This window comes from Pieris napi, chromosome 6 (assembly GCF_905475465.1).
Source record: "Pieris napi chromosome 6, ilPieNapi1.2, whole genome shotgun sequence".
NCBI classification, from domain to species: Eukaryota; Metazoa; Arthropoda; class Insecta; order Lepidoptera; family Pieridae; genus Pieris; species Pieris napi.
This window is the reverse complement of record NC_062239.1, coordinates 7,586,238-7,647,185: the sequence shown is the minus strand read 5'-3', so window position 1 is coordinate 7,647,185 and position 60,948 is coordinate 7,586,238. Positions and strand designations below refer to the sequence as shown.

At 33.3% G+C, this 60,948-nt stretch overlaps 2 protein-coding genes across 2 annotated transcripts; both read right to left on the bottom strand.

The window, feature by feature from the left end:
• Positions 1-4,839: 4,839 nt before the first annotated feature.
• Positions 4,840-36,521, bottom strand: LOC125050068 (organic cation transporter protein-like). Its single transcript, XM_047649643.1, has 7 exons — positions 36,365-36,521; positions 19,910-20,074; positions 13,851-14,061; positions 12,486-12,741; positions 10,901-11,518; positions 8,065-8,243; positions 4,840-7,582 (listed from the first exon to the last, which is right to left on the bottom strand). Exons 2-7 carry the CDS (start codon positions 20,065-20,067, stop codon positions 7,406-7,408), a joined length of 1,599 nt encoding a protein of 532 aa, XP_047505599.1. The 5' UTR covers positions 20,068-20,074; positions 36,365-36,521; the 3' UTR covers positions 4,840-7,405.
• Positions 36,522-39,623: 3,102 nt separating this feature from the next.
• Positions 39,624-58,410, bottom strand: LOC125050418 (organic cation transporter protein-like). Its single transcript, XM_047650265.1, has 7 exons — positions 58,040-58,410; positions 52,739-52,943; positions 49,621-49,876; positions 48,379-49,017; positions 41,551-41,732; positions 40,532-40,709; positions 39,624-40,083 (listed from the first exon to the last, which is right to left on the bottom strand). Exons 1-6 carry the CDS (start codon positions 58,192-58,194, stop codon positions 40,548-40,550), a joined length of 1,599 nt encoding a protein of 532 aa, XP_047506221.1. The 5' UTR covers positions 58,195-58,410; the 3' UTR covers positions 39,624-40,083; positions 40,532-40,547.
• Between the last annotated feature and the right edge of the window lie 2,538 nt (positions 58,411-60,948).

Genomic DNA, 60,948 nt, shown 5'->3' with positions numbered 1-60,948 from the left:
TGATATATAAAAGAATAAAACATAATAAGCTATTAAAAATAAGTCATAAATTACCTTAGGATAATAATTTTTAAACTAAATTTGGTGATGTAGATAAAACATTTTTAAATAAATCTTACAGTTTACATCAGTCTGTGGATCAGCCCTCCGCAGAGAACTTAACAATTCATGACTCTCCTAATTACAAAGGTAAAACGTTCCGGGAAATTAAATACAAGAATGGCGCAGTATCCGATTGTAAATAACAAACTTTTTGGATTCGCCAGTACTTTGACCTTACGTTTAAAAATAAAGACTAATGGTATTCGTGATGTTGCCGATGATTTTTATTCAATTTATGACTGTCGGTTGTAATCTACACATATAGAATATATCAGAAATAGAGGTTTAATTTTATGTTGAAAAAAAAAACTCCCTAATTGGTCGTACTTCGGCTACCACTTTTATAGAGAAGCTTACACTTTTAATAACACACAAATATTTTATTTACAATATTCTTAACTAACAAAAATAACATTTTTGTTTTTTATTCGATCTAATTTAACTTCTAAGTCCATCATTATACGTTTACATCTTGTATTTACTTCATGAATTTCAAAAGTAATACATACCATGTTTTATTTTTAGGCACGTACTCTATGTGAATAAAAAATCTGTTTTCGAACGAAAAAGTATAGGAAACCCTAACGTTTATTAGCTAAATTTAATGTAAGATTTACTGTAGATTAGTAGGTACTTTCATACTATTGATTATTGAATGGTATTTTTTTTTTATAGAACAGGGGACAAACGGGCTCACCTGATGTTAAGTGATACCGCCGCCCATGGACACTCTCAATGCCAGAGGGCTCGCGAGTGCGTTGCCGGCCTTTCAGGAATTTGTACGCTCTTTTCTTGAAGGACCCTAAGTCGAATTGGTTCGGAAATACTTCAGTGGGCAGCTGGTTCCACAAAGTGGTGGTGCGCGGCAAAAACTGCCTTGAAAAACGCTCAGTTGTGGAAAAATAATAAATGCTAATACTTTATTCATAAGTTTCCAGATAAAAAAATGTGATTTCCTATATTTCAATATCACTTGAGCATCGTCTAGCTTTCTCAGTGATTGTAGGAAGGAGGTATCAACTTTCAACAAAACACTTTCTTTGTACTGTGTTCAGGTCGCGGACCCCAAATATTGCACTTTTAAATAAGTAGGGATGGGATCATTTATCGATAAAATATAAATGCAGGGATGTGTCATACCTGATCGAATTTTAATGTAAGAACTTTTATTTATTATTAAAATTCTTTCAGCCCAGATCCATGGAAAAAGTTCTCAAAGCAAGTAACTCTGATACAAATACAGACACCATTATAGAGTGGAAGTTTACAACATTAGGAACGCTTCACCAGATTTATTTTTTATATTAACGGTACAAATTGTGTTGCCCGCGCGGTGGGGTTGCGGGGTTAAGTGATACCACTGCCCATGGACTCTCACAATGCCAGAAGGCTCCCAAGTTGTCACCCTTTTACGCTCTTTTCTTAAAGGACTCTAAGTCGAATTTTTCTTTGAATAATTGTAGTGTAGAGGGAGGGCAAAACTTGCTGAGTTTCTTGCCCGTTCTTCTCAGAACAAGGCCTCCTGGTAGTTTTGCGAACGGATGGCGTAGTCTTGCTCTTTCGTGAATTTTGTAAACGTTGTTGACATTCATAAGCATGCTCTAAGAAGCATCTAAATTGAATAAACGTATTTTGATTTGATTTGATTCGAATTGGTTCGGAAATACTTAAGTGTTTAATGTTCACGCAGCACATATCTGAAGAATCAATTGATATATCCAGACACATCAGTTGTTGTTCAAATGTATTGATAACAAGTATGGAAAACTCATTATTAAGGAAAGGAAATATTATTATATAATATTATCATATTTGTGACAAAATAATATTTTCCTCTGTAAGTTACATTCTTTTAACGATGCGAGTCATGTAATAAGGAAAATTTGATGATTTCTTATACATTCCAACTAAAATGTGTTTTCCTTTGAGACTGAAAAGCAAATAATGTAAATAATGTCATAGTTGACATGCCCTCATTATTTATTTAATAAGCAATCACAGAAAATATATACCAACCATTGTTCCTTCGTATTTTGACGTACCAAATCTTCAAGCAGAAGATTCGATTGTTGCCAGCACATCCCTAAACATTAATACACACATAAAAGCTCTTTGTGGGATTGAAGAACAGTTACAGCGCGCAGCACTCATTCCCACATAAATAATGAGAAATTTTCAATGTTTGATTTATGCTAGCTTTCTTTGTGTTATGCCTGGATAACACCAATGCAAACTGATTGACTTCTTTACATATTTAAAACCTTTTTTTAATAATTTAATATAAATTCTGAGCTACTATAATATATTATCATAAAGACATTATGCAAGAATAATTCAGGAGGGATAAATAAACTGCTCATTGTCCCTGAAATAGAATAGCGTCTTTTCGCTGTAGTTTCCGATACAATGCAATAAATGCTGGAACAACTTGGCATCTATAAGGCATTACGTCTTTAAAGATAAAATGTAAAAGTTATCGTTTGGAATATCAGTCGGTCGGGTTGAGATTTTCGTTGCATTGTCTCGTGTTTTATGTTTGTTTGTTATTTGATTTTGAATTTTTATTGTTATTTATTTAGTGTATGCTGGTGACAGCAAAGCTGTGTTGGACCCATTTTCGCTCGCTCCGTCCTTGTCGTACGGCGTTCTAGAATGTTCAGTCTGGCTTCGAGAAGGTTCCGATCATCCCTCTCTTTCGCGTATCATTCCGTCTTTGTGTGAGAACACCTAGAAAGTTCACTCTAAAATATTTCTCCATCAAAGAGGTATAACCAGTCCTGAAAACGACTAAACAACTGGTTTCCTGAAACCGTACTACTACAACTAACTTTATGCAAATTAAAGTTTTCTAATATGTGATAGACTCTCTCCTGAAATGGTCAGAAACCAAGTTTTAGCTTGCTGAAAACATCTCTAACTTGTGGAATATCGTAAAACATTTCAGTCAACCCATCTTCGTAACAATACCATAATACCCATCCAATTTCACCGCGGGCAGCAAATGTTATTTCAATACTTATATTCTGCCGCGAGCATGATTAAATATGCTTATTAAGCTCAATGTTAAACATAGTATGTAAATATAAGCGAGTGTTTCACTAATTACTAAGATATTCAAGAGCTGTTTGCGGTGAGAGTAATAGTGTATTCACAACAGCGATTTATTGGTACGGAAACACTGTTTAATATTGTATGGTATAAATTGTGGACAGTACTGATTTGCGAATTAAGTAGGCGGAGCCGGGCATAAACAGAGCTGCAGCTTATCTTACAATTGCAAATTTTAGGTATTTCTTGAAAACGTTTCATCTTTCGTCATACTATGAGATCAGGCTATGTCAATTGTTTTCTGTATGACTTTTCTGCTTAAATTTCGCCAAAAGTGTGTTTTTAATAGTCTACCGTATTCCGACAACGAATTATATTTCGGCCAGACCATCCGAAGAGGTCATGAGAACTTGGAGAAACTGATGGATGTTGGTAAAACAGAAGGTAAAGGGGGCCGGTGGCTGGCCATGCGTCATACTTGTGTACGGGTGCTTCTTGTGATGACTGGTCATACTTGAATTAGTATATGCGGTGATGTTAGTTATTTCGACTATGTGTTTGCGTGTTATTCCCACGAGAATGTAAGTGCGTGCTCCTATTTCACCATGCCTCCTGCTGATAGAGGACAAGTCTTTGTTTTTTTTTAAATTTATGTTGCTATTATGTATTAATTACTTAATATGTCATGTGGAAATGGTGTAATGGTTGCAGCTCCTTATAAACGTCGTGTAAAAAAAAACTTGACGATTAAAAAGAGTGGCGGAGAGTTTATTGCCAGTTCTTCTCTCCCGTTCTACGCCCTTGGTTTGAGAACTGGCAGTAAATGTAAAATTAGAAGCATTAATATGAATTTCTTTACTGACGAGTCATAAGTGTACATTATGTTACCTATATGATTAAATGATTTTTTACTTTTACTTTAAAAGATCGCGCGTGCATAACCAGATATACCGATGAAAGACTCATCGTCCTCAAAACTGTAAAACCAGAGGCGCTCGACGGAAACTGGCGGAATAGTCTGCTCGAGATGTTTCCTTGCTATTATTATTTATAAAAAATGTGTAAAATGACAGTCCTTTGCTATTTCATTCATGTTGTGATATAATAGATCCATTTTAGTACCTGTTTTTGCGGACGTCGAAATCGAAGCGTTACTATTTGGACGTAGTAAAGTTGGAAGGTTCTTACTACTAGTTCCCAAATTAAAGAAGTAAAGCTGCTGGCAAAGATCTTTTTGCCACTGTTTTGAATCGCCAAGTTTTAGGGTTACAAGGAGATTGTAAGGAACTGCAACCATTATACTCGACATGTTAAGTCAAGTATTCGTAATAAGTGATTAGTTTTAAGTAGAGAAACGATTATTTTTAGGAATCATCAGTGCCATCAGCTACATAAGCCTCAAATTTCTGTATGTTTCGTGATCATTTGTTTTTTCTAAAAGGCAAGTAGCCATCTGTGCCGACACGCCGTCGACTTACTGGGTCTAACGTATGCCGGTTGCCTCACCCATATTTTCCTTCACCGTATGAGCGAGGGTTAAATGCACACATAGACAGAAACTCCATTGGTGCACGGCCGGGGTTTGCACCTTCGACCTTAGGTTGGTGAACACGGAAGCATCTAGGCCAATACTGCTACGCTAACTATTACTAATGAACTATTCTTAAAACGTAAAAAATAATGCACTTATTTGGTTTAATAATCTTTATTGTGTAAATTAAGTATTCGATACGAAATAAATTAATACAACTATTTACTATCTAGATACAAATTCACACGTAATTTAATACGAAAATTAATAAGAGCTGCTAATTAATTGGTCCCTAATTCCAATTATACAAAAATACTGATTATTATGTCTTAAAAAATTGAAAAATTCAGTTAGAAATTAGTACTACTTAAGATTAAAATATTGGTGATAAAAATCGTAAATCTAAATGTTCAATTCAAAATTATATACTGTAGCAAATTCTTTTCAAATCTCTTGATATATTATAAAAAAGAATCATAAAAATAAGAATTTGCTTGCATTAATTAAAATAAATTGTAAATGAATTGTTAAATGTAATAGTATATAGGTAATATAATAATATTTGTAAAATTCATATTTTATAATCTTTGAGTGTAGACTTAGTCTATGGTTTAAGAAAGTACTCTGTTGTATTAGAAAACTTAATTATAACATTTTTTAAAATAAGAACGAGTACTGACACGTAGTACAAGCAGAATTGTTTCTAATGTATAAACACTTTTAAGTTACCTTTCCAATTTCATATCAATAAAAATGTATTAGAATGTCGATACGACTGCCATTAAGCGTCGTACAATATAGTGTGTTTAATGATGTATTAAAATATTAACTATTTTAAAAAAGCTTAAGTGTTAAAAGTATGAAAGTTTGTACGTCTTACATTGTGCATACTATAAACAAAGGAAGTTTCAAATCTTCTTACAATGAGTTAGGGCTGTGAAACTGAACTAAATTAAGCAAGGACGCATTTTTCGAGCGCTTTTATTAAAGAGTCGATCGAGTTTTTCTGCAGATCACCGATGAAGTACGATAGTACTTGCGAATGATAAGCTGTTGTAATGTAACACTGTAATTACAATCAAGTTGGTAATTTTACCTAGAATGTAAGACTTGGTCCGGATTAGGATTGGATAACGAATTGGTCGACATTCCTGGCAAAAGTAAGAGTCGAGATGATAGCCATCTGTCAAATTTAATAAGCTTTGACAGTTGGGACTGATATTTAGCGCTAATTTTTGAAATTATTTCGTATCCTGGGATGATAAAGTTATTTTATATGTGAGCTTAAGCTGTTTTATATATATTTATCTATAGTAATAAAACAATTACAAATCAGTTTACAATGTTAATTGTTACCTTTAAACCTTTGTTACATTTACCTTTTAAAATTATAAAAGATTTTTAAGCTATTGCATAGCTTCTATCGCGGGCCTTGACCGTGGAGACGGAATCCAGAAATTCCGTAACGAAAATAACCTAACACACTATGACGTAACGTGACGTCTCACATCGGGTGCAGCCGGTACGTTAGAGTGAGACAGACTATATAGGCGTGTTAGTCTGAGTCTGGTAGAGTGGTAGATTATGGAATTAATATCAAAGAAAAAAAAAACTGAATGAATAAAAAATAAATAAATAATTATAATTGCATAAGTTGATAAAAATGCTATGCAATAGCTTTACTTCGGCAGTCCCCGAGTGCCACACATTTTAAACATTCTCTATGTTTAAAAAAAAACTATTATAATTTTTTGATAACCCTATCAATTTTGTTGGCCACGCATTAATATTGTCATAACATTGTTATCACAATGGAATTTGATGCAGTCTGTGGCATTGTATAGAAGTCGTAAATAATGAAATTGCTTTTAGACTGTGAAACAGACTTTTACAGATTCTTAAATGCATTATTGTCTTTAAATTGCCTTTATAGCTAGTATGAGTAATAAATATGTAAATATTTACTCACGAGTAAAACAAATTAATTGCACTCTTTTAAGGTTGATTTGTTTATTTTTTAGTACCTAATTTAGTAATGTACGACGGTAGACAGAAAAATTGTAAATTGTTCTACCGTCACATAATATTTTTGTTGTATTTCTTGAATATCTTAGTAAATTTAAAAATACTCTTTCATCTTTCTGTCAAATAATGTTTACGCTGTGATGAAGAAGTAGTTTTGTAAAATTAGACAGATTTCTTATATAGAAATTCGTTTTTTATCACTATGAATATAACAATATTTTATAATTTCTTGTTTTATTCTTTGGCCGTTAAATTTTTGATATGATTTATGAACCAGCAAATCTTTTTGGTTATTACGCTGTTGACAAAAGCTACTTTTAAAATTAAAAATTGAAAAATAAATTTAATTAGTAAGCTAACCGCGTAACTTGAATATCGATTCCGATATATTGAGTTTTAGCATCGCATATATTAATAAGTAACATCAGCGCCGTGGATATAGAAATTCCCTTAAAATTGAGATATAGATACCAATAACATAGAGGCTCTTAGGAGGTACCAATGCCAAGCTAACCGCTAACTTTTCATTGAGTCAATCATTGCAATCGCTATTAAAGTTACGTGGTAAGCCTGCAGACACGTTTAGGAACATAAAACTCTTTTTATAGAAGCCAGAGCCAAGCTCTTTCGGTGTTAGTTAATTTTTTGTGGCTTTTTTTTCCAATGGATTTTTCTATAATTTATGTCAGACCATAAGATTCACTTTATGTCAGTCAATGGTTCGGCTTTTCTCTTTTTCCTAGACAATTCTTCAGCTTCCTCAATGGTGTCTGGTAGACGTATGTTTCGTGTCTCCGGAAGAAGAAAAACTAGCATGGTGCATATCATGCACATGCCTCCGAAAATCACTGTTGGCATGGATTTGTGGTAGTGAGACTGGAACAAACACAAAACATGTTATAAGTACACAAAAATATTTTATAAAAAAGTAAAAAATAGTTCTTAGACTTAATTATAATAAATATTTAAATCAATTAAACTACACTTAATTATAATAAATATTATAATTAAGTGTAGTTTAATTTTTAGGTTTTTAAGTTTAAATCAATAAATCTATATCGGAGCAATGTTATACTGTCAGCTGTCATAGTTAACATGTCTTATAAGTTAACGATGTCAAAGTCACTAAGTAATTAACAAGTTCAAAATTAATACCATGAATACTAGTTTATTTGATTTAGTTATATTGCTAGATCTATAAAATACGACTATTCAATGGTCGATAGTAATAATAATGATGGAATTACTGACGGTTTTGAACTGATTAAACTTGTTGTTAATTTATAAACCGACAGCTGACAGCTGACAGTATTGCCATTGCTCCGACAACTACATAAAATGTCATTTGTGAGCATTACCAGCAAAGGCGTCAATGGTGCAATAAGAGATCCAATCCTCCCAGAAGTAGAGCAAATGCTTAGCAACATTTGCCGCATGTTAGTGGGAAATACTTCAGACACGTAGATGTAGACTGAGCTGTATGTGAGAGTGACGCTCCACTTGCCGATTAGGTATAGGACTATTGAGTACCAGTTACCTGTAATTAAATATATATTAATGCTATATTAATCCTCATTTTGATGTGACAGTGACAGTCAGGGTTGTCAGTTAATAGACCAAAAAAATATAATATAAATTCTTGACGGCGCGCGGTCTAATATGCAATTTTAGCTTTATTTAAAAAAATATCTCTAACGTGAAAACTATGTTTTAATTTATTTTAAATACTTTTTGAAGCAGGATTTGACTGAACTTATCATAGACTCAAATTCGCTTAGGAACAAATTAAACAACCAACAATAGTCATAGTCAAAGGTTTCTACACTCATAATATAATACATATCTATTTCTTTCAAATTTTTCCTGACCTTGATATAAATTTATAATTGTTCTATTCTAACTTAGTTAGGTTAATTATAATTTTCAAGGTCCAAGTAATGATCCGTGGAGGAATAAAATAATATGTGAAGGTTTTTATTAATAAGTGGTATTTAATATCCATAGCAAGGTAAGCGGTAATGTTATACAGTATCTCTTAATCATACAAAATTAAAGTTTAAACGTCCCCTTTTCACATCGTGAAGAGAATCGGTAATCCAATACGGCGATTTTGGATCCCGACGCGCGACATCAGCCCTGCGATTCTGTAACTCAAATCATAAAATGACTGCTTCACGACTGATTTGAGAGCGACCGCCGATGCGAAAACCGCTGTGTGAGTTCGTGAAGTGAGTTACAGAATCGCAGGGCAGTTACGGAAATTTAGAGAAATATGTATATCGATTGCAGACAAAATAACCGGGACGGTATCGCTATTAGAAGTTACATAGTACCGGCGCTGAAGTTTGTCAGATAAGTTTAATAAGGAGGTAAGATTTCGTCTTAGTGATAGTTTTGTGAATCACTATATTACACTCTCTGACATTTACTTTGACTTATCGTTCAACATCCGTTTGCAAACTTTGTCTAATTACGATGTATTTATATTTTAGCCCAGAGATATTTCTATTGTTACTTAAACCAAGTACTATCAAGTCTCAAAGATGGGACGACAATGAAGAGGAATTTAAGAAGGAATTTTTGTTCATACTGTTTCATTTGTGGTTGACTGCAGATCACGAAGTCTCGACTTAAAATATTTTTTGTGTTTATCTTTTAAAAAATCTATACTCTTCAGCAATGTAGGACTGTGAAAGAAAATTAGATTGATTGACTAACTAAACTTTAAAAACAACAATTTAAATAAAGTCGACTTTTATTATAAAAGTATATATGAATGTAAAAGTGGGATAAAACATATAACTGGTTGCTTGAATGAAACCATTTGTCCCTCCTTTCAGAAGAACGCGTTTTGGCCAAAACTCCGATATCCAGATTGTACATTCTGATAAACGGGCTAGGTCTGGATATCCATAGTTGCTCCGCTCACACCCAAATCAATTACTTACCCTTTAGTTTTTATAATTTATGAATCGAGGTATTTTATATTCGTGTTTGTTATGTTTCACAAATATATTATATAATATTATTTTGTTTGCCATCAGTCCTCTTTTCGCCTGCAGTGCGGCTTATATTGTATCGTATTCTAATTTAGGTATTTAGTAACCTAAAAATTTAACTGGGACAGCTTGTGTTTGTTTAATTGGAAACTAATTAATACATTTAATTTAAATATTATTATCAAAACCACTAACGCGTTTATGCAATTTTAATAAATGAATACATTAATCATTACATTTGTCTACAAATGAAAACCTTTGCGTGGCGTTATTTCTTATCATTAGAAACCTATAAGTGTCTTTACTTTCTTCATGACAAATGAAGCGCGATCTTATCCGTGAATACAATACTTTTTGGTTTATGGTAGACGAAATTTGTAACTTATGTTAATTGTTTATGATTGTCTATTGTTTTTGCCTTAGGTTACTAAAGACCAAAATAAAGAGAAAAAAACTTTCTATGACAAAAAAACGTATGCCTTATTCCAAGAGGTTTTACGTCTATACGACAAAAGATTAGCAAATACAAATGTTCCAGAAAACCCGGTTAATTATAAACCAACAACGGCGACCGCTCAACAAATAACCTCTGAGCTAAATTAAGAAATATTAGACCGTACAATATTCATACATACTGTTCTATGGTAATAATTATCTATGATACATTAACGCTAAAATTATTGAACTCTGTGCCGTGAAGACGTCTTGACAAGAGACTGGGATTGACATTAAAAAATCAAATCGTTTTATTAAAACTGATGTATGATGACGTATCGTACCATAATACAATAATTGTATACAAATAACATACATGGAATGTTATTGTGAATGTCTATTACTCGAAATGATTAATGAATAAACATTTTAAAATTTCGAGGAAAGAATGGAAAAGTAATTTAATGGTTACTTTCCATAGCATATAAAAATGTATAACTTACAAAAAAACAATACTATGTTGTGAAAAAATTTCCTTCAATATTAATTAATTTCCTTCATAGGTATATTGTAATAAGCAATTTATTGAAAGCTATTCTATAGTCTCGATGAAAACAGTACGTCTAAGCCGATCTAAGTTTCGAACTTATTGATTTAATAGTCAAATTAAAAGGAATTAATAGTTACATAAGTGAACAAAAAACATAATAATTGCGTGATTTTCGCAAGTTATAAAAGATTATAAAATAAAACAACTTACCTTTAGGTAGGAAAGCGAACAGCAAACTGGTAACCGCACACGTCATATAATTAACCACCATCGTCTTTTTTCTGCCATACTTGTCCAACACTATCACCACTATTATATACGCAGGAATTTCTACAACTGTCACCAGCATAAAACTTACGTATTTGTTGTCACTTAGCGACACTGAGTTTATCGACAGCCCGTAATACACCAATGAGCATGTTAACCACAAAAACGAACACACAACTAAACGCTTCCAAATGATACTAGAACGTATCGCTTTTGAGAATTGAGACTTTTTGTCTGGAGTCACGTCATTCTTTAGTAAGGGATCGCTCAGTGCATCCAAATCTAATTTAGCGGGGTCCATATTGTTTAATTTCGCTGCTCTTTTTAAGGTTTTAATGGCATCTTCCTTTCTGCCTTTGCTAAGAAGCCATCTGGCGCTTTCGTTCATCAGCCACACGTACAATGCAACAATTATGGCTGGGCTGTAGAGTATGAGAATGTAGGTTCTCCAATTGTTAACGAACCAGGCCAAAAGCGCAAGGAGGACGACACCGACGACAAAGGCCATATTGCACATGGCGGAGACAATCACACGCTGCTTGAGGCCAACCAGCTCGACAGCTGCAAAAGGTTATTTATTAAGGATAGAGTGAGAAAGGGCGAAGGTAGCATGAAGAAAATCTATTTTTGTAATGAAAATTTATGGAATATTAGTATTTTTTTTAACTTGAAGTTAAATCTACGTTATTTCTTGATAAAAAAGTATTGTATGTGATAGAGCAAGTTTGGTCCAGGCTACAGCGTGCGACTGTCATCCCTAGGGTTCGAACCCCGGAACCAATGGACTGTCTTTATGCGAATTTCACATTCGCTTGAACAGTGAAGGAAAACATCGTGAGGAAACCGGCTTGACTTAGACCCAAAAAGTCGACGGCGTGTGTCAGGCACAGGAGGCTGATCACCTATTTGCCTATTAGATTGACAAATGATCATGAAACATATATAGAAATCTGAGTACAGAATCTGAATTTTTTTGAGTAACTTTGTAATGGCAACATTCCATCATTTCATCGGGCAATTGTTGAAAAAAATTACATAGACAATATACGCAGATTACATAAAATTACAATGATAATTTTACGATTACATTTATTTATGACCAATTCTTTAATCTACGTAATTGCATGTCATAATTTTTGATAGATTGATTGATTGTGACAGATAACGCTATCAATACATATCATGCGTAACAAATGATATTCATAAATTACCGCTAACTGATTTGATGTTTCTCACCATATTAATAAAGAAATACAAATATCAGTGACGCTACAACCTCTTTAGGTCTGGGCCTCAGATTTCTGTATCTGTTTCATGATCATTTGTCAATCTAATAGGCGAGTAGTCAGCCTCCTGGGCCACACTGACACACGCCGGTCTCCTCACGATGTCTTCTTTCACCGTTCGAGCGAATATTAAATGCGCACATAGAAACAAAGTCCATTGGTGCACAGCCAGGAATCGAACTTACGACCTTTCAGGGATGAGAGTCTCACCAAACGCAAAATATGTATGTAACGGATCTTACCTAAGACATAGGCGGACGGATACAACCCGCCCCCAAATGCAGCTTCAAAGAAATGCATTGCCATATACATGGCGTAATTGGGTGAGAAAGCTCTAAGTATCCCGAAGAGGCAACTCGCTGTTGCTGCAAGACCCACTGCAGCCTTCCTTCCGAAACGGTCGGAGAGAATCCCAGTAAACAACATAGCCACAAACATTCCGCTGTTGTGGACGGTCCCTACCAGTGCTCGCTTCCATTCTTGGCAACCTAGGTCGAACTGTAAAGAAAATTTATCGTAACATATAGCCAACATACTTATATAACGACCTTTAAGGCTGAATTTAGTGTCACGCCGACCGCACGCGCACCGTCGGCGCTGATGGTCGAGATATATGAACTTCTAGGAAGCGTTTTTGAATGACGCGTAGCTAACAGCGCGCATGCTGGTCAGCGCCGATGGCTGCGCGGCCGTACACGTCGCGCGTCGGCGCCGCGTAGCTGTCAGCACTGACGATCGCTAGAGCGCCTCTGCTTTCAGTGAGCGTTGTAGTGTCGAACGGATGTCGTCAGCGTGTACAATCATGGCAAATCGCGAAGTGGATACAGGTCGAGTAAGGCGGTCAGTACGATACTAAAACGAACCACGCTGAGCGTCAGCGCTGACGAACTACGCGCTGATCTATGAGCGCTGACGGTGAGCGTGAGACTAAATTCAGCCTTAATTGCACCATATGTAAGACCGTAATGACTAATTCGAACATGGATTATAGACGAGAATATAATTTTCAAATTTGACGACTCATTGGTCTAGTAGTTAGTACCCCTGACTGCGAATCCATGGGTCCCGGGTTCGATCCCCGGCTGAGGCGAACATCGATGTGATGAGCATTTGGTGTTGTTCTTAGGTCTTGGGTGTTTAAATATGTATTTATATGTATATCTATCTATAATATGTATGTATATCCGTTGCCTAGTACCCATAACACAAGCTTCACCAGCTTAGCATGGGACTAGGTCAATTGGTGTGAATTGTCTTTAAAAATATATATATATATATATATATACAGTATTTACAATTTTCTTAATCTACATAGTAATATTAAAATAATTAAATATAAATAAAAAAAAATAAAAAAAGTTTGGTCCCTGTGGCATACTTATTCGTTGAGGAAATTATGATTACTAATAAATAGTATTATAGAAACTATGTATCTCTTCCTATTTTCAAATTCATCATTACAATTTGGCTATGGCTCACCCTCGACTCGTAACAGTACTTTATTAATAAAATAAAAAGTTAATACTAGGTTCAGCGTGCTTAATGTACCAAGAAGTAAGTAAGAAGAAAACTCGACAAATGTTATGTTACTCAGTATTCAAACCTACCTCTTCAACTAAAGATCCATTAAACTCATACACATAACTATCACACGGTATGGTTCTATTACTGAATTCATTTGGTGTGCAATGTTCTATGGCAGTATATGGGGCATATCTATTACAGGACTCGGGTCTTTCCGTGTTATTGTCCCTCGGTATAGCGTACTGCAGCCAGGATGTGTCGTTGAACGTGTTTTCACAGCCATCTACTTTGCACCTGAAAAATTTGAATGCGACGCATATCTTACTATGTATGAGCTAAATAACAGAACAGAATCAATAACGAATATAGTGGTTCGAGAAATTGTTGCATTATGCGTGATAAAAATAATCTAATCTGATAAAGTGGGATGGCACCTATGCAATGTCGTTATAATAATTATAATAATAAAAAGGATTGTGTGGTTTTATGTAACCACGTTAAAAGTGAAACTTTTTTTCACATTATAGACATTTAATTAAATTTTTTGGAATAATATTCCATTAAGGGTACAAAAATCGCTTTATCAATCTTAATTTTATACTTGGAAAATTGGTATGATAATGAGAAATAATAAAAGTAGACTAAGGGTGAGATCTATAGTGCGCACTTGGACTTTGCTCAGACTTTACTTACGAAAAACACTAAGGTTAAACTATGATTTAGTATATTTATAGACATTTTAACGGTGAGATTAAGCTAAGCTCAAGCTAAGACAGAAATTGATGTTTCATTTCATGCAATACCTTCTTTATTATCCTTTAAAAAAGTAAAGAATGGTTATAGTTAAGTCTGAGCAAAGTCTAAGTGCGCACTATAGATCTCACCCTAAGTCTCCAACTAATATTTTTATTGAACTCTGTGTCTTAGAGAGTACGACATACATAATACTTAACATTTATTTAGACATATTTTCACTTTAGTAAATAACAACATTTACATTAAACATTGACAAAAACAAACAAAATAGCGTCGAGCACTGGCACAAATGAATAATAGTCTATACACTATACGGTCAGCTGCTGCGAACTATAGGCGCCGCCATATTGGCCTTGGCTGCTATGACGAGCGCCTTTCACTTTATCCCTACTCCGCGGCCGACCGTCACGCGACATGCAACACACAGACGAAAAGTTTGAGACGATGTAATAAAAGTTTCACTTCAAAAAATTATTAATAGCAGCGGTGGCTTTAAATGTTAAATATATAGGCAAAGTTTACTGAATATTTATTATTATTACAGTATATTCGTACACCTAAGGTTGGCGCCAAAATACATACCATATCACCACGACTAAAGCCACAGATAATTTTATCTTACGACTATTGTATATGTATTCTGTGTAATAAATGATGTTAAAAAAGGAAATTAATAACTTCTTACTGGATGGAACGCCTTGAATATAATTAAAAAAACCTCATTAGTGATTAGGTTGTCATGTTTTTTCGCCAGTTTGAAAGAGAATAGATAACATAACTTTTAGATTAAAAATGGAAAATGAACGTGTTTTTTAATCCCGTATTTTTAAGGCCTGATAAATTTTTAAGTAAACCTATCTTATCGCATTAATTTACAATTATTAAAGTAATTTATAGGTTAGAGTACGTGTTCATTTCACATTGTTGTTCTTTATTTGAACCTAAAACAAAACTGATAGAAAATAACAGCCATAAAAGTACCATTAATCAACGAAACAAAAAAAATACTTTATACTTCGTTTCTTTTTCTTTGTTTGTTTTGTTAGATACATTGAGATATCCTGCAGGGTTTTTATAAGAACAATATAAAAACTTATTTACTTTGATTTGATATAATTGAAACTATCATATAGCACGCTTGACCTAACCGGCGCAGCGTGAAGAATGAAGTATCTACAAGTCCACAAGCTATAAAACCTATATAGATAATGTTTATCTCATTTTTTATGTGATATGAGGATTGCTCATGATTTATCGTTTGTATTGGAAGACTTGGTTAATTTGACTCATTGATAAGTAAACATATTTGTAACATAAAATAATAATACTGTTAGTTTAAAATGCACGATAATTTATACATATATTAAGACTAGGATTAGAGGTTCAACGATGTAATAATGTATAGAGGACAGCGGACAGCTCTGCCTGCGTAGTTCACCACGTAATTTCTATAGAAATGAGTTATATGAGTCACTAGCAACCCACCCCGGGTGCAATGCAGCCCTGCGATTCTGTAACTCACTTTTCGAACTCACACAGCGGTTTTCGCATCGGCGGTGGCTCTGAAATCAGTCGAGAAGCAGTCATTTTATGATTTTTGAAAAGTGAGTTACAGAATCGCAGGGCTGATACTGAATACACTACAGAAAGCTATGAATGTTGTATATAAAAACATAGCGGCCCGCTCCGGCTTCGCTCGGGTATAAAATATATAGCCTATGTCGTTCACTGGAAAAATTATTAAAATCGATCCAGTAGTTTTGATTTATTCATTACTGTCTGCACGCGTTAAATTTGGATATTTTGATAAATCTCGTAGGGTTCAGCCTGTGTTTGCAATTTAAGCGGAAAAATGAAATTATTTACGACATAAAATTAGAAACCTCAAAAATAACAGTATGTCTCCACTATTAAATGGATGTTGTACATATAAACCTTCCTCTTCAATCACTCTATCTATTTAAAAAAACCGCATCAAAATCCGTTGTGTAGTTTTAAAGATTTTAGCATACATAGGGATATAGGGACAGAGAAAGCGACTTTGTTTTATACTATGTAGTACGCAATTTCAGATTAACCTCAACGCTACAGATATTGAAAGAATAACATCGAATTATTGTCTGTTAACGTAATTTCATCTGCCGTACCGAGATGTGTTATAAATATTTTACAAAACATTAAATCGTTATAAATATTTTACAATCTATTTATATGCAGAAATATTGCAGTGCGTCGCAAAAATATTAATGAAGTTCACTGCTTGGCCTTCAAATGACACGTAAACAAGGTTTAATGCAATTTACATTTGTTTTACTGTCTTTTTTATGGTAAATTATATAATCGATTCGTTTGAATTAATGATTATAAAACCATATATCTTCAATGTCATGATAAAATAGTTTGTCGTAGGTATTTTTATAGCTGTTATTTTCTGTCAGTTTTGTTTTTTGGTTTAAATAATAAAACATTTAGCTCTATACAATTTCTTTATGAACGGAAATGTGATCGATAAAATATTTAAATGTTTAACAGCGCAATTAGATATAAAATATATAATGAAAATGGTCTTCGTTTGAGGCTCAATCACGCCTAAACCAGTGATCGTATCGACATGAAACTACCACCATTCGATGCGAAATTTTTCCTAGATGGTTATTTATTTATTAAATTCCAACGTTCCTTCATTTTTTTATTGCTGTTTTACTTTTATGATTATTTTTCCGACCCAAATATCGGCCAATAGAATTGCACCATTCGACGTCACGTGGTACAACCTACATGGTATTATACTGAAAATTTTTTGTGAAAATTTTCTCTGGTCGTTGCTTCAAGAAAAGTATTAAGTAGTTGTTTTATTCATTATGAAATTCTTATTTGTTAACTGTACATTTCGTCTCATGGTGCAATTCTATTGGCCGACATTTGGGTCGGAAAAATAATCCCCCGAATACCACTCGAGCTTCAAAATTATCTGGTATTTCCCTCAAGGTTCGTTGCAAACAAATTTAGTCGTCATGACGACTGTCGTCGTCATGACAACTATATTAATTGTTTGCAACGAACCTATCGGGAAATACCCGATAATTTTGAAGCTCTTGTGGTATTACATATGAAAATTTATCCATACGGACTTCACCGCGGAAACATTCGGGGAGGCTTCCTAGAACCTCTAAACGTCAACATCTGTTAAAAACTCGATTTTCGAAATATTTCAATTTTCTTAGCGGGAAGTTAAAAAGAAGAATAATAAAAATATGAAAAAAAATAAAATAATGAAACATAAAATTTATTTTAATTCGTCCAGCAAAGCGGGCGCGAAACGGCTAGTTAGATATAAAAGTAAAAAGTAAAGTAAAAATCATATGGGTAACATAATTTACACTTATGACTCGTCAGGAAAGAAATACATATTAATGCTTCTAATTTTACATTTACTGCCAGTTCTCAAATCAAGGACGTAGAACGGAAGAGAAGAACTGGCAATAAACTCTCCGCCACTCTTTTTAATCGCCTTTTTTTTACACAACTTTTGTAAGGAGCTGCAACCATTACACCATGTTCCACATGACATATCAAGTAATTAATAATAATAACATAAATAAAATAAAAAAAGACTTATCCTCTATCAGCAGGAGGCATGGTGAAATAGGAGCATTGTTCCCACAACACACATAGTCGAAATAACCAACATCACCGCATACACGAATTCAAGTACGACCAGTCAAGTACGTCCTTTTTTTTTAAGTCTGTCTTTATCATATCAATCAGTCCAACCATTTATAAAATAACTCAATGTCTCATTTCATTATAGTATAAATACAAATTATCCAAAAGAGACAACAGAGTACTGCAGTGTATTTTCTTATAAGGGCAAGCACTCATTATGAAACATACCATAACTAGACTCAAGTCAACAGTTCTGTCAGTGTGTGTATGTGTCACCGTAAAATTGTAAACACCGTTAGATTGTAATCTATTTCGCGAGATTATAAACTGTCGAAAGATTGTGAACCTCAGCGTACTGCTTACAATTTAACGTATTATTATTCGGTAGATTGTACTACACTAACTTAGTTATCATTCAAACTTCTTTGGTCAATTACAGATTAATTTTACTTCCCAACAATTTCATATTACTACCGAATAATAATACGTTAAATTGTAAGCAGTTCGTTGAGGTTCACAATCTTTCGACAGTTTACAATCTCGCGAGATAGATTACAATCTAACGGTGTTTACAATTTTACGGTGACATATGCATCCCCGTAACCCTTCCGGTTAGGGCAAATATAGGGCATATGTGTCACTTGTTTTGCAGGAATATGCGTCGCGGAGCTCATACAATCACGAAATATACAGATCTTAAAATGGAGTGGACCTTTAACAAAGTATGTATCGTCCCTATCTGAGATTATGACGCATTGAACAAATGTTTATAAAGATAATTTTTTGACCAGTTCGTATGGACTAATGTCTGTTTATTATTTGTTTGTCGTTTTGCACTAAGATTTTTCTAGAAGCACTATAGTCACTTTTAGCACTAAATGTCACAACTTCACAAAAATTCAACATGAATGATTGTTTAAAGCGTAGCGCGACTTGGAGACTCGTTAAAACACTTAAAATTCTGATTTGTTTCGTTCTCTTGAGCCTTTACATTTAACTAGCACTTTGTAGTATCATTAGACGTTTTAACTGTTATTAAAGTCGCATTGATCGCAAATAGTATTTTTAATACAGCGGGGCCTATGTTGGTAGTTGCGCCGCGCAATCTATCAAATTGTTGAACCTCCCTAGCAGTAATATTAAATTCAGTTAGAGTTAACGGCAAATTCCTACAAGATAACTCATAAAACTGCGCTTCGCTTAGGCCCGTGTGCAGCAGTGTACCAAGGTCATGAATCGATCCTGAGCTATAGTAAACAGTAAACATTGCTATCGGTATTGATCTTTGTGAGAGGCTGGTACCTTTAATAGAACTTTTTTTTATTTTATTTTATTTTTTATTCTTAATCCATCTGCAATCAGCCTCTTGGCTTTTATCAGATTTTATGGGAAATGATGGCAATTAGGGAACGCAAATCCAAAAAATTTTATTCCCTCCGTAATTTGTAAACTGTCAGACTGCGGCAAGTTTCGCCCTTTTTAGCCGATACACACTGTCCGTCGTTTCCAAGAGGCCCGAAGCTAGGGGGTTGACATGTTGCTGAAGTCTCATTTTGTATCGCACGGTTGATCTTTTAATGTCTTCCTCGACAGTGGCAATTCCCAAATATTTATGGACTTCAGTATTTCGTGTTAACCACAGCTTTAATAGAACTAAAGAAGTCCTGTTACTGAACGATGTTACCATTACCCCTAAAGGAATTTTATCACAAATACTTACCGGTAGATTTGTTCCTGTGCCTCAAATATGAAGCCGCACTCATAGAACGCACTCAGCAGTACTGGGAATAGTAAAAGGACGAAATTCAATAGATTGTAACGTCCGTACGGTCCCAGACTCTCCAATACCGAGTCCAAATTGATTTCTTTCTTGTCCATCCTTTAACTGCAAATAGAATGAATACTTTAAACTTTTTAAAACGGATTTTAAGTTTGGAACGCTTTTAAGCGAGATTACGGTGCATTAAGGAAATTCCTTTAGAAAGATATTGCAGGAAATTTATAGGGCGGATTTTTTTGCATAGAATATATGCGTTATTATATAAGAATACCGTTTTATACAAAATTTTAGCGTAAACAGGCACAACGCTGATCTCCTATTTGCCTATTAGTAATAATTCCTAATTTAGGAAAATGGTAATGAACAAAAAATACTGGTATTATTGTGAAAAAGCGTGGGGCGCTCTGTGCCATATTTTTCGTCTATCGAGCAACCCACGCTTTTTCTAAATTAGGAATTATTTTTCACTTTTTAGTTTGATGTGCTTTAAAAGCGTGTTTTATAGTTTTTTTAAACTATATTTATTTTCCACTTTTTAGTCCTAGCAGCAATACGTGTTGTCTCAATTTAATCGTATTGCTTTGTGGACTTAAAAAAAATTTCATTGTTTTTTCGAGATAAACCTATGAAATTATTATATTGTCGCTGATTCTTTATAAGTGTACAAAGTTTGAATTAAATCTGTCCGTTTTAAGTTGGTCAAAATCGAGTCCGAAGGAGTCGGTTACATACATACATACATACAGGTGAAGCTAATATAAAGCGTGTAAAAAGATAGAAATCTGAGACAACATAAATTAATCCATGAAATGTAAAATATTTTTAATTCTATTTGTAAAGAATTATCGTTCCAAATTTAAATATTTCAAGAACTAGGACGAATTTTAAATTGGGAGTTGTTTGAACTTAGCTTTAAGCAAATCAAAACAAAAGTTAGTTCCTTTATGGCTAAGCAAGTCGTAGTAACAGTTGGTATACGCGATGTTATTAACATTGCATGAATCATTATTCCGTAGCCGTAAGCGCCTGGCGCGTAGGTAGTTAAGGGGTTTATACACGAACCACTCAAGTTTTGTTCATTAATCATTTGTAAACATTAGGCACTTAATTTTGTGATGATAGATTTTATTAATGTACTGTGAATATTTACATTTTATCAATATTTTTACGGTAGTTTCTAAGAGAAACTATTGCGATTTTAGTCATCTTGGAGTATTTTATTACTGTATAATATAGTTTATATTTATTGTTTATTTACTTAACTTTGTTGCATTACAAAATTATAACACTGAGATGATTTATGACGGCACGGCGGCCATTTTAATGTCTCTATTGAAATAAGCCTATTATAAAATACTTTCTACAGGTTACAGAACCCTACGTGTAATGATTTCAAGGGGAAGGTAATAAGATATTTAAAGGCACGGCGTTTCTATACCACGAGGGAGTTCATAGATTATAACTTTTGAGATACTAAAATAAAATATGACTTAATGAATAATTTAATTGGGTGATTATAATTAGACATTTGGATGCTAGTTTGATATGGCTGTTCATATCTTTGTTTTTTATTTATTTTATTATTAGTAGTTAACTATTAATTACTTAAGAAGTCATGTGGAACATGGTGTAATGGTATCGTCTCCTTACAAACATTGTGTATAACAAAAAACTTGGCAATTAAAAATAGTAGCGGAGAGTTTATTGCCAGTTCTTCTCTTCAGAAAAATTACTTTGTAATGTAATTACAAAACTGAACGGAAACCTCGCAGTCCAGTTTCCAGAAGCGGCACCTGTTCACAAGCATGACATGTGAGCCAGCCATCGTTTTACTCAACCATATTTTAAGGAATTACACGACCCGTCACACACCACCGCCCCAGTCACATTTGAGTCATGACTTCTCCGTCTCCCCAGTTAATAAAACTAAACCCAGTGCGCATGTCACGTATCTCCCTTCCTCCAGGCTTAACAAGCTGGCAAGAAAAGAGCACCACAAGACAGCAAATGCTCTAGTCTGGTTTCGTATGGCAGCTCATTTTTCGAGACGCTGGAGAAAAGTAGAAGTAGACGTCTTTAGTAGAATTTTACTTAAAAAAGTTTCTATATTACCTACCATTATGTTTTAATAAGTCGTACGCGTATAGACACCTAACATCCAGTACATTCCATGCACCTATTCATGCTTATGTACTCCAGCTAAAATTGGTTGCGCTACAATTTGAGCATAAATGACCAGTTAAGTTTATTAGGTTAATCTACCAATTGACCTAATCTTTGGATGAGATAAGTCATTATTATTAATTAGATTTAAGCTGGCATTTGTGTGCATTATTTGTAAATGTCATATAGGCTGTGAAATTGTTCTTATAATATTACATTGGTCTTACATAGACACAATGTAACAGATTTTACCTAACTACGTTAACTTCTACGGTGAAGGAAACCGGCATTCTTTAGACCCAAACAGGTTAGGCACAGAAGGCTCATCATCACTGTTAGAAAAAAACAAATGATCATGAAACATACAGAAATCTGAGGCCTAGAATTGAAAGAGGTTGTAGCAACCTCATAGTTGTAGCTCTGTATGAAACAGTGAACACAAGGACACATATAATAATATATACTTCAAAATGCACTAAGAAGTATTAAATTAAACTCTTTCTTATATATGTTTTGTCGAAGAGAATTAATTGACACCTTGATGATCCAGATCGGACAATATCCTCAACAAATACGCGTGGAATGGATCACCTCATCCTCCTTTTAAAGTTTGTTAAATTTGCCGAAATGCAAACTGTTTCAAAACCAACGACGAGACTGTATTAAATGTATCAACAAGATTTTTTTTAATTTGTATACTTACGTATGACATGAAAAACCTATTTGCTTCAAACTAAAACAACTTTTATTATCAACCCAATAAAGTGTCAAATATAAAAATATCGAATTAAATTTAATACAAATGAACTGATCACGATATGACCGAGTGACAACGACGGTTGTGTCCCACAAATTCAAGGATTTTAGATCAATTAAGCAATGAACCGCCTTCACTATATTAAGTAATACTTTTATTCAATACAAGTTCTCTTAAGGCGTGTTATAGTGTTTTGTTTTCTTAATCTTTTAGTCAAATATACAAAGTATTGTAATCCGAATATTTTATTTCAAAGGTTATTTTATGAGTGTAAGCATGACATATGGATATCGCAGAATTCTTTAGTAGCTCGAATATTAAGTTAATGTAGCACAGACTATAGACATACCATAGACAGAGATAGTATTAAATTATATTTGAAAGTAGTTTTGACACCCTTTTTAAAATTGGAATGTTTTTATTTCAAATACAGATAACACAAAAGGAAAGTACAAAATATGTTAATTTATTATAAATAAGCGCTGTGGTCTTATAAAAATTATCTATGTTAATTAGTATTGTTTAAAGAAAAAACTATGAATTTCTATTTAAATATAATAATATTCTTAAAATTATTTCAATAATAATTAATATTTTTCCCCTTCAGTCTTTTCACGTAACGAGTTAATCTTTTAAAATGAATATTGAACGTGTTTGGAGCTAATTTAATTTATGTAAAGAGAACAGATGTTTATTTGTCATAAACTACTTTCCAGTATTTTCTGTTTTGTATACAATATTTGCGGTGCAATTTTCATCACATCTACTACTAGACTAGCTGTCCCCGCGAACTTTGTTTCGCCTTAATATATTTTACTTAGCCTACATAACATACTTTTTGCTGTGCTATCCCATAGAGTATGTTGGTTTTTTTCGTAATAAAAACCTAAGTATTAATTTATAAAAAAAAACTAAATTTTTCTCCCCATAAAAATATCAGAGTTAAAGGAATGTTTCCAAACTCGAATATGTCCAGCCGTCTTCGAGTTTTGCGCTTACATATTAGATTCATTTTTATATAGAAGTGGGCTGATAAAGCCTTCTGTCTGACACATGTCGAGCAAGTGTTAGATGCACAAGTAAGCCCATTAGTGCACGGCCAGGGATCGAACCTACGACCTCAGGGATGGCAATCGCACGCTTAAATCACTAGGCCAACACTGCTTAAATACTTTACTAGCGGATAGAATAAAAATGTTTACATTAGGAAATGTACACATTTATATATATGTAACACGAAATATTATTTAACTAATTTATTTATTATTTAACAGTAAAATCGCCTGTATCAACGTTTATTAATTATATGTAAAGCTTCGTGTCAAGTACATTTACTGATTAATTAGAACACTGAATAATGATTATTATTTAGTAGCTTGTAGTTTTCGTGACTTCATAAACAGTCAGTCTATATATCAATTGAAATAAAAACCTATTTTTTTCAATAATTTTTGATTTACGATGCTCTTCTGTTATTCTGGGCATTTGTTTAAGATACGCAATACGATTATTATTTTAAATATACCTGCCAGTAGTTGCCTGGAAAAGATCGCTTATTCTTATTATTTAATTATTTTAATTTTTCGATATTTTTGAAGTTAATAGGTACTTTGCGCTATTTGGCGCGTTATTGAAAAAAGATGAGAGTAATTTTTTACGATGCGCGCGCACGCCGTCACAAAAAACCGACACCCTGAAGTTAGCATAGTCAACATTTTAAAATAAAAAATGTCCATTTGACATTGTTGATTTTTGTGATACTTACATAAACTTTATTTAAATAGATAATGCGTTATAATTAAACTTTCAATGCATACCTTTTTTCTATTGTTAGTGTAATTTTTTCTACAAACGTATAAGAATACAATAAAAGTCTTCTTATACTAAACGTATAAGGCGAAAGATAAAAAAAATATAAAGATTTTATCTTGTATCGCCAAAGAAGTATAACTTCTAATGCGTGTACATAAGTACACACACATGTTTTTTTTAACAAAGTTTAAAATATAAAATAAATAAATATTGCAATTGTATTCAACACACTAGATAAATGTGTTCACAATGATTTATTTCATTGTAATTAATGAATCACTTGATCATATAAATATGTATTTATTACGCTACAAGTGTGGATGGAATTTTTATTAAAGCAAGTTGAAAATAATACAGGAGAAGTCAACATTTTAAACGTTTTCATATTTTACGTATCCAAAAGTTTAAACAAGCAGTTAACTTGTTTAAATCTCTATAAACAGTTAAATAGTTACAAGTACCTACTGATGACCGACCGAGCATTGACCACTCCAAATCAGAAGGCACCTTATTATGTACAGTCGACTCTCGATAATTTGACACTCGTTAATTTGAATTTTTTTTCCGGTCCCTTGAAAAATACTCGATAAATTGAATAAAATCAATGATAATTGGTCCCTTTGGTAATTTGAAGTTGAAAAAGTATTATCTTGCTCGACAACATGCGATAATTTGAAATCCAGTCTTCCCTACTCTCTATAATTTGAAGCGTTTATCATGCACATACCTGTCGTTTGTGTACATACATGTACAGACTTGTCAATTGTTTACTTAAATGAGGTTTGTGTCAAAAATTTGTGTATAATTGTTAATATAAATGTTAATACATAATAAGAATATAGAAATAATAAGTAACATTGGCTCATTAATATTGCTTAGTAAAAAAATAAAATTTAAAGAAAGGAAGGACATAGTGAGCCTCTCTGTGGAACGCCTTATAGAAGTATCTTGTGTGGAACTGGAGCAATTTATCATTGTTAGTTTGTATAGCCCTCCTTCAGCTCAATATGATAGTTTAGAAAAAATATTGGAGCAGGTTCTGTACAAATTGCAAAAATCCAAGAAAAAATTGATTGTTAGTGGAGACTTTAATGTAAATTTGCTTGACAACTGTAGTTCAAGTAAACGTTTGCTAAATCTGTTTAAATCATATAATTTAATTAATACTTTTATTGTACCAACTAGGGTAACAGCCACCACGGCAACATGTATTGACAATATCTATAGTAATATAATTCCTCTCAACGCCTGTATTATCAACAAACTTACATCTGACCACTCTGGTCAATTGTTTGAATTTGAAATACTAAAATGTAAAGATCAAAAAAAGAAAATATGCACAATTCCTATAACAGAGGATCGGTTAGATAGATTTAGGAAAAATTTGATATTTAAAATGCCATTTTTGCGTAGTAACCAATGCCCTAATAATTTATATAGCACATTCTTTGATTCATTTATTGGTGAATTCAAAAATGTGTTCACTCCAAAGACTTTTTTGGTCTCGGAGAAACCTACCTTTTGTGACTGGGCAACTCCGGAGCTACACAAAAAAAGGCAAAAATTGTATGAGTTGTATGATGAAAAACAGTATAATGACAGTGAAGAATTTAAAACTTATGTTAGGATATTCTCAAAAAGTTTTAGGCAAGAGTGTAGAATCGCTAAGGCGAAACACTTAAGTCTTAGAATAAACAACAGCTCTGATAAGATAAAGGCTACTTGGAAAATTATAAACGAGGAGACTGGAAGAACCTCCAGAAAGGATACTGAATTCAAAGTGAACATAAACGGCAAAGTAATTAGTTCCGACCTCGAAGTAGCCTCTGCATTTGAAGAGTTTTTTACTAACATTCCTTTAAATACAACCAGCGTTTTAAATTCTTCACCATCAGCCGCCCTTTTATTATTGAAAAAGAATGTTCCTGTATGCAATCATAAGTTTGTATTTAGCCGCATTAGCTGCAATGACATTATAAAAACATTTAAACAGCTAAAAATAAAAAAAACTAAAGATCTTTGGGGTGTATCTGTTTTCATTTTACAATCAGTAATCAATACTATCAGTTCAGAGTTGGCTATAATATTTAATGAATGTATAGATTGTGGAGTCTTTCCAGACCAGATGAAGATAAGTAAAATCACACCGTTATTCAAAACGGGCAGCACTTCGGACCCCACAAATTTTAGACCCATATCTGTGCTGCCGGCTTTGAGTAAAATCTTTGAAAAAATCATTCTTGAACAATTATTGACACATTTTAATAATAATAAAATTATGCATAGCCAGCAGTTTGGTTTTACAAGAGGTCGCTCTACAGCAGATGCTGGCATTCAATTAATTTCCGAGATTTTAAATGCTTGGGAAAATTCTCATGATGCCATTGGAGTTTTTTGCGACTTATCAAAGGCTTTTGACTGTGTCCATCACGAAATCCTAATCAAGAAACTTCAACACTATGGCATTGGCGAAAGGGCGCTAAATCTTGTGGAATCATACCTGAGCGATAGAATTCAAAAGGTAAATGTAAATGGAGCTATATCACAGGGATCCTCTGTTACTATGGGAGTACCGCAGGGCTCCATACTTGGTCCCTTCTTATTCCTTGTCTATATAAATGACCTGCCATTTCTTGTAAAGGAGCTTCACGAGATAGTACTGTTTGCTGATGACACTTCGCTTTTATTTAAAGTGAAACGACAAAATCCATCACTTGATAACGTAAACAGTGCCATCTCCAGTGTAGTTCACTGGTTTAATACAAATAATCTTAAGTTAAACGAAAAGAAGACAAAATGTGTTAAATTTGTAACTACAAATGTAAAAAGTAGTCATTCTCAAATAATAATTAAAGACGAGGAAATAGACTTTGTTGATAATGCGGTGTTCTTGGGAATTACTTTAGATAGTAAACTCCAGTGGGGCCGACACATAGAAGGTCTTTCGAATAGGCTAAGTTCCGCAGCGTTCGCAGTTAAAAAGATACGCGATCTTACGGATGAGAACACAGCAAAGCTTGTTTATTTCAGCTATTTTCATAGTATAATGTCATATGGTGTTATTTTGTGGGGTAATGCAGCTGACATTAAATCGATATTTGTAGTGCAAAAGCGGGCTATAAGAGCGATCTGTGGGTTGTCCCCACGGGAGTCGGTCCGAAGCAAATTTAAGGAATTACATATTTTGACTCTGGCAAGTCAATACATTTATGAGAATATTTTGTATGTGCGGAAAAATATAGATATCTTTAAAAAGAATAGTAGCTTCCATAATTATAGTACTCGTAATAAAGACAAAATTAGCGCACCAACCAGAAGGCTGCATAAAACGAGTAATTCTTTCCAAGGCAATTGTATACGTTTTTTCAACAAAATCCCTAGTGAGATACAAGCGTTGTCAATAAATAAATTTAAATCGTACATTAAAGTAAAACTGCTTACTAAGGCTTATTATAATATAAATGAATATTTAAACGATCCTAGTGCTTGGATATGAGTTGCTCCAGTATATATTATAGGTAACACGACTGAATCTCTCGGCTGCATTTCCAGACTTTGGGGCGATCGTCAACATCCACGACTGTTTTAATGTAAAGTGGGAACAAACCGTGATCCATGTGGTATCCAATTATTTCAGTATTATTATTATTTTCTTATGTAGCCAAGTCCACATTTCAAGGATCGTCATGCTCGCTTAAATGTCATTGCTTGTGGCGGCGTCCATGCGTCGGGTTGTCTCTCTCCCTAAAATATGGCGAGGGGGCCGATGGCTGGCCATGCGTCATACTCGTGAACGGGTGCTGCTTGTGGTGACTGGTCGTACTTGAATTCGTGTATGCGGTGATGTTAATTATTTCGACTATGTGTTTGCGTGTTGTTCCCACGAGAATGTAAGTGCGTGCTCCTATTTCACCATGCCTCCTGCTGATAGGGGACAAGTCTTTGTTTTTATTTATGTTCTTATTATTAATTACTTAAAATGTCATGTGGAACATGGTGTAATGGTTGCAGCTCCTTACAACCGTTGTGTAAAAAAAAAAAAAAAAAACATGGCGATTAAAAAGAGTGGCGGAGAGTTTATTGCCAGTTCTTCTCTTCCGTTCTACGCCCTTGATTTGAGAACTGGCAGTAAATGTAAAATTAGAAGCATTAATATTTATATCTTTAATGACGAATCACAAGTGTACATTGTGTTACCTACGTGAATAAATGATTTTTGAATTTGAATTTGAATTTTGAACAAATTTTGATCAAATTCTTATTTCCTTCCGTTGCCCCTCCCCCTCGTGGTTATTCAAACACTTGTTATTTTGAACTCTTGATAATTTGAAATTTATCTCTGGTCCCTTGAGTTTCAAATTATCGAGAGTCGACTGTATTTCAGATATTTGGAATTTGAAAACAAATTTTCAACATTCGGTCATGAGGTCGATTAAAGCTCAGAATGGTAATATAAAAAGCATTATTTAAAATTATCATTTTAATATAAAAAATTTGGTATTACTATAAATACGAAACAATGCATGATTTAACTTTTAAACTTAAGACTTAAATGAAGAAAACGTAATTCTATTGTTGAAGTAAAGGACGTCATAGATTTCATTATAATATTCCTAGGCAGAGATAAAATAAGTAGAGCGCGGTTTTGCGGTCATGAACAGTTACTATCCCTTTAATATATTCTTATTTAACGTTTAGTTAATTTTGAATGACAAAATCTAACAACCGTCCCCTATAAACTTGGTGATAATAATATAGTCTAAGATCAAATTGATCAAATTCATAACAACAAATCCAAAATTTATTTGAACAGGAGGCTCGTCTGATTTTAAGTGATACCACCGCCCGTGGACACTCACATTGACAGATGGCTCGCATGTGCGTTGCCGGCCTTTTAAGAATTGGCACGATTACGCTCCATAGGTTGCATGACAATTTTACAGTTTTAGTAACCATATAATAAGGAAAAATATGTTATGTGATACTATATACTATATTCACATTCAAAATTATAACGAAAATGTTATCTTGTTTCTAAATATTCTACAAGTTAGAGCCGTTTTCAGCAACAAACTTAGTTTCTGACCGTTTCAGGATGGTCTATCACATATTAGAAAATTGTAATTTGCATCAAGTATTAAAAATGTTTCAGTCCCCCGAAAATACCCTTGTTTATATCATGCTCTTTCAGAGCAAGTGTAGTTAAGTGGTACAGTTTTCAGGAAACGCGCTTTCGGGCGTTTTCAGGACAGGTAATACTCATTTGAAGAAGGAATATTCTAGGGTGAAGTTTCTAGGTGTGAGACAAGGACGAAATGTAGCGCGAAGGAGAGGAAAGTTAGCAACCTTCTCGAAGCCAGACTGAACATTCTAGAACGCCGTACGACAAGGACGGAGCGATGTGCGAAAGAGATAAATAGTACGTACGTTCTAGAATTGTGCGATAAGGGTAGAACACCAGCTACACCAATACCACTCCCTTCTAGAAAGTTCTCGAACATCGTTCAAAATTATTGACAAAGTTATGTTTCAAGTGCGAAGTAATCAGTGACAGTATTTTGTGTGTCGTAATTAGTGTATTTCTAGTGTAATCAAATTCCTCGTTTATTTATTTAAAGTAAACCCTTGAAGACATTGTTCAATTTTCTATCTAATCCCCTAGCTCGTAACACCTTACGAATTTGTTTTTTTCCAGTTAGGTCAATTATCACTACCTCATATTATAAGCGACGTACGTACTCTACTAAGAGATATACGTTTCTGTTGCGGTTTCTCGGAATAAATTGCATTTGTATTCTAGGCTAGATGACAATCATGACGGCTTTTAAGTGTCAGGGATTTTCTCACTTATTCAAACGTAAAAAAAAAAAAAACGTAACGTATATAGAGTTAAAATATTACACGACATATGATTTGGTCTATTTTCCACTTGACTTTATACGTTCATGTTAAGGAAAATACCATGAAAATGGGAACAATCTAAGTTTTAGTCGATATAAAATGCTGAATTCAAGTCAAAAGTCAAAAATCATTTATTCATAGGTAACCAATGTATACTTATGAACGTCAAAAAAGAAATATACATATGCTTCTAATTTTACATTTACTGCCAGTTCTCAAATCAAAGGCGTAGAATGGAAGAGAAGAACTGGGAATAAACTCTCCGCCACTCATCGCCAAGTTTTTTGTTTTACACAACGTTTGTAAGGAGCTGCAACCATTACACCATGTTCAAATTACATCTTATAATGGTGGATGGTCATTAGAAGGTCTATCAAGATTAATATATTCCCTTTACACAACTGTTCTAACCTACACGAACTTATCTGAACTATGACTCCAGTTTATATTGGACGTCAAACAGTGGTTAATTTAATGTCATCACTTGCTTAATATAATTTATAACAATTAAAAAACTTGTATTGTACCAATTATAATTAAGAACTTTCGTCCATGTAATAAGCTGCAAAAATGCAAGGAACGAAGAAGGTATCAAATAGTCACTTCTTACTTGCGTCTTTATACTTCTGTGTAACATTATTGTTTAGCCTATAAGCTCATTCAAAATACACGAACTGCTACGCCTATTAAAATATTTGCCTTTTAGTTTCAATAATAATAGTTCTATCAGTTTTCCCCACATTGATAATGAGTATCGTTTGTTATCCACTAATTAAATGCATTAAATCTATTGATTGGACCGCGATTGGGGCAAATTGTATTGGTAAGGATATCAATTGTTGTGATATATGAATCAGATTAATATCACATGTTTGTATACCAAAATAATTACCCTGGCAACACTAGCGGGCTTGCGATTAGTGCAAAGGAAAGATCCCGTTGTAGTTGACTCTTAAGGTACGGTTTCCTAGAAATGCGGTGCCGATATCTAACGGCCGTAATGTAACGTTGGGTGACGTCACCCATACGTTGTCTATAAATAACATCGGAGTAGGTTTTTTAGAGAACGTTGAGTGTCACCGTAACGTCAAATAGCAGTGCTGTCATTTGCATGACGGCCGTCATAGCGGTGATAAGCAGTAGTTCAACGTTTTTCGCGTGTAGCGGAGCGCATATTTAATTCATACAATGACTTGGACGAGCGAAAGTGATGAACAATTAATTGATTTTGTTAAAAATCATGAAGCTTTGTCCAATATCGAATCCAAAGAGTACATACAAGCTCAGATGAAGCAAAATTTGTGAAGCAACTCTCCTCCAAACGCTTTTTTTCGTCTTCTGATGACTCTTCATCATCCAAAAATACTAATAATGCTATGTCCAAATTGTCCATTTTTTACCAGTGCACGACCACGCTCGAGTGAGTACTGAGTGACTACGATTGAATACGGTCGCACTACTTTCTAGGAAACCATAGCTTGGTCACCGTAAAGGCGGCCGTTATTAACGCCACCGCTTTTCTAGGAAACCGTAGCTAGAGTCTTTATATTACTACGTCTGTTTCACATGTCATTTTCTTATCCAGTGCTTTTATAAATCAATTTTAAACGAGATCCGGGTCAATCACTGAAAACTATTAGATAACATATTATGTACAATTGTACCTCGGTTTCACTTGCGTTAATTTAATTTTGATTTGACCGTAATTTTTCTCCGTCATTTTAAAACTAAGATATGAAATGATGTCAAGGTAAATTTTGATTAAATCTAAATACATGCTTGTGGTGCGTGAAATGGTAAAGTATAGTTATAAAATCTTGGAGATATTTGATTATTGGTTCACTATAAAAATCAACATATACTAGCCAGCGTTCCGTTGACTTTCGGTATAGTAGTAACTCTCGCTAGGTAGGGTGGTAGTGGGCATTCACTATTCCCTTCGTGTGTCCTTTAGGCCTCACTGGAAATCGAAAAGCATATAAATTGACTCTGAAAATGTGATTGCAGAATTTCTGACAGAATAACTTTTTATGCAAAAATTTAATGGCAGACCGAAAGGTCACGCCCAAACCCCCGATGGGAATCATCCCCACTTCACTTCATCACGTGTTTGCTACTAGACAGTAAAGGATGATTCACGCTACACCGTGTCTCGACCAGGCCGTGCCCCGGCCGGGGCACGGTCTAACATTAATGATATACTTTTGTATGAAGTAATTCATGCCTGACCGTTGCTCGGCCGTGCCCTTACCGTGCCCCGGCCGGGGCACGGCGTTGTAATGTCGGTGGGTATTGTTTCCCGGCTCCGGCACGGTCCGGCCCCGGCACGTCGTAACATGAACGTAGGCGCCCGGGCACCCGCAGAGCAGTCAACGTCAAATCTTAGTGAGGTTAAATTTTTTTTTTTACAAAAACAGATATAGTCGTCCAAACACGTACGTGCGTACACCCAAACAGCCCGGTGTAACATGAACCACTGTCCCGGCCGGCGCACGGTGGACGTGTCCCGGCCGAGGCCCGGCCCGGTCGCGACACGGTGTACCGTGAATCATCCTTAAGTCTGCGAAACGCTGGCTCTTAGACTATATCGTGGACTTCTTTTTAGAAGTTTTTCAAGAGAAACTATATCGTAATACATGAATTTTGCGTAACTGCGAACGCAAAGCGTCTCCGAGATCTCAAGAAAATATATTTTCCGTTGTAACAATAATTATGACTGCTTCGCTTCTGTTCGTTGTTATGGGATGTGAGTGAATAGTTTCCTCCATAAATGAACTATAAAACTCAAAAATAGTTTTCTAAATGTACCAGTAGTTCCTGAGAACGTTTAACCAAACAAACATATAATATTATATAAATACACAAGTTAATATAAACAGTTTTACAATTAATTATTTAAAAATACATAATATAATATGTACGATTCTATAAAAAAACATTCACATAATGTATAAAGACCGGAAGTGTTAATACTGTTGTGACAATGGTTTGGTAGTCCCAACAATTGTCTAAAAACTTTTGTGCAAATGTAGGGCTGTCAACTTTAATAATATTATAATTTTGTTTTTACCTTATACTCCGACATATTAATAACCGAATGTGATTATTTTAAAGAGTCGTTTACACTTTACTGAATCTAAATAAGTTAAATTATCCTAATAAAATTTGAACTTAATAAATATATATGTAATTCTTGTGTCAAAGCATGTGAAGTGAACAAATTTAAATCCAAAATAAATTAGCTCATAAAAGGCATTTCTAATCATATTTTTTTATCTATCCTCTTAAATTCGCACCCAATGAAACTCCTAAGATATTTTTTCAAATATGGCAACCCTATTTGACAGCTCGATCACACTGTTATTTTTAGCTGGGTTCAAGAACCGACAGCCAGGTGACGATTCATTGTAGTTATAAAGTTATCGGGACGAATGTAGGATACAAGACAAAACTAATATGTATTTAATTACCGCCATTTAATTTAATTATATTTTCAAATATACAATGACTTTCACGGTTATAAGTGCAATGACTTTATAGCGATATTTATTTTATATGTTAATATATCATTTGTTGCAATTTACGCAAGTAAATTCAAACTCTATGTTCAATAGAAGGTTAGGTTTAAAGAAATTTATTCTCATTACTTCCCATACATGAGAAAAAATATTAAAACAAAAAGTTATATCACGCCACCGTACGCTGCTACTGGATTAGAGTCTATCTTATATGTACCAAAAAACTTTGGCGTATTCGAAACGGGTCCACTGCTACTATTTCCGTTATCTCAGGAAGCAAGCTGTTGTAAAGACTCACTCCGAAAGAGGTTATATTTTTGCGACCGTATTCGGTTCTTATTTTAGTATGACTAGTATTATCTTCGTGTGGGATTAAAATTAAATTTAATGCACACAAGCATTTGTTGTTGTGTATTTAAACAGCTGCCTTATGTTCACTAATTTAGAGTCAATGCATAGTTTGTTAGTGGATAAAGAAAGGATTTTAATTTATTTATTTTGTCGAATCTCAAGTGGTTTTAAGTTTACTAGTTGCGCTACTCCATACTTCTATCAAATATAATAAATGTGATTTTACTAAGGAATTATATATGTATTATGTATTGACAATCGAACTGTTTTTGGAAAGCGTCGAAGTGAACCTGCAAGAGAACATAATTAGGTTTATTATATACGGTTTTCGATTAAAGCGTTGAATCTTCTAATCTTTGAAATAATAGTCAGAATGTTATCGTAATCAAGATGACCTTCCGGTATTTAATTTATTCTATAAATAAATATTTTATCTTAAAGCCTTTGACCTATGTTGAAAAGGAAGTTCGCTTTGATTTAACGATTACCTAGTCAGAAATGTGTCCTTTCCTTAAATTGATAAAGCCATGCTTATCAATTTAAAACACAGACAAACATTTTCTTATAATAGTATATAAAAACATTTTAGCGGTTAATTGTGCCTCGCGATATTTGAAATACTGAAATTCATTGGATTACTATTAGAATTGTAGAAACATCCGGCGTCGTTTTGATCATGTAATATAAAACCATTTTTAAAACGTCAAACACTTAAGTTATTGCTGTTTTTCATCGGAACTCATACACCTTGTATTTAGAGAAAATAAGAGGGTATCTCCCGGACTGCTCCCATCTTAAATCAACGATTTTTTAGGTATATTTTCTTTTAGAACTGGATGGTTAATATGAATAATAAAGATACGATTAGCAAATTGCATATTAATCGTATGTCAAACGGACCACAATATCTTTTGACACATTGTCTATTAGACCGTTAATAATGTATATATGTATATATATTATGATAGTTTTAAGTATTACATAAGAATAATTATTTAAATTAGTGCCTGGTAGATAGTACTGGTGATAGCTAGAGTGCTTTCCTAGCTCCACGAATAAGTATCAAGGAACTGCTGCCAGCACAGCTCCTACCACAGGTAACACACTTTTTTAATTTAAGGTCGGTTAACTTAATAATTATAACATACACACATAAAGTGTACTGCAATTTATAATATGTATTATATTATTCATTGTATATTTTTATCAACGTAATTTTATATGTCGAATCAATTAACCGGTGCTATGGTAGTTAAAACAACATGATATTGTGAGTATTTTATACCATAAATCATGTCCCATCAATCATAAGTTGGCATTATGACTGGTTGATTTGCATCGGGTCATAGACAAAACATATATGGTCTTTTATTTATTCTGGCATCTCCGAGAACAGGGCCAAGATCATATTAAATCATTGTGAAGATGGAACATGTGGCAAAAACTTTCTCATTGTTTGGTATGGTTTTGTTAGAATTTACTAAGGTTATTATATTAGTAATGTAATGTCATATACGAACAAATATTTGAATAGATATTTAATGTCATTTTTTTTTATAAAATTTGGTCAGTGCAGAGGCTTTCGGAAATATTTATGCAGCGTTGTACCTATTTGGTGATATTGGTTTTGAATTGTTAAATATATATTTTATTTTTAAGACCGTGGCTATGGCCTATATTTTAACACGATCCACTATTCACACGATAAATCGGGATCTTTCTACTTCACTATGAAACTTACTGCGTTGAAAGTAAGAAATTTTTAACGTAATAATAAATGACAAGAAATTTTATTTTATAGCATAATTACTAAAATACAAATCTTAAAAGGTACACGAGTTTCACACTTATTCTAGATTTTTTAAATCGATTATAATGTAAAAAGTCACGTACCGTGAAACTGAAGATGTGTTCACGCTGCTTAACGTGCCATTAATTAACCTCACTTAATAATTTTCTTTCATTAACAATTATTTTAATACTGTTACACGCAGAATTAACACACCAACTGATCGAAAGTTCGAAACCGACTAAGCGGCCGCCGGCCACGGCGTGCAGCAGGGCTGCCAGGTGAAAAAAACGCATGATCGTACACCAACTACAAAAAAATCGTACATCAAGGAAATTTTGAAATGAAAAGATCGTACAACATAAAAGTGAAAAGTTTTTATTTAAAATGAGTGGCTGCCTTTGCCTTGAAGAGTGTAACTTTAAAACTCCATATTCTGAAAACATTTCGACGTCACAAACAGTCCACCTAGCTTTAAATTGGTTTTTACCGGGCCGGAAATCAAATTTTTCCCGATCGGGACGATACTTCTCTGTGTTTGTTCCTCTATGACCTGTGTTGTAGAAAGCTCTCCTCTTTTGGCTAATTTATTTTTTGGAGTATCTGGCGCAGGTCGCTCTTCTTAATTTTCACTACCCATTCTTTCTTAAGCGTATTGCAGTAACACAAAAAACACTAAAGACAAAATGCAGATCAAAAGAGGATAACATAATCACTTAGAGCTAGAGACTGATGAGAAAAACAGATGTTTGACAATTCCAATACAAGTCTTTACAAGAGAAAAATAATAAGTTTTGTAACAATGCACACAACTTCATATAAAAAAGGGTCTTTAGACATAAAAGGTCTAGGCATACGTTAGGTTGTTGGAAAATTCCTCGAACATAATACTTGCCGGTGGAGTATATATTCGTTTCATTACAAAATGTTACCAGGTACAGAAAAATCGTACATTGTCTGTACGATCTTGGTCTAGCGATCGTACATGAGTAAAAATGACAAAAAATCGTACAAGTACGATTTAAATCGTACATCTGGCAGCCCTGGCGTGCAGTCCGGTGACGTCATATCACGCGAGGCGCATACGCAGACGTTTCGTAACGGGACTAATGCACGAACGCTGTTCATTACTCATTGGCCTGTTATATGCATTTCAAGTAGTCATAGATAACCTGCATTGAATATTATTTTAAAAGTTTCGTTTGGGATATATTTTTGGAATGCACCATATGGGCGAGTACATTGATATTTTGAAAGCAGGGTTTGTTGCTATTATCCGTTTGTCATCGCAGGTAGAAACATAAAATTAAAAACACTCAGTGTAGTTATAACTCAATTATGCAATTATCTTTTGAAGATCTTTATATCAATATTTTTTAGTCTTAGGGCTCCTAATTCATTTCTCAGGTATAACACGTGCGCGATAAGTTGGGACCTTCTAGGAATGCGGCTCCCCGCCCGCTTCTCCTGCACTTCCCCGATGGCGCCCGTATTGTACCGTTGGCATCGCAAGTTTTTTACTAGGAATTTTAGTCTCGTTCTGGCTTATTGAAATAGTGTAAAAAATAAATAAAGATTAGATAAAAAGCAGCATCATCCCTGAGTAACATAATAAATTAGGTTAAAAAAAGCAAGGACGAAGCCGCGGCGGCTGCTCATTGTGTTCGCTTTTTTGCGGACGGTACAAACATGCCACTGTGACGTCACCGCGCTCAGGTCCCAACTTATCGCGCACGGGTTGTAGGTACTAAAAGTTATCCCACAAACTGTCTCTATGACTATATTACCTAGGAGCACAGTTAAATTAGGTTTTAACTTAAGTATGACTTAAAAGTCATACTTCACAATAGGTTAATGTAACTGTATATCGGTAATCAAAATTATTGAAAGAATATTACCTAATACACATTTTTAAGCGTGGCTGCAAGCTTGGCCCTGACCAATATGTGATATGCTCACAGATTTAGTAGGGTATGCTGTATACATTGTGTTGCTATCCGGTGGCCACAGATAAAGAATTTTCAGTAAACACCACTACTGAGTCATGTAATGCACGGTTTTTTATCGGTAACCGCGTCTGTTGTCTATTAAGTATTACGTCCCTGTAATAATCGAGGATTACGGTTATTTTATAAGTAGGCATATTTGTCGTGGCAGACTACGGCAAAAATTATTTTGCTTGAATCATATTTCATAACATAATATGTAATTGAGAATATTAAACTTGTTTGTTGCGTGTAAGCTACTAAAATATTACGAAGGAGAAAGTTCAGTCAGTTCAGTTAAAATGATTGACAATAGCTCTATCCATTGATATTAATCATAGATCTTCAGACCAACTCAACCACGGATACTTATCTTCTTCAATCTGGTATCGATGAGTTTTGGCCGTCACGCCAAATTGAATGCATGGACAAATCGGATGATGGGTTGCCTAGGGTAGAGGGTTTTTAAATTATAATACACGAAATTTAAATTCAGTTAAAAGGTATAAACACTCACATGTAAGCTACAATTGAAGTCATAATTTATTCGGATCATCATAGTTTTTAGTTGCAAGCTAGACATAAAATAAAAAGAATTATTTCAGAATGTAACACGCAAACTTTCACAAGATGTATTCTTATTCTATTGGTAGCATCTAATACAATTTACAGCAACATTTGTTTAACTAATTCCATCAAATATTCTAGAAAATAAAATATAATCACCTAATGATCAATAGTAGCATAATATATTGTATTATATGACAAAGGCGTCGTTAATTTTATCTTGTGTAAGTTCAAAATAGGATTATAAAAAGTAGGATAATATTATTTCTCAGGTCCATAAACAAAATAACCTTCACCTTTTGAATTTATTAAAAAAACATACAGTAAACAATAGTGAAGTTATTCAGCTCCAAACAAGGATCCATTTTAATCAATCATTCAAATACAGATTTCACCCTCTTGTATGCACAGCCATGTGTATTTTTCGCGAATGTTTACCATAAAAAATTCAAATATCTATTTTATTGAGTAGCTGGAAACGGTACGGTGACGGTATTGTTGCAATTTTTATCTCAAATCACCAATCACCATCACAAATTTACTTATAAATATCCGAGAAATGTCTGTGCCTGTAAATTTGTAATTGATAACTTCTTGATTGGAATTGCCTTATAATTTTATAAGGCGTATTGTAAAGTGTTTTGGTATTTCGAAGAATTGGAGACTAATATTTTAATCATTGATATGACAGTGGGTTCGATTGCAAGAGGTCTTGGAAACCCTCACTTACCTAATAATACTTTACTCCAACAACAATAACAGTATAATTAACATTTCGATTTGTTAGGGATAAATAAAATTTCTTCAATACAAAAGCATATATTGTAAATACCAAGACCAAACATTACATTAACAAAAGTTTGAGCGTTTATCCGAATTACAAAATGTAACCTAGTTTCAAAATTTCTCAAAGCATTATGGTATTTTAATTTGATTTTGTTCCGTACTAATTATGGTAGATGCATCTTGGAATGCAGATCTATTTTGAATCAAACCTTACATAGTAAAAAAATATAACATTTCAATTATACTATAGGTAATATATAAATAAAACCAAAGTATGTATATGATTTTGCGCGGTTGTAGGCAGTAGGCGGACAATATTATAATACCTATAAAATGCAATTTAATTAAATGTTATAAATAGCATATATCAAGTATTTTATAAAATAGGGACAATTACGGCACAGCCAGAAATTACAATTAATATATAAAATTTGTACTGATTTAAAATATATTTATAATATATATGGATATTAAATTTATGTAAGGGGGCGTCCATAAATTACTTGAGGTGTTTTTTTAAATTTTCTGTACCTCCCCCCCCCCTGGTGAGATTTCGTGAGATTTTATTCAACCCCCTCCCCCATTCCCCAATCTCACGTGAGATTTTTCAAAATGTCGGTTTCTTACGTAAACGCGTAAGAAGCTATCTTTTTGAGCTCGGAGAACTAAAAATAACACAGAATTCGTACTATTGAGCTCGAAGAGCTCAAAAACAAAATAAGTGAAATGTGGAGCGTTTAGGTATGGAGTTAGCGGGAAGTTGCAGAGATGGCCTTTAGGGTAACCGTTTTTCTAATATTTTTTTTTCAATCAGAAAAAAAATTGCGTTATATTTGTCGAGACCCCCCTCTCTTCAACGTAAGATTAAATGGGATTTGACTTGACCCCCTCCCCCCCTTAAACACCTCACGTAATTTATGGACGCCCCCTAAGAGTAAGATTAACTGAATCAGGCGCACTCTTTTCTTCTTCTTTTTGAAAGTCTTTCGGCCTCTTCTATAGTGTCAGGCAGAGGCTGGTTTATGGTCTCCGGAAGTGAGAAGACGAGAAAACTGGCAATCAGTGCGAGGCTCCCGAAAAATATAGCTGGTAGATTGTCGTAGGTAAGCGCCTGTGTAAAATATAGTTAAATTACTAGACTTCAAATCCACTGCACTCACTGACTGCAAGACATTACTTAAAATTGTTAATGTTAAATAATAATCTAAAAAAGTATTGTTTAAAAACACACGTACAGTTGGTTAGTTAAACTAATAAAGATTAAGATAATTTATTTGTTATTTGTTTCATTTTCGCTTTTGATTTGACGAAGAAAATTCTTACCCCATAGCCAAATGTATTATATGTCATATAAAAATAATGCATCAAACAAAAATTATACTTAACAAGCTAGCTTGTTAGTATTCCTAACATCAAAATTGGAAGAAATCTCATTGACCGATATCCCTTTAAAAAAATGTGTGCGTGTACTAGCTGTACACACGTAAGAAGTGAAACTTCTTTATGACCTTATTTATCGAAAAATGATCTACTATATGCAACTTTACAGAAATTGGTTAAATAAAGTTAAATTAGAAAAAGTTTAACAAAAGGCTTTTATTATCATAGACATGAATACAAAGACAATTATTGCATTTAACCTTATTACTACTAAGATTATTACAGAATTTCATTAATTGTAATAGAATTATTAATATCATTGTTATCGTTATTATATATTTTTGTTATTAATGGCTTCGAATCTCTTCGGATCAACCGTGGCAGGGACAAGAAAAAGATGGCGCGTAACCGAAAAATGTGATGGTATTTTTTTTTCCAACGCCGATAAAGAAGTTTGACTTCAAAAAGCAACATGGCGCGTAACCGAAAAACGTGACGATTTGCTACAAAATTTCTCCCATACGTCGATAAAGAAGTTTCACTTCAAAAATCCTTTTAAACTAATAACTTACAAGCAAAGGTGTCAGCGGTGCTAAAGCAGATCCAACTCGACCAATTGATGAGCAGACCGCCAACAACGACTGTCTAACCCTCGTCGGAAATACTTCAGATACATATATATATACAGAACTGTAGGCTACGGTGATGGAGAATTTTCCAGATAGGTACACCACTAGCGACCACCATTTTTGACCTGCAAATTACATACAAAGATAATATACAGTGTAAACGCCTTATAACGTCATTCGTTATACCGTAAAACTCTCTGTAACTATTTGGTTTAACCCAATACCCATACATTAATTCTTCTCTCCCTATAACGAAACTTTTCTATAACGAACAAAAATGCTCGGTTACTTGAAATTCGTTATAAAGAGTTTACACTGTATACCTAATATGTCATAATAGAGCTTAGTAAGGTTAAATTCTCATTTCACGCATTTTCATTTTTTTAAATAATTTTAAGTAATAGTACTTAAAATGATTTAAAGGCAGTCGTATCGATGTATATTCATTAAACAAGATTTGGCTGTCGAATGTTTTTTTTATTTTATTAACACTTCGTTGAATACAGAAATATAATACAGTTGACATAGTTAAATGTAAAGGAGGGTAACTGGCCGCCTTATCGCTAACGATCACTTCCAGGCAACCAACGTGAAAAGAAAAATTAGATAAGGCAAGCGTAAGAATACATAAGACATATAGACAAAACGAAGGAAACAAAAAAAGCAATTAAAACATATGTAAACAGTGCACAAGACAATATAAAAAAAGGACACATGAAAAAGAAAAAATGGCACATGAATCATGAATGTTTTTGTTTATTTCGTATTTATGGCAGCTTACATCAATATACGTACATTGATATGATGTTTAAGCAAAAAGAAACCCGTGATGTTTACTAAAAATTAACTTTAAATCAAAAGCGATGAGCTGATGTTGTCACTGATTCCGTTATTAATTAATTTATAATCGTATATTCCATATGTGCGGTTAATTATGCTATAACAATTGTATAATACTGGCAAAAATTTACTTTTAAAATTTTTGGAAATGCCTGTTTCACTAATAGACCAGTGCAGATAGCCTTTAAAATAAATAAAAAGTGAAAAAAATTACAGTAGGATGAAACCCATTAGAAAAGCAGGGGAATATGATCAAAATGAAAGGAAAAATAAATTACGGTCGATCTGAGGTCGGGAAGGGTAGGGGGGGAGTTTTAAGGGTAAAAAACGGTTTATCTCGATTTCCGGCAAAACTACAAGTCCTATCGAAGAAAGTTAAATGGCAAAGTTGGAGGTAATAAAAAGATCTAAAACTTTTGTATTCACACATTTTTCACATAACCTCAAAATTTATGTGAAAAATTCAAAAAACCAAGTTTTTGGTTTTTAATTTTTATCTTTTACAAATTTCTCTTTTTTTTAACGAAATTTGGTGAAAACTTACCTTTCTATGTCCCAAATACGCTGTAATTTATTTGATTAAAAATATTTATTTCTTCACCTTATTTTGAATGAATATCGAAAAAACACCCTAATTTTCAATCGAAAATTCTGACGTCAAAATTGCAGCTTTTTTCCAAAAGTTGGTGTGCTTTCAGTTCGTTGAAATCTCTTCTTTCCTATGGTAAAAAAATATATATATATATTACCATAGTAAATCTTCTCAGAAAACGCAAAAAATCGTATGCAGTAACGCCCAGACCTGTCATCCCCTTCCCTACTTCTCTATGAATCTTCTTTAAATTATAATCAGATGCCTATTTATTACTATTTTAAGATAACTTATATATACCTGAGTGACCTAAAAAAAAAATTTAGCCTTTAGATGGGCTAAAATTTTCGTATTTCATAGAGAAGTAAGGAAGGGGATGACAGGTCTGGGCGTTACTGCATACGATTTTTTGCGTTTTCTGAGAAGATTTACTATGGAAATATACATATATTTTTTTAGCATAGGAAAGTAGAGATTTCAACGAACTGAAAGCACACCAACTTTTTGAAAAAAGCTGCAATTTTGACGTCAGAATTTTCGATTGAAAATTAGGGTGTTTTTTCGATATTAATTCAAAATAAGGTGAACAAATAAATATTTTTAATCAAATAAATTACAGTGTATTTGGGACATAGAAAGGTAAGTTTTCACCAAATTTCGTTAAAAAAAATTATTTTTGTTAAAGATAAAAATAAAAAACCAAAAACTTGGTTTTTTGAATTTTTTACATAAATTTTGAGGTTATGTGAAAAATGTGTGAATACAAAAGTTTTAGATCTTTTTATTACCTCCAACTTTACCATTTAACTTTCTTCGATAGGACTTGTAGTTTTGCCGGAAATCGAGATAAACCGTTTTTTACCCTTAAAACTCCCCCCCCTACCCCTTCCCGACCTCAGATCGACCGTAATTTATTTTTCCTTTCATTTTGATCATATTCCCCTGCTTTTCTAATGGGTTTCATCCTACTGTAATTTTTTTAGGTTTCAAAAATTATCGGCACTGGTCTATAAAGATTAAGGTTAGTTTTAATAATATCGCTCATAAGGCAATTTTCGCGAAATTGACTCCCCAAAGTTGTAACAGCAAAAGTTGGTTTGATCGCTTCATAAACAAATAAGGTTATAAGCGAACGATAACTCGAAAATTACCTTTGGAAAGACTTAAAAACAGAGATTTTCAACGCCTTTGTGGTTTATTGGCAAATTTGGTATATATTTCATATGTTCAATTAACAATTACATATATTTTAAATAAGTTATGCTTCTAAAACGACAGATTCTACTGTAAATGTAAGATATTTTGTGAAGATGAGAAGATGTATTTCGGTCAATGGTTGAGAAATGAGAAACAAAACAAAGAGTACATTTCATAGGCGAATGCTACACGCTCGATAATTATCGTGATATTTATCGTGATATTTATCTTCTATTTTTTTAGTATACTACACACTCGATACGGATCGCGTCAGTACGACGGTAAATTTCATTGAGTACACTCGTACATTTCGTGTTACAATATGAGTAACAATATTAAGAAAGCTTGCGTTGCCATTATTATTATTATTATTATCAGTATATGCTGATATACATCAATATCCAAGACTTTGAATTGTAAACATTTTCCGCTGCAGCACCAGATCGTTTCAAATCTGTTATTTTTTAAATTATTTTCTGTAGTTTGCCTAGTTTGCATTTGAGGTGTCCCATATGGCCGATTTACACGTATTAAGTTGACTAAAAATTTACTAAATATTAACTTAATTTTAAGTAACTTAACCCGTGTAAACAGTGAATTTAGTAAGAAGTTGCAAGTTAAAATTTAGTTGCAACTAAACAAGGTAGAATAGAATTTTGTCTATTTTTCGGTTAAGTTGGTGGGCGTGGCTAATCACTTGACACGTTTGGACAGGCAAAATTTAGTTAAATTTAAGTGAAAAGCATAAGCTGGCGGAGTCATTGCAAAGCTATGCTTTTGCTTTCGGCGCTGGAAGCTCAAAAACATATCCAAAACTATTTGTCCGATATGCGTATACAACAATTAATGATCAGTAGTAGAACCCCTTCCCCAATGAATAATAGTAGCCGTTTTACTCCTTCGCCTTCTTCAAATACGTATTACGTTGAGTCCCCAGAACCTTCACAATCATGTATTGGAGCATACAATACAGTAAATCCCCAATCAGGAAGAGAAAATCCTATAATATTTTGTTCTGTGGTCGTCCATCTTGAGCGAATAAATGAGTTTAACTAATTATTTAGTATTTTTACGTGTAAACGGTTACTTAAAATTTAGTTAAGACTTGGCAACTTAATACGTGTAAATCAGCCTATACTTATAGGTAATGTTTCTAATACAAGTATGAATTCTCTATATTATTCCGCCTCCATATATGCGCGTCCTCTTCCATCGCTGGCAGAATAAATACTGACGCGATTAATATCGAGCAGAGACTATAAGCGTGTAGCATTCGCCCATCACGATCCGTGATACGGATCGCTGGATTTCTAGAAATCTAAAAATCCACGATCCGTATCAATTATCGTCGATAAATATCGAGCGTCTAGTCTCTGCTCGATATTTATCGCGTCAGTATTTATTCTGCCAGCGCTGGAAGAGGACGCGCATATATGGAGGCGGAATAATATAGAGAATTCATACTTGTTTTAGAAACATTACCTATAAGTATAGGCTGATTTACACGTATTAAGTTGCCAAGTCTTAACTAAATTTTAAGTAACCGTTTACACGTAAAAATACTAAATAATTAGTTAAACTCATTTATTCGCTCAAGATGGACGACCACAGAACAAAATATTATAGGATTTTCTCTTCCTGATTGGGGATTTACTGTATTGTATGCTCCAATACATGATTGTGAAGGTTCTGGGGACTCAACGTAATACGTATTTGAAGAAGGCGAAGGAGTAAAACGGCTACTATTATTCATTGGGGAAGGGGTTCTACTACTGTTCATTAATTGTTGTATACGCATATCGGACAAATAGTTTTGGATATGTTTTTGAGCTTCCAGCGCCGAAAGCAAAAGCATAGCTTTGCAATGACTCCGCCAGCTTATGCTTTTCACTTAAATTTAACTAAATTTTGCCTGTCCAAACGTGTCAAGTGATTAGCCACGCCCACCAACTTAACCGAAAAATAGACAAAATTCTATTCTACCTTGTTTAGTTGCAACTTCTTACTAAATTCACTGTTTACACGGGTTAAGTTACTTAAAATTAAGTTAATATTTAGTAAATTTTTAGTCAACTTAATACGTGTAAATCGGCCATATGGGACACCTCAAATGCAAACTAGGCAAACTACAGAAAATAATTTAAAAAATAACAGATTTGAAACGATCTGCTGCAGCGGAAAATGTTTACAATTCAAAGTCTTGGATATTGATGTATATCAGCATATACTGATAATAATAATAATAATAATGGCAACGCAAGCTTTCTTAATATTGTTACTCATATTGTAACACGAAATGTACGAGTGTACTCAATGAAATTTACCGTCGTACTGACGCGATCCGTATCGAGTGTGTAGTATACTAAAAAAATACAAGATAAATATCACGATAAATATCACGATAATTATCGAGCGTGTAGCATTCGCCATACGCATGTACTACACATCGTAATTTTGGATCACGATCCAAATATCACGATAAATATCGAGCGTGTAGCATTCGCCATAGAAGTTTAATTTTCCACAAGGAAAAAAAAATAGATAGAAACAATCCGTGCTTGATCGGTGCAGAAGTTTTTGAAGCGTACACAATATATATATATATAAAGTTAACTATATTATTATTATATATATTATTTTCCCTTATTTATGCGGGCGTATTTCTCTACTCGTGGAAGTGCGCTCGAAATAGAAGGTCTTTATTCTATTTTTCTATATTTATGAAATTTTAAATGAAAGCTGTCTTTTCATGAAATATCTTTTTCTCTCTTTAAAGATAAACATGGCGACGATATCAGGTCTTAGATGTAGTTCGACGACGGGTGTCAAACACAAAAGCTATCTGCCTTGCGATTCTGTAACTCACTTTTCAAACTCTCACTGCGGTTTTCGCAGCGGCGGTCGCGCTCAAATCAGTCGTGAAGCAGTCATTTTACGATTTGGCATTCTGATAAGGAGGGAGCTTGTAGTTTATTGTTTATCAGAATGCCAAATCGCCATCGCAAATTGCCTAAAACAAAAATTCTATAGGAAACAGTTAGATACGGCATCTTTCACTAATTGTCACATTTAAGGCTCTATTTTAAATGTTAACTTATTAACGATAGATTTACGCATAACGGACCTATTGAGATATTCTATGTGCGAGCCCACAAACGAATAACCAATAACCAACGTAAGATTAGGAACACTTTCATTTCCAAATAAACAAAATTAACTAGCCACGTTCAAGAAGAAAAATATATCTTCCGCAGTTTCCCACAGGAATTAATGGATACGATTAGAACATCGTGGTACATCTTACAAAGTAATCTGTTGGCGACCGCTTAACAAACATTGCATGAATAAATGAATGAGCTTGGAAACGGTCTGAAGGTATCACAACTTTACACGATAATATATATTACATATAGCTTAGTGACTATAATGTATATTTCATAAGCTGTAAAACTTGGACTGAATTAAATTGTTTCGATGTCCATAAGCAAATATATAAAGATGATAATATAAGCGCCATCATTTTCAGATAATAAAATTCTGATTTCATTCACATTGTGACTTTTGTCTTTTGTTTTTGCTAAACATGAATTATCTAAGTAAATTTTTCGTTTAATATTTATATTATTTAATATATATATATATATATAATTATTTAATATATATTTGTATACTAATTTAAAGCCATTTATTACTTGGGTAATAATTTTTTTTATTAATAAAAAATCAGTGGCGCTACAACCTTTTATAGGTTTGGGCCTCAGATTTCTGTATCTGTTTCATGATCATTTGTTAATCTAATAGGCAAGTAGGTGATCAGCCTCCTGTGCCTGACGCACGCCGTCGACTTTTTGGCTCTAAGGCAAGCCGGTTTCCTCACGATGTTTTCCTTCACCGTTCGAGCGAAAGTTAAATGCGCACATAGAAAGAAAGTCCATTGGTGGCACAGCCGAGGATCGAACCTACGACCTCAGGGATGAAAGTCGCACGCTGAAGCCACTAGGCCAACACTGCTCTATAATAATCTGTGCATTTTTTTTTTTATTAATGCGTAAATAAATTTTGCGTGATTTTTTAAATCTAAATATTGGTATTGAAATAGAGATTTGTTTGTATAAGCTATATTCAAATGTAACTTTACTTACCTTTGGGTATAAATGACAGAGTGATGCACAAGCATGCACTGAGCACGTACATCGTTATCAGCACACGTTTCCTTCCGAATCTGTCTAGTACCAGCAGACACACAAAATTTGCTGGAATCTCCACAAAAGCCACCAGAATAAAGTTCACATACTTATTTCCAGCTAACGACACCGAGTTAATCGAAAGACCGTGATACACAAACGTACATGTAATCCATAAAAACGAGCACACTGCCACTCTCTTCCTGATAATACTTGATTTAATCACTCGTACAAACACTGATTCTGCTTCTACTACTTCTTCCTTTTCCTTTTCTGCATTTGTTGTGAGTTTCTCTAACTCATAAATTGGGGTGAACACATCCTCTGAGAGAACTACTTTGTTCATTTTCGCTGCCTTTTTCAAAATGGCGGCGGCCTCATTATGCCTGCCCTTGCTGAGTAACCATCGGACGCTTTCGTTCAGAAGCCAGTAGTATGAAAATACGAATGTAGCGGGAAGATATATGATTCGTAAGAGAGTACGCCAACTTTGAAGATACCAGGAGAGGCTAGCTAGCGTCATGAGGCCGAACACGTAGAGTATATTAATTAATGTATTTCCGAACACTCTACCTTTTGGACCGACGAGCTCCATTGCTAAAACATGCAAAATTTATATAGTATTTGTTCGGTAGTCTTCATAGTCTGTTCATAAACATAAAAAAAAACGCGTGTGTTCTTTTGTACACGCGTAAAAATGTATGTGAAAGATATGATTCTACGTTTATAGTGAAAACGACACTAACAATAGAAAAAATTACCCTCACCATTTTTCCCTAACGCGCCAAAAGAAGTATAACTTAAAAAAACTAAAATGTTGACTATAGCCAACTTCAGGGTGTCGGTTTTTTGTGACGGTGTGTGCGCGCATCGTAAAAATTTACTCTCATAATTTTTCCTTTACGCGCCAAAACAAGTATAACTTCAATAATTTAAATAGGAGAGAGTTAATGTATAGATAAACAAATTAAAAAATATATATTTTGTCAAGTACAAAATAAGCTAGTGGCGCTACAACCTGGGTCTGTCTGACCTCAAATTTCTGTATCTGTATTGTGATCATTTGTTTTTCTAAAAGTCAAAGGTGCCTGACACACGCCATGTAATGCGCTATAGCATATGGAAATTCAAAATATTTTGAACCATAGATTATTCCTTAAAAATTCCTTAAATTAAGTGGTAGATATAAAATAATCTTACCGAGTACAAACGCAGTAGTATAGGCACCGGCACCCAACGCAGCTTCAAGAAACTCAAAAATAAGTAGCATAATGTAGCTGGTCGAGAAGGATCTTAGGAAGCCGAATATGCCATTCATCAGAGAGGCGATTGACAGAGCTACCTTTCGTCCATACTTATCAGAGATAATCCCAGTCATAGGTAGTGATACAAAAAGACCAATATTGTGAATTGAACCTATTAAAGTCCTCTTCCAATCTTGGCAACCGAGGTTAAACTGAAAGACAAATAGGATCTTTATAATTAAATTAAAAGATTAACAAAATTGCCGTTTTATAAAAATACTAGCTGACCGGGCAAACGTCGTTTTGCCATGGATTGATATACATTTTATAATAAAAAATAGGGGTTGATCGTAGAGGGGTGAAAGTTAGGGGTTGTATGTATTTTTTAATGCTGTATCATAAAAAAATAAAAACAGAAAAAAATATCTAAAAATAAATAAAAAAATATTTAGGGGTGGACTACCCTTAACATTTAGGGGGATGAAAAATAGATGTTGTCCGATTCTCAGACATACCCAATATGCACACAAAATTTCATGAGAATCGGTCGAGCCGTTTCGGAGGAGTTTAACCACAAACACCGCGGCGCGAGAATTTTATATATTAGATCATTCGGTTTGGGGGATTTCTCTTTCACATTTACGAACATACTCAGGTACACACGCTAAGATAAAACGAAAAACGACGCGTTGATTGATTTGAAACGGAAAGACGGCTCTAGCTATTATTGGCCTAGAGACGCAGAATCGAGTCACAATTAAACAAACTATCATTTCGTTTTTCATCTGACATTCTCGGTTGTGTAATCGTCCGATTCTTATAGCCAGTCTATGACCAGCGGCGGTACAAGCATTAATGAGCATTTTGCCCAAAACTCGACAATTTACAATAAAACAAGACAATGTTAAACGATTCTTAAGATCACAATTGACATCTAGAGCTATTAAATCTATGAAATCTATTGGAATCTATTTAGTATTCAAGGTGACTCCTAACCTAAGGGGAGTGTTATCTTGTATCAGTAAGAAACATCCGTAACATGACTTGACTAAGTCCTAGTAAACAAGAGTGAAATTAAATATTTACTATAAACATAATTATTATTATATTTAATTAAATAATAAATAGCGTTATTATCTTTGTTACTTATCTAGCTGTTAGTTGGATTGCAAATCGGTTTATCAGTTGTTTGACCGAATTTATAAATAGGCATGTCTCGTGCGTGGCGGATAAGAGGCACACACGTGGTGATGTAGTCATAACAAAATAACACAATTGATTATTAATGCAAAAAAGGGTGCGTGTACTTATGTACGCGCGTAAAAAGTTATACTTCTTTGGCATTATTAAAAATAGTTTTTGATTGCATGAAAATAATTAATTCCAATTAAATAATCAAAGACTGGAAAAGGAGTCATTATAGTCAATAGAGTTCAGTTTACATTTGAAAAAATAAATAAATATTTATTATTATTCTCTTACATTAAGTGTAACATAAATTCTATTATTATTCGAATGTTGTTTTTAAATTTTGTCCAATGCCGTAGCATTTTCCGTGGCTTCATTCTGTTGATTTTGTGTAACGGTGCGCGCGCATCGTAAAATTTCACTCTCATCAAATTTTCATAACGCGCCTAAAGAAGTATAACTTCAAAAAAAGTTGTTGTCGAATGCAAAAAAAATTACAACTAGGCGCAATTTTGTTTAAATTTTGTCTTCGACGAGGTTACTTTTGCAATATGTTTTGTTTACTACACAAGGCACGTGTAGATAATTGCCGTGACCTCAAAATAATTTTGTCGAATATAATAGAGCTGCCTTAATATGTATTTGGGTCGAGATTGTTAGACACTTTTTATATTAAGAGGTAATGTTTGTGAGGTCTCTGGATCTATTAACGAGACAATTGTACAAGTAAAAATCCACAAGTAAGTGTCACAGGGTAATATTAACAACAATTAAAACTTTTTCTTGGTTTTCAAATTGCGAAGTCGGAGAAAAAACAGTCGAAAAACGTTTCTTACAACCGCTACCATAACGATGAGCGATAAGTTGATAATGCCTACAATACAATTAACAATTGTATAACGTTTCGTCTGGTCAATATATTCTTGAAGTCTTGTACGTACAAAAATTATAAACGATTTTAAAACAAATTTTGACTTTCACCAGTATAAGACTCGAAACAGAACCAATCAACGCGTATGAACAATCTGGCTCCAGAAGATAATCATCTCCTTATATGGAAAGTGTATTCGTTTTTACAACAAACTCCCAAGCGAAATTTAAGAACAATCACTGAATAAATTCAAAACTCTCGTTAAACGTAAATTAATCAATAAAGCTTTTTTATAAAATTGACGATTATTTAAATGATCCTAATTGATTTGTTCCAGTTCAAATATTCTCTGCTCTGCTTTACAAACAATTTGTATGACTTAAAACTTGGCGATTACAAAGAGTGGCGGAGTTTCTTGCTAGTTCTTCTTGCCCGCTCTACGCCCTTGACTTGCGAACTGGTAGTAAATGTAAATTTAGAATCAATTTAACATATTTTCTGTTGACGTTCATAAGTGTACTTGGTTACCTATAGTCGTATTTTTAATTAGACGAAGTCAACTGACGTTTACGGTGTTGTCAGTTTTTAATGAAATAAAAATAGTGTTGTGACAAAGTAAAAACCCCTGAATTAATGATCGGTGATGGCACTCGTCGCCACGCCGCGCTTTGTAATAAGACGTCAAAAAACTGATTGTATGTAGTTACATAGTACTAGTACCTTACTTATATCAGAGCACTTTTATACAATTTTGAAATAGAAATAATATTCTTTTATTGTTTGAAATGATTAACTATTCACACTCATTGTTCATTCATCTGATTGAACAAGAACTGAACGCATCACTATTACTTTAAATATGGCAACATTATTTTACAAAGTGACATTAGCTACTGTCAGTTGGGTTACTCTAATTAAAAATACGACTATATATGAATAAAGTCAATTTGAGTTTGAGTTCGAATATTGACTCTCAAAGAATAAATTTACAAATAAAGTATACAAAATAACTTACATCCCGAACCGCAGAATCTTCATCGCTGTACACGAAGTCATCACATTCTTTAACTATTGATACGTTAAATGTTTCCCTACTACATGTTGTAGTATTGTCTAATACATCAAATCGTTTACATCGTGAAAAATCTTTCTTTTCCCTAGGTATTGCGAATTCTAGCCACGAGGTGTCGTTTTGAGATGCACATTGAGGAACATTACACCTGAAATATTGTAAGTGTTAACTTTGCCTGTTTATTCTGTTTAGTCGTTACGACTGGAGCGTTTACAAAAAAGATTCCTATGGCATCTGCTTTTCTCCAGTGGCATCTCGGAAAAAAAGTTGCCAAGATACGAAACCAGGATGCGTCAAGATGTTGTCACTGGAGAATCGCAGAAAATTAATTGATGTATCGTTTGCCATTAAGATACTTAACAATCAGGTAGATTGCCCCAACCTTTCAACAAAATTGATGTACCTAGTAGCTATCCCAGACATCCCATCATTCCATTTGTCTTTTCCGGAGAACGCGTTTAGGCCAACACTCGCCGATGTCCAGATTGAGCATTCTGTTAATGGATCTGGATATCCATAGTTGCTCCCCTCACACTTTAAGAGCGATTTTCGTTTAATGTTTATTTAAATTATATTATTGTTTTGCTTAATTTCTTTTTATTATTTCGTATATGCTATGTTTGACTGTAAGTGCTTGACACATTAAAAATTGTATTTTATTTTTCTCAATGTATTAGTGTGCCGAGCGTTGGCAATCTTTTATAAATAAATAAACATTTTAAGGCAAGTTGGTGATCTGCCCTTCGACCCCAAAGTAACTGTTTTATTATGCGTTTAACATTCAGAATATAGGACTTTTAGGTAAGGTTTATTTCATGGAGGTTATGAAAGAGACGGTTGAATTAACTTTAACAATTATAATTACATTACCATACAACAATAACCGTCTTTACACCTGTCATATGGCAAATAGGAGTGCTCTCAGTTCGGTACTTGATAATCGCTTTAAAATTCATATAGGCTCAACAAGTGGAAGAAATGTATTGAAAATCTGCTTTCAAATACATTTTAGAACGATTTGACGACTCATTGGTCTAGTGGTTAGTACCCCTGACTGCGAATCCATGGGTCCCGGGTTCGATCCCCGGCTGAGACGAACATCGATGTGATGAGCATTTGGTGTTGTGCTTAGGGCTTGGGTGTTTAAATATGTATTATATATATATATACGTCTATCTATCTATAACATGTATGTACATATATCCGTTGCCTAGAACCCATAACACAAGCTTCACCAGCTTAGCATGGGACTAGATCAATTGGTGTGAATTGTCTTTAAAGAAAACAAAAAAGAAAAAATATGAAAAGAATTAATTCTTTAGAACATCATTCCTAAATTTAATTTTGCAAGAACATCTCAAATGATCTATCAAATTATATGATTATCGTAAGGATAATGAAAAGGAAACTTCCTACGGAATCTAGTAAAACTAATATTCAATAATCCCTATTACGCAGTCAAAACCCCCAATATACGCAAATACAATTAATATCTCTGTAGATGTTCGTGATTGATCATGCGGTGCAGGAACAGTTGTAAGTGATGTTTGTAATATCAGGCTGCAATTTGACGTGAGGTTAAATTCAGCCAAAATTAAACACTATTGTGAAATATAAAGATAGAAATCCAAACGACTCTACTGTTTCAAATAAAAAGATAAAATTACAAACGGCTCTACTGTTTATTTATCTTCATTGATTTATAAGATTAACTGCTAATTATACTTACAAAGTTTATAAATATTGTATACACCAGTTTTATATAATTTAAACAAACTAATATTAGAGATTACGTCAAAATAGCACTCGGTTGTGGAATTAATTTTATTGCTTATCTATATATATAAAAATGAAACTCGTTTTCCGTTGTCACGACATCACATGAAAACGGCTCGACCGATTTGTCTGATTTTTTTTTTGTTATGTTTGTAATTGTCAGGAGAAGATTCTTATAAAAGAAAAAAAGAAAAAAATTGCGCGGAAAATTAGAAAATTCAAGAATACTTAACCACCATACAATTCGAACTTTTTGATGTAACCTTATGGCGTTTGACATAACACAACATTGACAGAATGCTTGCTGTAAATATCGTCAAAGAGGATGTAAAAAAAATGAATATCGTTTAAAATAAATGCTTCGATTGGAGTTATTATATTGAATAATATAATAATATGCGAGCCAGAAAAAACAAACAAAGAATGTTGTATAACATAAAGCATTAGAATAATAAACACTTTGTTTCTGAAATATTTTTTAATTCATTATACCAAGTTGATTTTAAGACAGGACCACGTCTGTCGGGTCCGCTAGTATTAAAATAATTATATTAAGCACGAGTAAGAACTCGTTCGAACATTTAATTTTTAATGTAAAATGTATATAAAAATAATATGTCAAGCTTACTTTTGTTAGTGCTAAAAATATCATATGATTTTACGAAAATTTGCGAGTTTTACAGGCTTGAAAAAGCATTTCCTATTTTAAAGCAAATTTTTATCAGGAACATAAAATATGGTGTTCGCCTATTTAGAACATCGTTTATTACCCACTTACTATTTTATTATCTTAACATGACTCTGCAAGAGTTTATAATTAAGTAAGGGGTGTAATTTAAAATTATAATAACGATAATTACGTTGGATAATTACATCGAGTGTTTTCTCTAGAGCAAAATTTCCTGTGTTTTTCGTTCAAATTCTAACAAAGAAATTACCGGTTTAATCCATTTAAGCAGGTTAGGGGTCTCCCCTAATCCCACCTTGATTGTGATAAGCACATTCCTACGTGACAAATGATCAATACAAGCAAATAAATTGTTTTGAAGCTTCCATGTACGGTGAATTAGATATAGGTATTGTTTAAGCTTCTAACATATGTGGCAACTGAAAACATGTTTGATTATTTGTTTAGGTCATTAAGAATTACGATAAAACAGGAATACACAAGTAAATATCAATGTACAATACAAGTATACAAAATTTTTGTAATACATTGTTTTTTTTTTTAATATGCTATATATTGTAATGGCCTGCTAAATCTTAGTCCTAAGAAAGAATTAAAGTAACAAGTCAATTTTGTTAGTTCGTATTGTACTTCACCGAAGTTACTTTATCAGCATGAATTTAAAATAAAATAAAAATATTAATTAGACTTTATAGAAGTGTTTTTAAACATACAATGAGGGATGCGAGAATGGTTTAGATTTACAATTAGATGATTTTTTTTATTTGAGACGTCTACAGGACAACGTCTGTCGGGTCCGCTATAACTACTATTCTACCTACTGTATACCATTAGAATTAGTTAATATTTAAGTGTGATGATCTAATTAGGCTTCTATGCACGCGTGTTACATTTCGGGTGTTTGTCTATAAATTTCTCGGAACTAGAAGTCATATCGAGATTCGTTCCTTATATTCCTGATGAAATACAAGTTCCCTTGAATATCATTACTTGTGCGCTATGTTACATGAAAATCGATTAAGGAGTTTATAAATATATAACCACGTATTTCTCAAGGTGACATTATATATAATTTAGGTACGTAATAAATTATATCGTTAATTTTCCACTTGACAGGTACTTGAAGTCTGTTTAATTTTTTAAATAACTTTTATTCACTGAGCCATTTACGAAAATAATATTTGTCAGAAACAGTGTGACCAGATTTAGTAGATTTCTACTTTTTTGGTAGATTTTGAGGTACTGTCAACAGAATTTAGTATGTAAAAATTATTTGGTATATTTTAGTAGAATTCACGCTTTTCAGTTAGTCTAGTACTTTTTTGGCAAATCGAATAAAAGCGAGGTATTCCTCTTTCATCGATTGGATGATGCCGATGATGATGATGAGCATGAACATTAAATAGTTATACTATAAATAAATATATTAAATAGTTATGCTTTTCGTTACCATTCGTGCAGTGAGCATAGTGTGATGTGGGAATTCCTTTATTAAGAATTTATATAATCGAGTTTAAAATATACACAAGGATATCGCAATGAATAGGAGCAAGATCCCTTATTTGAAGTTGGTTATGTAAATCTACAAAATTTTACGTTATTTTTCAAAGTGATCAGTCCCTTATTCATAAAATTGAAACAGACATACAAAACATGATGAGTTCCATTTTGAGTTGCTTTATGAAGATAAATTATATAAAAACTACTCGCTTTAGTCAATAGATCTGACAGAAGTATGTTAAAGTTAATGGACTCAAATTGCATGACAATGTTACCCAACATAAAGACGAAAAATCTTTACTTTATGTACCTATCATTTTATACATTTTTTAGAATTTAATTTAAAAAAAAACTTCGTTTCTTTTAAATTAAATTCTTATTTTTATTATTCTATCGTTTTATCAAGAAAACATTCATGTTTTACGTTGTAACACAACAGCAAAAAAATATAATAGATTTTCTCGTTCCTTTCGGTAGAATTCAGTAGTTTTTAACCTCCACAAGCAGTAGATTCGTCAATTAAAATCTGGTCACACTGGTCAGAAAAGTAATCAGTATTAAATTGACCTTAAGGTTGTAAGGGCATGTTTATCGGTGCATTCAAATAGATAATGGTAACTTAGAAGCAATAGACTTATAAAATTGAATAATTGCTTTAAAAAAAACTTTTGTATGGTACGTAAATTAACTTTAAATGTAGTATATATAAATTTAATGTTGGTTTATAATTGGTGTATCGTTTATTACAAACTGTATTAATCAATTTTATACTATTTTGATAAAAATTTTTTTACTAATTCCGATAAAAAAATAAAATCATCATTTTACTAAGTTTGTTGTGAGGAAAATCAACAATTTATTGTAATAATATAATTAAATAGTATTTATAACCTTCGAGAAGATTATCGAAATTATTAAATTAGGTACATTAGATATTTATGAAGTACTGGTTCCATATGCAGCTGCAATACTTGCTTTAACACCGGTTTAACATTGACTTTTTAAAAAATCCAGCCAAGAGAACCGTTGGTACAAACCGCAAGTTAACAATAATCAACAAAAGGTTTGATTGCTTTTAATATTAATTTGTAGCATCAAAACTGGTCTAAATATTTAGTATAGAACTGCGCGTGTGCGTATGGCCCGCCTGCGTAAGCTAGGGAAGCGCTAAGGTTAAATTAAAATATCTAGATTTGATTCGTTAGATAAGGAGAAATTCTGAATGAGGCACTATAGAACGTTATACCATATTAACCTTATTTACTTATAAATTATCTTACCTGTAACCAATATCAGGAGCTTCAAACACATACACTGGACTGTACATTCCCGCCAAAAATATTGGAAATAACAAAAATGCATAGTTTATAATATTATATCTTCCAAACGGTCCTATTTCCTCTAAGATCACATCCAAACCAACGTCAGTAGCCATTTTTAACGAAAATTAACACTTTTTACTATAAATACATTTTAAAATGCCACCGAAATAAACACGTGTTAAAATGGAGTATTGACAGGACGAAATGTGTAACGCGCATGCGTGAAGTTTCAATGTCAATATCGTTTTCTTTGAAACGTTCAACCAGTACGAAATAACCGTAGCGGATTCAAATGTCTGTAGTCCATGAATTACAACACAAAATAAACATTATAAATAAAATATCTTTACAGATAACGAGTGGTAGAATTCTAATGTTTTGAATTCGTTGGGTAAAACGAGATAAACGGATCCGTTTATGCATTGTGCGAGTGAGATAACCTATAATATACCTGGCATATTCTTTCGTTAATGATTGTTTTTGACAGAAATTAAATACATATTGTAAAGATGTAATTTACGTTATTTCAGTAATAGGTGGTTAATACCGTTGCATATCTTACAATTTATATTATTTTATTTTCTTTCAATCGTACACTCTACCCAATAATTAGGTTATAAAATAATAATTCCCTTACAAGACGTGACGTAATAGAATTAATTATTACATACATTTATTACTGTACAGAAGTACATTTGAAATGTGGTATAATTAACATTATTACTTAACTTAAAATACATTAGAATTTACCAGGAGTGCGCTAGGCTGATGAGAATTTTACCAGAAACAGGGGAATGGATGTTGAGACCTATGCTTATCCTGCTCACTCCGTATCTCTTGTCTAACTTACGCTGTCTTTTAATACATAATATCTGAAATAAGTGAGTTCGTCGTGTCTTTTTACTGCAGAAAATAGCGGGGTTTATTGTTTTTGTCGCACGATCAGAGTGACACATTTAAAATTGAATAAAAAATTAAATATGTAAATATGTAATGTTTTTGTTCTGACCATGAGCTTTCTTAAAACAATCCAGTTGAGATGCTGATGAGTTAAGGTTCCTAATTTAAATAGATTTTTTTCGTACCATGACTAACGTGACGTCCCGTTTTGAACGGGACTGTTCCTTTTTCAAATTACGAGTCCCAGTGTCCCCGAAATGAAATTTGGGACGCATAATTGTCCCGTTTTCAGAAACTGTGCGGCAATTTGAGCAGCAGAATATAAAATATCGTGCCAAGAGTTTCATTCATATTTGAAATCGTCACCAGCTATATTGAAACAAATTTTCTTCCAAGAAATATAAATATCACTAAACATTTTGATACCTATATTTTGTGATTCTTAACTTTAGAGCCAACAAAAATTTTCTAAATAAATAATTTTAGTGCTTTTTTTTTCAATTGACTACTTATTATTTGACCAAAATTAAACCAATGTCCAGTTTTGAGTCAAAGAATAAATGGTCACTTTAATGATTAATCATGACGAATAACCATAATTTTGTTTATGGTTTTTATGTAAGTTTTGTAATTTAACTGTCAAACTTGATTCGACACAGTAAATTCTATGATAATAAATAATATCTATAAATTATTTTCAATCACATTAAGCAAACTGTTACGTTTTTAGTATATGTAATTATTAAATAAAAAAACTATTATTTTAAACGAAAAGTTTTCTGGTGCTATGATTGTTCACTTACATTTTTAAACGTTTTGCAATCAATATTTTAGTGTTTACAAAATTTTATACAATTATAATTTTACAAAAATTGTTTAACTTTTAAATATGATGGGGTAGCTATTGGTCACAAATTTGTTTTTCAAAAATAAAATCGAAGTGAATTCTTGATAAAAAAACCCTTTGCAAAAGATATAACAAAACAACTTAGCACTCGAAAATCTTCTAAAGAATTTAATTGTACAAATATAATTTATACATTAATCTATGTCATGTTATGTTTGTCATATGCCATGTAATTAAAACTTTATGTTATTATTAGCACACTTTAATCGATAAAAATCTGCAACTTAAAGTTTGAAAGATTTCTAACAGGATTACACCCTCGTCTTTTACGGCTACAATTTTTTAGTAGAGCTAATAAATTACGTGACTTTTTCATTCAAGAATAAAATGGTTAAACGTTCTCTATTGAGATCAATTATTATGGAACATCTTGGAGCGGTTTCCTGGCAGTTGTGTAATATTGACGACTCATTGGTCTAGTGGTTAGTACCCCTGACTGCGAATCCATGGGTCCCGGGTTCGATCCCCGGCTGAGACGAACATCGATGTGATGAGCATTTGGTGTTGTGCTTAGGTCTTGGGTGTTTAAATATGTATTTATATCTATCTATCTATAATATGTATGTATATCCGTTGCTTAGTACCCATAACACAAGCTTCACCAGCTTAGCATGGGACTCGGTCAATTGGTGTGAATTGTCATTAAAAAAAAAAAAATTTACGGCTAAGAAGCTTCTGGAAGGAGCTAGGCTAGCTTAAGTCAGAACGCAGAACGGACCAAATGGGCGTCTAAGTGTTGAAACTGAGTCCACACTACACACAATAATATTTAAGAAAAAAAATTACAAGTTGCTTTTATATCCGTCAGTCAATTATTTAAACAACTCGTTGTTTTGAGGCCTTTTCAGCATTCGTGGTCTGCGAGTACAAAACAATGAATATCAATACGACCAATCCTTTATAAGAAAATTATCGTACACAAAATAATATTTGGGCAAAGCAAAGGGAAGTCACTAACTAGAAATTGTTTGGAATGATTAGCTTTTGGTAGTTAATAATCTAAGTAAAATATAAATCAAGCGTGTGTGCATACGTGTTGTTCGGATTAATAGCTGCAGCT

Coding starts and splice junctions, on each gene's coding strand:
- LOC125050068 (XM_047649643.1), bottom strand. CDS start 20,067: ATGGACAAGAAAGAAATCAATTTGGACTCGGTATTGGAGAGTCTGGGA. Junction 12,742..13,850: donor ATGGATCTTTAGTTGAAGAG/GTAGGTTTGAAT, acceptor TTTTCTTTACAG/TTCGACCTAGGTTGCCAAGA. Junction 7,583..8,064: donor CACCATTGACGCCTTTGCTG/GTAATGCTCACA, acceptor TGTTTGTTCCAG/TCTCACTACCACAAATCCAT.
- LOC125050418 (XM_047650265.1), bottom strand. CDS start 58,194: ATGGCTACTGACGTTGGTTTGGATGTGATCTTAGAGGAAATAGGACCG. Junction 49,877..52,738: donor AAGATTCTGCGGTTCGGGAT/GTAAGTTATTTT, acceptor TTTGTCTTTCAG/TTTAACCTCGGTTGCCAAGA. Junction 40,710..41,550: donor CACCGCTGACACCTTTGCTT/GTAAGTTATTAG, acceptor TATTTTACACAG/GCGCTTACCTACGACAATCT.